Source organism: Selaginella moellendorffii, unplaced genomic scaffold (genome assembly GCF_000143415.4).
Source record: "Selaginella moellendorffii unplaced genomic scaffold, v1.0 SELMOscaffold_167, whole genome shotgun sequence".
NCBI classification, from domain to species: domain Eukaryota; kingdom Viridiplantae; phylum Streptophyta; class Lycopodiopsida; order Selaginellales; family Selaginellaceae; genus Selaginella; species Selaginella moellendorffii.
Genome location: NW_003314427.1, coordinates 80,787 through 150,616, shown reverse-complemented (window position 1 = coordinate 150,616; position 69,830 = coordinate 80,787). Strand labels below are relative to the sequence as shown.

The 69,830-nt window shown below is 41.6% G+C and overlaps 6 protein-coding genes across 11 annotated transcripts; 2 read left to right on the top strand and 4 right to left on the bottom strand.

The window, feature by feature from the left end:
* Positions 1–26,478: 26,478 nt before the first annotated feature.
* Positions 26,479–27,977, bottom strand: LOC112343585. Of its 4 annotated transcripts, none has more exons than XM_024667308.1 (4): positions 27,953–27,977; positions 27,852–27,907; positions 26,685–27,781; positions 26,479–26,638 (listed from the first exon to the last, which is right to left on the bottom strand). In XM_024667308.1, the coding sequence occupies exons 3-4, from the start codon at positions 27,771–27,773 to the stop codon at positions 26,489–26,491; spliced, it is 1,239 nt and encodes a 412-aa protein (XP_024523076.1). In that variant the 5' UTR covers positions 27,774–27,781; positions 27,852–27,907; positions 27,953–27,977; the 3' UTR covers positions 26,479–26,488. The 4 variants fall into 4 exon arrangements, with proteins under 4 accessions (XP_024523076.1, XP_024523075.1, XP_024523077.1 ...); XM_024667307.1 differs by having other exon boundaries at positions 27,847–27,907; positions 27,953–27,970; XM_024667309.1 differs by lacking the exons at positions 27,852–27,907; positions 27,953–27,977 and having other exon boundaries at positions 26,685–26,797; positions 26,873–27,828.
* A 263-nt stretch (positions 27,978–28,240) lies between these two features.
* LOC9663524 (RNA polymerase II C-terminal domain phosphatase-like 4) lies at positions 28,241–29,413 on the bottom strand. The gene has a single exon (XM_002993624.2). The coding sequence runs from the start codon at positions 29,411–29,413 to the stop codon at positions 28,241–28,243; it is 1,173 nt and encodes a 390-aa protein (XP_002993670.2).
* A 4,270-nt stretch (positions 29,414–33,683) lies between these two features.
* LOC112343583 (dynein assembly factor 5, axonemal-like) lies at positions 33,684–36,667 on the bottom strand. Its single transcript, XM_024667300.1, has 15 exons — positions 36,450–36,667; positions 36,271–36,395; positions 36,008–36,165; positions 35,813–35,958; positions 35,660–35,759; positions 35,480–35,604; positions 35,339–35,419; positions 35,173–35,279; positions 34,896–35,119; positions 34,602–34,837; positions 34,426–34,558; positions 34,178–34,371; positions 34,046–34,105; positions 33,912–33,996; positions 33,684–33,857 (listed from the first exon to the last, which is right to left on the bottom strand). Exons 1-15 carry the CDS (start codon positions 36,665–36,667, stop codon positions 33,849–33,851), a joined length of 2,001 nt encoding a protein of 666 aa, XP_024523068.1. The 3' UTR covers positions 33,684–33,848.
* Positions 36,668–37,060: 393 nt separating this feature from the next.
* Positions 37,061–41,436, bottom strand: LOC112343581 (alpha,alpha-trehalose-phosphate synthase [UDP-forming] 1-like). Of its 2 annotated transcripts, XM_024667287.1 has the most exons (17): positions 40,713–41,431; positions 40,525–40,622; positions 39,926–40,314; positions 39,748–39,862; positions 39,594–39,695; positions 39,390–39,540; positions 39,245–39,333; positions 39,143–39,191; positions 38,961–39,061; positions 38,725–38,912; positions 38,553–38,670; positions 38,320–38,499; positions 38,148–38,270; positions 38,002–38,089; positions 37,787–37,917; positions 37,609–37,707; positions 37,061–37,552 (listed from the first exon to the last, which is right to left on the bottom strand). In XM_024667287.1, exons 1-17 carry the CDS (start codon positions 41,176–41,178, stop codon positions 37,118–37,120), a joined length of 2,922 nt encoding a protein of 973 aa, XP_024523055.1. In that variant the 5' UTR covers positions 41,179–41,431; the 3' UTR covers positions 37,061–37,117. The 2 variants fall into 2 exon arrangements, with proteins under 2 accessions (XP_024523055.1, XP_024523054.1); XM_024667286.1 differs by having other exon boundaries at positions 38,553–38,912; positions 40,713–41,436.
* A 160-nt stretch (positions 41,437–41,596) lies between these two features.
* Positions 41,597–44,155, top strand: LOC112343582 (centrosomal protein of 78 kDa-like). Of its 2 annotated transcripts, XM_024667289.1 has the most exons (9): positions 41,597–42,072; positions 42,158–42,260; positions 42,316–42,373; positions 42,434–42,534; positions 42,611–42,681; positions 42,753–42,851; positions 42,921–43,101; positions 43,173–43,865; positions 43,930–44,155. In XM_024667289.1, the coding sequence occupies exons 1-9, from the start codon at positions 42,043–42,045 to the stop codon at positions 44,001–44,003; spliced, it is 1,410 nt and encodes a 469-aa protein (XP_024523057.1). In that variant the 5' UTR covers positions 41,597–42,042; the 3' UTR covers positions 44,004–44,155. The 2 variants fall into 2 exon arrangements, with proteins under 2 accessions (XP_024523057.1, XP_024523056.1); XM_024667288.1 differs by having other exon boundaries at positions 42,753–43,101.
* Positions 44,156–44,227: 72 nt separating this feature from the next.
* LOC9663511 (neutral ceramidase 2) lies at positions 44,228–46,954 on the top strand. Its single transcript, XM_002993636.2, has 8 exons — positions 44,228–44,694; positions 44,741–44,949; positions 45,023–45,479; positions 45,532–45,781; positions 45,830–45,955; positions 46,006–46,069; positions 46,135–46,304; positions 46,357–46,954. Exons 1-8 carry the CDS (start codon positions 44,357–44,359, stop codon positions 46,882–46,884), a joined length of 2,142 nt encoding a protein of 713 aa, XP_002993682.2. The 5' UTR covers positions 44,228–44,356; the 3' UTR covers positions 46,885–46,954.
* Positions 46,955–69,830: the final 22,876 nt, after the last annotated feature.

The window sequence follows — 69,830 nt, the reverse complement described above, 5'->3', positions numbered from 1 at the left end:
TCAGGCCTGTGAGAGCTTTTTGCTCCAAGGTCCGTACCAACATCTTCCCCAGCAAAGGAAAAACGACGCTTTGAGCGGACAGTCTTCATATCACCAATAGAAGCTCAGGGAGTGTACTCCATAGATGTGCCACGGACCACTTCCTCAACTACAGTTGCCACTGTTCGGGCGGGTGGAGTTAATTTTCTCTTCATCCTATCATGTAACATTTCAACAGAAGGCCCTGTTCCCATGTATCTTCCTTCCTCGAATGCCAGTGCTTTTGAAGATTGCTTTATAGCACGTATCAAATCTGATAGACAGGCTTCGTATAGACTCATCTTCCCTTTCCCTGCCTCAGAGGAACGCCAACTCCAATGCTTACTTTTGGAGAGATTCACAGTTGGGTTGTATGCAAGGTCCTCAAGTGGTTGATCCTAATGGAAAAGGCAATATTAAAAGGTAATAAAAGGAGAAGAAAAAATATAAACCAACCTGAAAAGAGTGATGTCCCCATTGGAACATCCTAACTTCCCACCATCCTAACCATGACTCAAGTTGTGGTAGGCAACTTACGTCTGTATGGCCATCTTCACGCCACCACATTCGGATCTCGTTTGCTTTTGCCTCATACTCTTCTTCATAAGGTGCAACCTACCATTGTTTGCACAACTCCTTAAATATTGATTGAAACTCTGGCTTAATAAGGTGGGAGTGCTGGTTTAGGCTTTGAGCCCAATGGAACTCACAAGTCCTCTCACGACCTTCCAATGGTTGACCCTTCCCAAAAATTGCTCGGATACCATTCCAGTTTGCACAAGCCCCATCTGCCATGAAACCACGAAAGTTTGCAGGTTTACCAGTCTGCTTTAGGACAATATCAGAGAGGGACTTCCAAAATATTTCCTGTGCTGTCTGGTCTTGTACTTTAAACTCTGCTGTCGCAATTGTTAAGTTACAACGTAGCCTATGAAAACATAAATATTATAACAATTTCAATATAATGAGAATAAAAATTACCTTGGATCATACACATGAGCTCCCATGGTTGTCCAACCGGATACACGCTCCATATGGTCAAAATGTACCCATGCATTTGCAAGGTCACTAGACCCAAACATGTCCATTCAGGAGACAAGATCTACGCCAGAGGCAGGGCCCATGGTAGACATTTTGAAGACGAAGGGGCGCTCTTGCTCATTCACAACTTGGTCTGGAAACAAACTTCCGTGGATGAACTCGTATGGACAGGTCCGTTTCAATTCAAGGATGGAGTCAATTTTTGATTGCAACTTCCCCTCTCGAGATTCACACATCCAAGATTTTATCCTAAACAATATAATGTAAAAAAAAATTATTATTATAACATATGAAAAATAACGGATGTACCTCCTTAGGCTAGTAGCAGGTTGTACTCCTCGTAGTAAGTCCCGCAAGCTAGCCTCGTTTAGTTGAGTCTTTTGGCAACCTGGATTGAGTAAGGTATTTGTGATAAAATCCTTGAGGACGGTCTTCTGAACATGCTTCGGAGTTGCAGATGAGTTTCTCATAGTCTCTTCCTATACAGCATCTTTGAAACGGTTGAGAGAACTCTTTTGTATCCGTTCCTGCATTGGATGCATATGTGTGCCAACATGCACTGCAGCTCTTCCAGCCACTCCATCCCGTGGAAGAAAGTAGTACATCTTGGCCTCGCAGATAGCACGACATAGAGGAGCATTTTTGCAGAATCGACATTTGAATCCAACAGCAATGGTGTCACAGGCTAGAGGATTGACTGCAGACCCTTCGAAAAATATAGAGTTTCTAGAGCGGTCTCGATTGCATACTTCATTCACACAATCTAAATGCCCACCACAATGAACTATAGACACTATGCATTCAAAATGTTGGAAGTGTGTGGTCTTGATCTTGCACCAATTGTGGACATCCTGCTTGGTTTCCATCCCCTTCCGTTTGAAACCTGTGCTGCTGACAAGAGGTGGTAGCTCGAAGAAAATGTTGCCATTGTAGGAGGATGGAAGCTCACTCACAAGCCTATACAAAAACAAGTGCACGTCGATTGAGAGGCGTGAAAACTGGAAAGCATTGCTAACGGCTTTGAATATTGCTGAAGTTGGAGCTGGAGCTGGTGAATTTGGCACCGACACTAGCATGACATCTCCACTTGAACTAGAAGAGGACAAGAGGATAACGGCTGACTCTTGCTTCACATTCACTTTTGCTGGAGTGCATTTTGGCATTTTGACTGGAGATCCGAACACTCAAATCTCCTTCGACTTGGAATTTTGTAAATCCCATTGTTGTCCACCCTCGCCCACACCAGAAAGAAGAAACTCCGAGTATGCAACTATACCGGTGTCATTGCGGATCACAGCCTCTAAAGAAATAGAGCCAAGACAACGATCAAAACGCCGACATAAAAAACTTTCAGAAACAATACTCTGAGAGAATGAAAGAGGTGGGTGATCTCGAAAATGAAGAAGAAACCTCTCCATCCTTCTCAATAGGTTTTGGAGTTCTCTCTCTTTATGCTACTTGTAAAAATCTATAGTGAAACATAATTGAAATTTAAATAGAGTAATAAGAAGACAACGTACAAAATGAATTTAAATTCTATAGCAAATTTAACATGTGTAAGTGTGACAGTATTAATATTACTGTCATCTATTATGATGTTTGATGCATGTATACACATAGATCCAAGGAAAGATTTTCAGCACGTGAAGTTTGATAGTTAATAATGATACCAGTAATGACATTCTGCTATAACGTGTCAAACCAAGAGATCCAATCTAACTATCAGCACGTGTGATATGTCAAGTTGTCAAATTTTAAGTGGTAGATGATAATAAATCTTGTCAAATCTTATTCTTCAATAATAGATTTGATTCGTAGTACAACTCAAGTTTTATTCATAATTGTGAACACTGCTCAATGACATTTAAAGCACGTGCCTATTGTTTAGGATCTAATACAACACAAAATAAATTTTTGGATGAGGATTCATCCATTCATAGATGGATATAGTACAACATATTTTAACGTGCCTTATTTATACTCTTTGAAGTTCTTGTAACGATTCCAAAATATGTACAAAATATTGATGAGAATGCATCATTTCTAGATAATTTGTAAAATATAATATCATATCTCTAATAACAGAAATGTTGATAGGTGCTAGTTATACCATCATTAAAATATACAAAATAAAGAAGCATAATTTACATATAATAATAATGATAAGATAAAATAAGATCAAAGATATTGTGATGGTTTAGATTTAGGTTATTTGGAATGAACGGCCAGGATTAGAGATTGGTTAGGGTTAGGGCAGCCGTCAGGATTAGGGTTAGGGTAGCTGCCAAGATTAGGTTACTGTTCGCATCATAAGTGGAGCGCGCGAGAGATCGAGAGATTGAGCGCGAAGGAGATCGAGCGATTGAGCGCGCAAGAGATCGAGAGATTGAGCGCGCAAGAGATTGAGAGATTGAGCGCGCGAGCGGGAGAGTTTAAGCGTGCGAGCAGGAGAGATTGAGCGCACGAGTGGGAGAGATTGAGCGTGCGAGCCGGAGAGATTGAGTGCGCGAGTAGGAGAGATTGAGTGCGCGAGCGGGAGAGATTGAGTGGGCGAGTGGGAGAGATTGAGTGCACGAGTGGGAGAGATTGAGTGTGCGAGCGGGAGAGATTGAGTGCACAAGAAATCTAGAAATCGGGGGAGGAAAGATGCCACCAAGGGTGAGTTTTGATTTGATTGCTTCCACTTCCATTTTTTGATTCCATTGCTTCCATTCCATTGCTTCCCTTTTTTTTTCCTGATTGCTTCTTTGCTGGCCGAGGTCAAGCTCGGGCCAGCCACCTCGGGCAGTTTTGCTCGCCGAGGGGCCGAGGTTATTTGAATAACCTCGTGGCCCCTGGGCAACCAAAGTGCCCGAGGTGGAGTCTAGGCCCACTTGATTTTTTTTTTCTCTTTGACTGTTTGAATTTCTCATTATCTTTATTTAGTTTGACTAACAAAACTTTTTCTCGTTGCAGAAAAGGAAAATTGTAACACATAAAAAGGTTGTTGGAGCCAAAAAGACATGAGAAGTTCAATTTGGCACTAACGACGACATCACAATCGACATGTCCATTGGCACAACAGAGACACATTTAGTTAGAGATTCACCACCTCCACCACCATCACCTCCACCATCACCACCTCCACCACCACCATCGCCACCTCCACCACCTCCATCACCACCTCCACCACCTCCATCGCCACCGCCACCACCACCATTGCCACCACCACTACCACTATTGCCTCTGCCCCCGCCGCCACCGCCACCACCACCATTGCCACCACCACTGCCACTATTGCTTCTGCCCCCGCCACCACCGCCACCACCACCAACGCAAATCCCTGAAGTTGGGCAATCTAGTGGTGTTCACGATAGGGAACCTGACGAACAGCCTGGAGCTGAAAGAGTTGCAGACCTTCCTGACAATGTGGTGGACAAACGCTTCCAAGAGACTGTTATGCGGACAAGGGAAAAAGCAGTTCACCAAACACTTGAGGCGCTCAAGTGGCTAGGCCCTTGTGACTTGATCAGAGAAATCCCCCTTTGCCGTTTGCAGCAGACGAACCTTGTCCGCACAGCATCCAAGTATGTCAACCCGGATATATACAGCTTGTTCAAACAGAATGGCCTTGCAACAAATATCGGTATGTTTCTAGTCTCTTTTTGCAAGCCAGGAATAACGGAGATCATTACTGTCACACCCGAGATTGTGAATAGCTGGGATCCTATTTGGAGGAGGAAGTCCCTAGAATTTGATGACATGCTTATCAGACATTCTGAGACTCGACAGCTTGCGGGGACAATGTTCCAAATTATTGACGGTAACCACCGATATGGAGCTTGGATGAATAATAATAGACCAATAAAAGTCAAACTAAGGAACAGCTCCGATACCAAATTGTAAGCGACTAACTTTTCCATTTTACTTTAGTCACTTAACCACACCTCTGACCACTTGGAGAAGTCTCATTGACAACCTCCATAAGTCCAACTCAGGACTTGGGGCTTGCTAGCCCCGAGAATGGCATCCATGCCACTCAACCTTAGCACTTGGTCCAAGTGCTCCACGTGTCCGATCCCATGATCGACACCCCAAGGTATCACCGACGTACCGGCCCGTTACGCTAAGGCCATGCCCATTTACCTTGGTCACACTGGTGGTCCAACACCACTTGCATCACCGTCTTGGCCCTCCAAGACTAGGCAAACCATCCGTGAGTGGTCATCTCAGATCCACTCCTTAGCATCCTTAGGATGCCCACCGACAAGGGGAATAGCCTTCCCCAATATCCCTCTGTCAGTCCCCACTAAGTCCCTTTCTGCCCCTAGCCGTGTTTGCCAACACTGCCACTGGATCGAGACCCACAGGCCCGACCACTAAGTCCCACGGTCCTCTGAGACTTCCTCACCACACGACTGTGTCCTTGGTCACTACCCCAAAGGACTGCTCCTCTTCCTTTCCACAGTCTGGGCCTTTGGGACAACATTTCGAAACACCGTGGCCTTACGCGAGCCACCTAGGTACTCTCCTCGCCTTCTGCCCTTGGGTGCTCTAGCCATGGGCTTAGAGCGGGTTCCGTTGAGCCACACCAGGTATCCAAGTAGGTAGTGCCACCCACACTTGGACTGGGAGCATCGGCCAGTCGATCTCCCGGGGGAACTAGAGCCGGCTCTTGAACACTTCACCAAGCTACCCCGCTTGTCGGTCTGTGTTCACTCTAGTCTTGGACTTCCCAGTGGGCAGCTCATCACCCAACACTGGGTCTGGCCTTCCTGGGCCAAACTGGCCTTTCCTGGCCAAACTGGCTCCACTGCAGTCCTCCCCCTACTATACTTTTGGAGCTCACCAAACCCCCCAGGGTCTGGGAGACGAACGCTTTGGGCTTTCACCCTCTCAGGCTCCGGACTCGGACTCGGACTCGGACTTGGACTCGGACTCGGACTCGGACTTGGACTCGGATTCGGACTCGGACTCGGGCTCGGGCTCGGTCTCGGCCTCGGCCTCGGTCTCGGTCTCGGTCCCGATCTCAGTCTCGGTCTCGGTCTCGGTCCCGGTCTCGGTCCCGGTCTCGGTCTCGACTTCGGACTCCATCTCGGACTCCATCTCGGACTCCATCTCGGACTCTATCTCGGACTCCATCTCGGGTCCATCTCGGGTCCATCTCGGACTCCATCTCGGACTCCATCTCGGGTCCATCTCGGGTCCATCTCGGGTCCACCTCGGACTCCATCTCGGACTCCATCTCGGACTCCATCTCGGGTCCATCTCGGACTCCACTTCGGACTCCAACTCGGGTCCATCTCGGGTCCACCTCGGACTCCATCTCGGACTCCATCTCGGACTCCATCTCGGGTCCATCTCGGACTCCACTTCGGACTCCAACTCGGGTCCATCTCGGGTCCACCTCGGACTCCACTTCGGACTCCATCTCGGACTCCATCTCGGGTCCATCTTGGACTCCATTTTGGACTCCAACTAGAGTCCATCTCGGACACTCCCACGTGTCATGTGTTGGTCCTTTTGGGTCCCTTTTTGGAGCCTCACCTTTTGCTCGCTTTGTGCTCGTTCCTCGAGCACTTCGTTGGGAGTTCCACTCCCGCTCTTGACTTTTCAAGTCGGAGCTTTTGGTCCAAACGTGTTACGCTCGTTTGGCTCTCGCTTCGGCCACTACCATTGTGGTGCCCTTCCGGCTCCACTTTGGGGCCTAGGGATTTTGTGTCTCACACATATAAGCAACAGATAGAGACTCTGGAGTTCCTCAATGTCTGCTTGATGAACAGAGAGAAAGGACTACTAGAACTATTTGAGAACATGATGAGAAGGGCTGTCTACATCACGCAAACTATAAGTGAAGGTGAGAAGTTCTTGGCACCACACATTGGTGACGATCTAGATGGCACATTCATGTCTTTCGACACCTACATCAACATGTCATTGGAAGGGATCGAAAAGGGGTGGCTGCCAAAGAAGTCTACAAGCACAACAACTTATGATTGCCAACATGGTCAACCTTATTTCATGCGACGTGCAACTTATAGGTATAATATGATTTCTAAGACTGTTTTTTAATATATATTGTTTACAGGTATCTTCGATATAGAGGCATGCCATTTGAGGCACCAGTTTGCACTCGACTTGTTGCAAAGGGTGTAAGAGATGGAGGAATGTATCCAACAATGTTTGCGAGAGTTCCGAAGGCACGGAAGATAGAATGCCCTTGGGAGCTGGAGCTCCTAGGGAAGGAGACCTCTACACTAGATCACGAGGAAATTATCAATGCTAGCAACGATGGCAATGCAAGTGACGATGGAGACGAGGATGAGGAAGCTCCAGATCAAGTTCGTGTTCCACCACCAGACAGTCAGGAACAGGCTCCAATTCAACCATCAAAAAACCAAGATCTGGATCAGGTTCTACCAGTAAATAATGATGATCAAGTGGTTCACAGAATATCACGTCGACCTCGAGGTAAGCAAAAGTGAATTTTACAAACTAAAGGTGGTAATACATGTTTTTTGCAGCAATGACTGTTGGTAGTAATTTCATTCCAGCTCGACGAGATGCTCATGAAGAGGAGTTGGAGGAACTCTCATCGACAACACGCCATATGACGGTATCATACTATTTATTACTTTTTTCATTCACTTAGCTCTTTTATAGGTCTGTCCTGTGTCCCCAATAACACAACGAGGCATTGTGGGTATCTTTATTGGCTCTTACAGTAGATTATTGACATCTTTCACGGAAGACGACATCAACATGGATATACGCCGCCAGTTCAACCGTTGGTGCTGAAAGATACAAAGGCCCGTGCTCCCAGTTGTGGACTTCATTCTCTTCGACTTTCCAGATGGTCTTTCAGATATCGATGGGAAAGTTGAGGATTAGAACTTTCTCACACCTGACCACTTGCGCGATGCATTCCTATTGTCCGAAGTAGTTATGCTCGAAGCTGGCCATGTTGTCTTCATCCTACCGAACGACCCCAATTGGATGTATGAGCTTATGACGTGCGCAGCAGAAGTTCATTTCAAGTCATTCTCTTCCGGGTGCATTATGGATCCTATTGGCGTTGATACGAGGGGCGTCCAAGGGAAGCCTGAAAAGGTGAGTATGTATTTTATATTTTTATCTAATTTCTAAACATTTTTATTTTCCAGGTTATGATGTGGACCTATCATGCCTTCTGCAGAAACACACATGATGGGTTTCGTGATAGCGAACGTGCAGCACGTGTTTTGCCTGGGTACGACAGTTCCACTAACATCATACCCAACCTTGTGGATGAGCAGATCCGCAACACGTTTCCAGGGTACCGATTCCGAACTCCATCAGCAATGCAAGTCTTGCTTGAGCTCTATTGCCCACCAGATGGTATTGTGATTGATTGCACAGCAGGTAGCGGTTCTATGGTGGAGGCAGCACGTGACTCTGGTAGGTTGGTGTTTGCTATTGAAGAACATCATTTCTTCAAACGCCGGCTCAGAGGATTTCGTGAGTTGCCTTCAACCTCAAGGAGGTAAATTATGTTTATTATAATTTCAATATATATTTCATATATTTCATATATATTTATAGATCACAGTCACCTGGAGTTTCTAGAATTGGAAGCTTTGGAAGTCTCCCTGACTATGCAGAAGCCATGGCTCAACATATGCAAGGTGAATCTTCCCCACAATACCACTATAGGAAGAAGTATAAAAGAAATCATTATGTTGATGATGAGGCAGAAGAAAGTTAATTGCATCCTTACATAAAATGGAAAGCTTGTTATATGTTAGATGTCAGTGAAAGTGTCAGATGTCAGTGTCAGTGTTAGATACCATAATTATAGATTATCATTCTCACTTGTCACTATCACTTTGTAGCGTTTGTGTGTTGCCATCTCCTCCTTCAACATTTTGTAAACAATTGTATGTGATATGATAGCACCTTCTAGAACAAGGTATGTTACCTACAACTAATATCATTTTATTATATTTTTTCTTTTAATAGTGACAATACTATAGTATAGTAAAGTAATTCTAGATCTTACATTCCACTATAGGGTGGCCTAAAAACCCCATATTTTGCACTAGCCAATGTAGTGTTTCCCAAGGGGATGTTGTTCCTCACCATGAAGCGATAGTGTGTATGTGTCTGTAACTCATTCTTGAATCTATTGTACATCCATATGTGCACATTTTCTAGACCTGCCGTTGGGCAATTCTTACAGTGCTCAAGAAAAGTTTGTAAACCCATAGAGCCATTTGTCTTGTCCAAAAAAAAGTAGCATATTGGGCACCGAATGTAATAGCGTTCTGTGCTTTCAAGTAGTCCTGCCATGTCAGGAGCAAGATTTTGCAAGAACATGTGGCATTGCTCTTGAAGCGCTAAAGGCAATCCCTCTCTAGTAGCAAGATCCGGAATTTCACATATAGGGAGCTCTAATTCAGCTTCACTAGAGCCCTCAGCAGAAAAAGGATTATTATGTAGAGGTGAAGGTGGAATGTTAGTAGAACTTGGGAATGGAGGTGGAGATTGATATGAAATGCTGGGGGGCCAAGTACGATTAGCAATGGGTCTCCTTTGAGCCATTTCACTAAGGAGCTCAAGGAGAACAAAAAGCCTACAATGACTGTAACTTTTCTAGATAGTTTATATACTAAGTTTTAGTCTTGGGAATGAGGTTTATTTATTATGACACTGACAATACTCAAATTCTTGGGAATGAGGTTTATTTATTATGACACTGACAATACTCAGATTCTTGGGAATGAGGTTTATTTATTATGACACTGACAATACTCAGATTCTTTAAATGTCAGTCTTGGAAATGGGGCTTCATAATCATAGAGCTTCTAGAATTTTAGATTATCGTGTATACACATGCTCTATCATTATGATGAATCCTACTTTGCTACACATATATTCTTTTCTACACATGCCAAATGTCTACGGAAATAAATTGCAAGGAAATATAGACCACATTATAGTGGTAAAGCACGTTGGCATGCTACCATTCTCTCATGTGAGATTGCCTTTTAGTCTTGGAAATGTAGATAAAGTTGATTCTTTGATGTGATATTACTTTTGAGTCTTTCAAAAGATTTTGATTTCTTTTATCATTATTTACAAATAATTCCCAAAAACTTTTAATGAGGATTCACTGCAAAATATACCTTGGTCTTATCATATGAGAGGATTGCGATATAAGCAAGCAATAGAGTTTTTAATATGAATTAATATATAAATTACAAATGTCATGGAAAGTTTTATGGAGTAGATTTCTTGGTGCTTTCCGCTGTGCTGTTCATTTCTTCATTTTTCTTGCTCTGGACTGTTGTTTCAGAAGTAACAGGAGCATTTTTATCAATCGTGATAGTGGTTTCCACATTCCCAGATGGGTAATAAGGACCAGGAGTGTAATATGGAGATTGTGGTAGTGAAACAAAATTAACATTCTCACATTCCTTTGCACTACAACTCTTACTTATAGATCTTGTATTTTCCTTGCTTCCCATCTTCTCAAGAACCCTAAAAAATCTTCTGAATGAAGGAATAATATCTACAGCTGTAAAAGTATTCAAAATATTAAGTAGTCAAATCAAATATGACAGCTGTAATAGTTGTCATAATAAAATAATATAGTTTTATAAAAGATAGGTTCTCATGAACTTTGTCTTTTTTAAACAATTCAATCTTATAGAAACTTTTAACTTAGATATTTACGTATTTTAATATTTTAAAGTTTGCTAGAACCTTCATTTGTTCAATTTATATCTCCTTTGTAATATTTCTTATTGACTATGTTGACTTGAGTTGACTTGTGTTGAATTGAGCTCAACTCATGAGCTCAACTCAACTTTGGACCATCCCTGTTTCTCCATGCCTACCATGATTCTCCTATTCTAGGTGGGCATATGGGACATTGTCGTGTAGCCGAGAAGCTGTGCATGTCTTTCTATTGGCCGGAGATGCAATGTGATATTATCCGATATGTGCGTAGCTGCATTTGGTCCTAAACTAGTAATACTCCCCCTTGTGTTGCGGAAGGACAATTGGAGTCAATTGCATTTTTCTGTCCATTTGAGTTGGTAGCATTTGATCTTATAGGACCTTTTCCAAGGTTGACTGCTGGCAATGAGTATGTTATTATTGCTTTTGACTATTTGACTCATTAGGTGGAAATTAGTGCTCTTGCCAGCGCCTCTGTAGCTACTGTTGGATACTTCCCCCTCAATCAAGTGGTGTTTTAGCATTGTCCAGAGCGGATTCTTTTGGATAATGGTCTCACACTTATGGCTGAGGTATTTCATGTTTTGATATCTCAGTTGGGGATATGCCACACTTTCACAAGTGCTTATCATCCACAATAAAACGGTCTGGTAGAATGGCTCGTTGGAACATTCACAAGGATGATTGTGAAGTATGTGAACTTTCAGCATTTGGATTAGAATAGTTATTTACTATCTTTTTGGTATGCATATATCACAGGGGTGTAGAGTTTTATTGGTGCTTCACCATATAAACTTTTATATAGTCATGATCTAATATTACCAACGGAGCTAGGTTTACTTTTGCGATTGCCACAAGCTACCGATGCTAGGTCATGTGATCAGTATTTGACGAGTATTCTTCCACTTGTCCAAGCAGAGTCTACCAAACACTAAGGCCACGTACAAGTGGGACAACAACGGTGCTATAACTCCCATCATCATCCACTTGCGGAGTATAAAATGGATGATTTGGTGTTAGTCTGTTTTCCCCATCTTACGGTACGTGGTTTATCTAAGGGGCTCCTTATGCAGTGGAAAAGATTGTATCGAGTGTTGCGGCAAGTTGGACCACAAGTTTATGAAGTTCAGCTTAACATCTAGCAAGCCAATCCTTCAAAGATTGTGCATGTCTAGCAGTTGAAACACTTCATACAAAAGGATTAAGAGCAGTTAATACCACCTACAGATTCGCCAATGCCTCCTCTTGACGTTCCTCCAGATCTTGGCCTGTCTACAAGAGAACATAACCAATAACTCTAAGCATGGCTAAAGAATTTATGGGCTAGTTATAAATGACCAGCACTCTATAAGATGCACTCCTATAAATATACAACTTCCAAAATGGATAAGGCTTTACTTAATTTGTTGATGATTTAGTGGTGTTGGGCTTATTTAGTAGGTGGTATTGTGAAGGATCATATTATTAAATTTATATGGTTTTTTCATATTAGCATATTAATTTGATCTCTTTCAGTATTTTTTAGTTGCATTTAGTCCATAGTATTTTGAGTTTAAAATATGGCAATTCACTTCTTGATGATGTGTTATTTATAGCTGAGTATTGTGTAAACAACAAAAAAAATGACTAAGAAAATGGGTTATAAGGTTTAAATATAAAGAGAAAAAACTTATGAATAAGAATGTATTCTCTTTTCTAAGGGTCTTAAGGCACTTAAGGTTAAATGTCCTTAATTTTTAATAGTATTGACCTCCTAAAAAATCCAAATTCAAAAGCTTATATATTTATCTTTGATCTTAATGAGTTTGGTTGTTAGAGGTGATTTGTTCTTTTAGATTTGTTCTAGTGTTGATGACATTAAGTAATGCTTTATTGATATTGTTAGTGTTGAGATTGGAATGAAATAAAATGTTTTTCCATATGTATATTGAGGAAGTTAGATTTTCTATATATAGTTAGATGGTTAAGGATTAGTTAAGTCTCATTAGAGATTGACATTTTATTTTAGCTAGTATTAATGAATCTAGTGGTGATAGTTTAGCCATACCTTTATATTATTAACATTTGTTCTTTATACTAGTTAATAATTGTGTTAATGTTCAAACAAGTTAAGTGGCAAGTTGAGTTAATTTTGTTCTAGATGAGATTATTTACTAAGGGTTGAATTTTGGTTTTTCTTTGAAAAGTTATTTAGTCATGGACTATGTTAGCTTTGCAAGAGGTTTTAGCATTAAAATTAATTAGTGTGAAACTTGTGATCTTGGTTTGTAGGATTTTACTATATGCTTCTTTAAGTTTTTGGTTTTTTAAATTTCTATGCTCATTGTTATGAGTTATTAGGGAAGGAATTTTAGCTCATTAGTTTTGATGTTGAAATTAACTTCTACATCTAACAATCAATAGTGATAATTAACTATTATCTAAAATAGTTGATTATCTTTGTTAAAGGTTTTATTTGATTATTATTGATGTTGAATGATTTGCAATTATTTCTGATAGTGGATTGTTTGCGTAAGCTACTGAATTTAAATTAAGACTTAGAAAAGGGGGTGCACTTTTATTTATGGGCCCTTTCCTTTATATTTGAATTTTTATGAATTATCTTTCAAATTATTTTCTTTACTATTTTATAATTCATCATACTTCTCGTCGAGCCAAGTTGGTTCCTCTAGCTAACCAACAAAGATGGACCTAAGACTTTTCTTATAAAATGTAAGCTTTTAAATTTAAATTTCTTTTTTAAGAGGTTATTTAGCCTAGTACTACTCAAACCTAAAGACATTTAACCCCAATTATCCTAACACTTTTAACTAATTGAAAAAGAGAGTTCACTCTTATTTATAAGCCCTTTTCCATTTATAATTGAACCTTTGTAAATTGTCTCTTGAATAATTTTCTTTGGTTATTTTATTTTATTGATGCATTAAATAGCATATAGTGAGTGTTTATTGGCCCTCAACATTCATTACAATATATTAATTGTTATTACTATTGGTTATGATAAATTTGGATATTATTTCCTTGAAGTGATATATTTATGAGCATTTTGCTTATTTAGTCAATGATATTTTGTGTTGTTTGAGCTGTCTTTTATAAATTATTTGGCATGTTATCTACAGAGTTTTCTTGATAATACACTTGCTATTGAATGGTATTGGATGGTTAATCCTATGTCTTCAACCTCTAATAATCTTGGTGGTTTATGTACTTTTGGTTTATTAGATGATAACTTAATTGGAATACTTTAGTGTTCTAATATAAGACTTACTCATTGATAATTTTATCTCTAAAATATCTTTGTTTATGACTTTGATATTGTCCATTTATTACTCTTTAAATTTAGGCTAGTATAAGCAAATTGGTATTGGCACTTTATGTGCATAATGAAATTCTAATCATAAGATAGCTACTATTGACTAATCACATAATATATCTCTTTTGTTATTCTTTATTTCATTAAAAAGATATGACTCTAACTACTTGTTTTCAATAGTTTATTTAAACTTTACTGATAAATTTGGTTGGAGCATATTATCTTTTGTAAGCTGGGTGACACCTAGAGTAGCAAAGGGGCCTATAGGGATCACCTAGAGCATTAAGGAGGCTTATAGGGATCTCTAAATGTATAGTAAGGATAATGAATAGACCCAACTAACTTGAGATATTGTTTAGCTCTTTACTAGTTATATTTATCCTTGTGTAAACTCCTAAATTTAGATTTTTCAGGAGGTCATTTAACCTAGTACTACTTAAACCAAAATGCTTAACCTCAAATATTCCAAAAATTTTAACTGATTGAAAAAAAGAGTGCACTTTTGTTTATAGGCCATTTCCCTTTATATTTAAACCCTTATAAATCATCTTTCAAATCGTTCTCTTTAGTTGCTTATAATCCATCATGTTTTTTTTGTAATTCACACCTTTGTGAATGGAAGTTGAAACTAGCCAGAGGCAAATTAGACCACTACCAAATGTCAATTTTAACAAGTGGTATAATTCTTTCATCCAACTAACAAAGTCATTCCTTTTGGTTGCTTACACATTATTTTGTGTCCAATTTAGGTCTAAGCCTAAGTTCTATGCCATGTTAATTGAAAGTATCCATATCCTTGTGTTAGACCACCAGTATCTTGAAATAGCACTAAACTCCATTTAACTTTATTTTACATGCTTATTTTGGCATTAAAATGTTGTATACTCTAAAACTATTTCAATATTACTCTTTACTCCTACTTTGTCACTCATTGGCTACACTTAAGAGTTACTTCATACTCTTCCTTAGTTGTACACTTGGGAGTTTGACTTTGTTCCTTCATTTAGTGGCCTAAAACTTATGCTCCACTCAGTTACCCTTAGCATATATATCCAAAGGTAGGTTCCCATAATTTAAATCACCATAAAAATAAAGGGTGAAAGCCATATGCACTTAGACTAAAATAAGTGAAATGAACTAAAACAAGTGGAGGGTTGACTAATTACCTTTTAGCCAGGCTTAAGTTTAAGCAATAACATGTTATGCCTAAAGGACAAAAGCAAGATAGTTACCACTATTTTCATTTATAATGATGGTGTAGTATAAGTTGACCTTGTACCAAACTCTTGAATCAAATCAACACTTCTCTTTAGATCTAGGATTTTTATATTTAAGTTTATCTATCTACCTTGGAGGAGTCTTAGTGTTCTAACAAGGAGTTGTGATAGTTTGATTTGATTCCCTAAGTGTTTAAGACTAGATTTGCAAAAGAGTTGCAATTCCTTTGCTAAGATCCAAGTGGTAATATTTGTAGAGTGTTGAAACTTTATGTCTTTAGATAGTTGAAAAGTTGTGGATCTCCTCGTTTAAGAGCTAAAGCAATGGCTGAGGCATATTATGATAATGACATGTTGGCACAACAACTTTTTGGTATTTTTCTTGACTTTATGCTTGAGATCTGCATCATCAGTTTTTTTGTCAGCCCTAAATTCTCTTTTAGGGACGGTTCTAGCCTTCATTTAGATCCACATTCAGTGCTGACTTAGGTTCAGCTACAGCATGGAAGATAGCTAGGAGGATACTAGTCAAGAATGAAGGTGGATGGCACCATGAGCTTCTATGGGGACAAATCCAGCTTGCCTAAACCATTCTTTATAATGAGGTAAGGAGCAAAAGCACAAAGTAAAAAAGACAATACTAAAACAAGCAGGGTAGAGCAAGCCATGCCAATTCTCCATCATTGCAATCTTGTGTGGACACCCTCAAAAGACTCAATGTGGCCTAAGTGCCCTATGCTGCTACTAAAGCTCAAACCAAAAGTAGAGCAAGGAGTTATTGGAGGCAACAACAAGAAGGTGGAGGCCAAGACTCAGGCTTAGGCCCAAAGTATAAGAACCAAGAAGAGGTAGGAGGGCATGGCTATGGCATAGCAATACATTAGTCTCCGAACAACTTAAGACAGTAGGGCAGCAACAAAAGGAAGTATTCCAAGTAGGACAAAAAACATGATCGAGATGGTGCACAAGACCCTTGGATGCTTCAAGATCATAACTCCAAATAATTTCCATGAGGAGAAATTTCTTAAGATATTATCTCAGGGCATGAAGGAATCAAAAGATCTCTTCAAGCAATTGTTTGCCCATATGGGAAATGAGTGGGAGGCCTTCAGGCAAAGGTAAAGTTCTTTACCACCTCATAAGCACTATCACTCATATAGTGGTGTTCTCATACCACTTGTTACTGCTATCTCATGAACTGGGTGAGCATGGCGCACCAACCTAACAAAGACAAATTGGGGGTGCTAGATGGAGAGGACAAAGTCTTATGGGTTGTGGTAGCTAGTGTGGACATTTCCCTCTGCCTTGGCACACTCCATAGTCTCATCCACCTTGCTAGAGACAGAGATGAGGAAGCCCATTGTTGAGTGCTAGAGTTTAGCCCATCACTAATGCATGATAGAGCCATGCTCAATTGAGAAGTGGTGGATACAGATTCCACTTTTTGCCTATTTAAGAATATACTTTAAGCATTTGTAATCAAGAATATACTGAAACAGTGGCATATTCTTCTAGGGCATATAGATTGGCTCCATGGCAGATGAGCTTCTCCAGGATGTGATGGCTGAAATCAAGGAAGTGGCACACAAATTGGAGAGGGAGCAAGATCCTGATGAGAAGAAGTTCCTGCAGAAGAAAGAGGAGTAGCTGCAAGAGGAAAAGCTTTTCCTGCTCACATGAATTGGTAAATTCTTTTGTTTGTCAGCCTAGTTTGCTTATTGGTTGATCTTGCTTCTGTTCCAGTTCCCCTTAAGAGTCTTCAAGCAACTCAACGTATAACTACAAGTATGCTATTTGACAAATCTTTGCTTCAGTTGTTAATGTTGTATGAAGATCTAGTGGAAGATATTTTGTCTGGATTCTGGACCAGAGTGACGAAGAACTTGGCTCAGATGCCTACTCGAGACTATTTCAAGCAAAAATATACTCTCACCAAGGCTCCTATTTGCTGTCTTCCCCATCTTGATCATAGGCAGCCCAGTCTTCTATGGGAAAGGCTAGACCAACCATTCAGTGCATCACAAGAGTCCAAGGTCCATGGCAATGTCTGGCAGGGTGCATCAGACCTTGTGATTCTTTGTGATGTGTCTTGGAGCTGGGAAGATGTGGACTCTATACAAGATTGTAGTGGAGCAACCTAGTGTATATCTCACTGGGGTGCCAGACAAAGGGACTCTTGCTAAAGGCTTTTGGGACTACTTCTGTCGATGTCATTTGGTTACATTTAGTCCCTAGTGTTGGATTTCATTGAGTCATGGATGTGGTGAATCACTATTGATGAGATTCTTCATCCATGACAAGTCTGGAGTAGATAACTTAACATTCCTCTTCAACCAAGTGATGCACAAGTATCTCAAGTACCCTGAACAAGACTTGTGGTGCTATCTAACAAGGAGAATCTTGGACTTGGCAACCACAGTTGTAGAGCTAGAAGCATTGAATGTGAGTGTGGGTACCTTGATCCAGTGCTACACTTGGAGGGGTCCTCATATTGGATGAGTGCCAAGAGGTGTCGAGGTGCTTGAGCAACCAATTTACATCATAGGAGCTTCTCAGCTATGTTTCTCCTCGGCCCAAGTGATCAATGTTGGATAAGTTTGCCATTGCATTACAAATTGCTAGTTTTAATATGATAGTATATTTATCTTGGATGGGAAGGTCACTTAATCACATGGCCACTCACTTGTCCGAGTATGCTTTTTCCTATTTCCATACTTGGTTTGGTTGGTTGATTTTTTTTTGCAGACTTGGAAGTATCATGTGAGCACCTATTGGGTTACTAATTTGGGAGGATTTGCAGATGCATAGGCATTGTAATAGTTTGCTGCTCATGTACTAGACAATTGTATCATTTTGGACTTTTAGAGGCTGCAGCTCTTGTATAGAGGGAGGCATTGGGCATTTACTACTACTTTGGAGTACTGTATCATTCAGAATCCACCAATGTCAGAGGTCACACAAATGCTAATGGACTTTGGTGTGGAGTTGGTGACAAAGAGGGGTGTAGAGGCTTGGGAGAGAAATGCTATGGTGGATAGGTGTGACATTCTATTCAACATAAACAGGATAGTATTAGATGATGTTTATAGGTTTTTTGGAGGTGTCGTGAGCACCAGAGTAGAGGAGGCCAAAACATTGGTTCAGGCAGTCATTATGAATATGTTTTTTGGCACAGGGAAAATGGTAGCACTCAACCCGACTTTATCACTAAACTGGCCAGGGTTTTTTATGAAGGGGAGAATGGTAAACAGGTCCAATGGATTCATGATAGGGCAAAGGGTATTATTGAGCATACCAGCAGTGATCAACAAATGAACCTTGGTCATTTGACACCAAGAGGATTTTAGCCTAGATATTTTAATATGAAAAGGATTTTTTTGTTAACCCATATTAATTAATCTACTTAGGTTAATGTGGTAGAATACCAAATCTATTTCTAGGTAAAAAGAAGTGTCCCTTACCTACTGATCTTGCTTTTGAGAGGCAATCAACTCTAAATTTTTGGAAAGCTGCCATGCAAATAGAAATTGAAGGAACTGAATGATGATGTAAAATCAGGGCATTTGAAGGAGCATTGGAAGCAGTATGGTGTAGATGTTTAGTTATAGCTTTTGAAATCAATTGTTACTTCCCACAATGCACCTCCTCAACAAATATAGACTCTTTGTGATCTTCAAAGCTAACACGATTGTATAAGGCACTCTTTCAAAAATTACTACTACCTTGTTTGCCAAAAATATTCTTAGTCCATAGATTTGCCTTGCAAATCTTGTAAAACATTGTGCCTTTAGTTGCATTGAACTTTTGCTTATTATATTGCGAAAGGATTTGCTCCATTCAATCGTTTTTCAAAACTAATTGAACTTCATCGACTTAACAGGATAAACATTCCAAGATATTACAACAGTGACAAAGGTTGTTCATGACTGATAACTTTTATTAACGAGGTATATTTAAGAGACCATGTTAATTTGATAATATAGTTCATGTTTCACTTTAGGTTATGGTTAAAAATATCTTACAAAAAGTTAGGGAAAATCCTTATTTTGGATTGATGGTGGACGAATCCACTGATATAAAGTATTCCATAATTTGGATTTATCAGTTTACTTACGATGATTTTCAGCACTATGAAGCATTTGATCTTTTACTTGACTTACATCGAATGTGATTGCATGAAGACAAGCTACTTGGGGATTGTCAATATCAGTGATAGTGGTGCAGCAAATATCTTTAACTACATTAGCAATATGCTTAAGCAGTGGAATTTAGATATGTAGCGGTTCATGGGTTTTGGTTCAAATGGATGTAATGTCATGGCTAGTAGCAAGATAGAGGTAGCAACCAGGCTGAAGAAGATCAATCCTTTCATAAGCAATGTTCACTATATGGCATATCAAGCTAATTTATGTGTGGAAGATGCTTACGGGGATGGAGAATGTGCTATATAATGCACAAAGATTGATAAACTAATGAATAAAGTAGTAGCTTTAGCAAAAGCTCAAAAAGGTTGGCTCAGCTGATGGAAATTCAGATGGAACATGATCATACCAACCTTAAGCTGCAGCATATACAAAATACAAGGTGGCTAAGTCATGGAGGGGCTGTCTCTAAGCTTTGCAAATGTTTGGAACCAATAGCTAAACTTTTCAAACAAAGTGGCAAGCTGCAACTTTACAACAAGTTCAGAACTCTCAAAAACATGTACGTCTTGCATTTTTTGGCTGATATTTTACAAGTGATGAGTAGTCTTAATTAGAAATTCCAAGAGAAACTAATCAACATCACCATGGTTGGACCTTTGTGCCGAGAGACTATTGTGAAGCTGAATCAGTATTACATCAGTGATGAGATTGATTTGAATGGTAATCCCATAGATAGTAGATCATATCCATACATCCCTGATGGTGGTAGTAAGGATGGCTTCCTCCATGCTTTGAGAGCTTCAGTTAAAGTAGATGCTTACAAAACTATGTAGTTGATCCGGTCATAAGAAGAAAATGATCTTCAAGAAGCTGTGCAATTCTAAATCTACTTTACTTCTGCTCTCATTTCATCTATTAGATAACAACTGCAAGACACAGAGATACTCTCCAAGATGCAGATTCTAGCTCTAGTTAATTTGCCAATGCTTGTCAAGGAAAACAAACGGTTTGGGATTACAGAGGCAAGGGAGCTTGTAGAATTTTATGGAGTGCATTTAGAGGTGGATGGAGTTCTTGTTAAAGGCATTGTGAATCCTTTAGCCTTCATGGAAAAGTATTCAACTTGGAAGTTGCTTGCCTCGAGGGAATGGAAAGGATGAAGTAATAGTTGAAACTTTTAGGTTCTTTAACAATCTTTCCAGGACTTATAAGAGACTTATAAGAGTTGAATAATGAACTCTCAGGAGTGTCCAGTTCATGTAGAAGATACCCTTGGCAATGACCAAATGGAAAGTTCCAAAAGATGCATTGGCAGGAGTAGTATGGTATATGTAATTATGTTTAGCTAGTTTTCTTCCCTTAACTAATAGACTTCCCAAACATGAAAAGGAGATTAACTTGATGGCTGGATGGTGTTTGAAATCACAATCATGTTTGTGGGAATCAACTATGGTATATTATGCAATTTAGAACCCTTATTTCTATTTCTCTTGAGATATTTGATTGTCAAGTGAAGCCATGAAATGGGAAAGAAAGGTGATCATCAAGGATCTACACCATATTAAAGACTACTTAGTTTAGGACTTAACACAGCCGGTTTGTGTCTTATTTGGGAGTGTTAAAGAGCTCAAAGCCTACTTACATCCCCTCTACCCATGCTGTGGTGAGAAAGCAAAGTTTAATTACTTTAACAATCATACAGGTGTTGTGGCGACAAACATCACAAATTCACATATGGTGGCACCTAAGGCCCAAGAAAGATCATGATGTTTACATGGAACACCTCAAAAAGAGAACCAAGAAGCAGCAGCAGCAGCACAAGCCAAGTAGGCTTGGTGGTGGCAAAAAAGACATAGTGTTAGTGAGTCAAAGCCCTAGTAGCGACCAGTCATTGCTGGTCAGCAGTGAGCTCTAGAGCTTTGATCTAGTCTCTCATGGAAGATATGGAAGATGGGCATGTGTCCCAGCACATAGGTGGGGAGGAAGTCCACATGGATTCTAGTAAAGAGGATGAGGATCTCAAGGAATTTATCAAAGATTTCAAAGTTGATGAGGGGGATCATAGTGATCTCTTGTTGGGTTTCCATGGAGTGGAAGAAAGCGGTGATCCACAACATGCCCAGGATCCTATACCCAACCTGGACAATTTGGCCATGGAGCTGGAGGAGCAAATTGAACTAGTGGATGAAGAAGAATGTGATTTTGCTTTGGAATTGGAGGAGGAAATAGAGCAAAAAACTGCAGCAGTGAGGGAGCAAGCGATGCTAGTTTGGAGGGATGAGGTGAGGAAGATCAAATGTAGATAGAGACAACCTGTATTTCACCTCAAATCATGGGGGTGCACAAAATCTTCATTAGCAAAAATGTCATTCCAATCTAAAAGGCTGCTTAAATACAGAGTTGCAAAACTTGCTAAACTCTACATTTCTATGGAGATGGAAACATTGGGGGAAGAAAATGCAAACCTGACAAGAAACAGGCAAACCATTCAACGATATGAGAAGAATCATTTTACAATTTGGAACGAAGGTAGGCCAAGGTACGAGTCTGAGTTCCAAGTGCACAAACTAAATCTCGAAACTCGAACTTCTAAAATTACCGCATTTCAAGAATCCTTGAGCAAGCACGGCAGCTCGTGCCATGCCAAGTCCATGTTGCCGGACATGAAGAGGAGTGAGGAGGAGCAGCTGATCGAGGAGGCCGGGAGATGGGAGGGGTCGTTGATGCTGGATCTCAAGTCGGAGAGCTACTTCTCATGCCCATCCAAGCGCTCGCTCGCTCACTCCTGCGTCAGCTCCTGGGGCGAAATGGTTACGTATCTCAGCTTGATCGCAGCCACCTCACCGCCATCACTGAGACGTTCCCCAAGAAGGAATAGTTCAAGAAGAACGGCCAACGTCACGGTCACCCAGAGTGGTCACTGTGAGTAACTAAGAACACATCTTGGTATATTGTATAAATCTCTTGGTTCTACCTTCGAGGATACCACGATTTGATCAAGCGCCACTACTGTCGGAGCGTGATGAGAGCCGGAATGGAACGCTACTTCGCTGTTTTTCTATGCCATAGAAGGAAGATGAATCGCAAGCAGCATTGTCGGCAAGAAAAGGAAGAAGCTTCCATCGCCGGAGCAAGAGCACGGCGCGATCGCCGGATATTCGTTGGGCGGGAAGAATTTGAAGCTTAGGGCTCTTGGCCATGGCGGAGGACAGCGCCATCGCTAGAGATGTCAATTTATCCCAGCGTGTCCCTTCGCAAAGCGGCGCTCTTGCGCCTGGAGCAGGGAGTCTGGGCGCGAGGTGAGGAGGAAATTCAGGAGCTAGGTAGTGATGCCGTCATCAAGGCTCTGTTACTGATCCATTGGAGAAATGCCGCCGTCTAGCTGTGTTGATCCTTCTCAGGTAAGCATTTTAGCAGCGCTAGCAGTATCGATGAGCTTGACTGTTTGTTTTCTTTCTTTTCAGCCTTCTCGAAACTATTCCAGGATGTATGATGAGTTTGCTGCCTTACATTCTTAAGATCTCTTCCCAATGTAGTAGAGTTTGGAACGAAGGTAGAGCAAGGTACTGTTGAGAAACAAACTTCGAAAGGTAACAGAGAGAACGTCGATCTCGATTAGAAAACTCGGGTGATATTCTTTAGTTGTGACTTCAAGGATCGACAAGAAGAAGCTTTACTACATCAGAGGAATTCCGGCTTCTCGTCGTTTGCCTCTCGTTCTCCTTACTCAACCATGCTCCTCGACTAACTAATGCATCCCTTCGCGTCCGAGGTTGCGTCTATCATCATGGTCACGGCAACTGATTCATACCCGGAAGTTCTCATGGTACAAGCACACGCTCTTTCTCTATTTCTTGCTAACATGCCTTTGGCAGGAAACCATGACTTTGCTAGAACGTTTCACAGATACCATGGATCAAAAGATCAAGCCAATTAGTGCGTGTTGCTGTGCTCCGCGCTGTTCGCCGGTGACAAACAATTTGCAACTGATTTCAATGCACCTTACTTACACTTGATGTAGGCGTGGTGTTCACAGCTTACCAAGATCCCATTCTGGTTCCAATAAAAGCATTCTATCATCCCTATACGAAGGCAAGCTTACACCATATTCAAGCTAACGGTAACTTTGTTCAACAAAAAGGTTTGTGGAAAGCTCTAGTATTTTCTCGATTGGTTACTCATCATTGAGTTTGTCCTGTTTGCAGGACTCTCATTTTAACAAGGATACTGAAGCAGTGTTTGAACGATTCCAGAATGGTGTGAGCCTTGTGAAAGACTCTTCAGAGCATGGCTATCAAAGATGTGATGCTGCTGACGTTGATGGCCTTTGCGAAGAGTTTTATTCGAAGGTCCTCTACGTATGCAACAAGTCCAAGGACAATTTCCTCACCAGAATGTACGGGGGCCGCATAGAGATTACGGCGATGCCACCTTTCAACCGGAAGGAGGTCCACGAAAGTATATCGCAGATTGCCACCACCATCGAACGGCTTGCAGCAGTGCACCAGAGCGGGAAGAGCTTCTTAGGGGACTTCACGCTGTTGATATCTCAGATTTGTTCGAAGGACTGGTCTTCTATTGACACGAAAAGGATCGGTTTCAGGGTCAGCATGCTCAGGAAGCATTTGAAGACGGCCATAGCTTTGGGATGGACGACAAGACAGAGCTGGTGGACTTTGATTCGGAAAATCAGATTGACGACGGGCCTTTGGTTTCGAGAAGTCTTCGGCTTGCTGGTCACGAGGTTTTTAAAGGAGCTGGTATCGGAGTTTGAGAATGTAGTGCCTCGCGGAGAGAAGGCCCATAGCGATGAAGAATGGCACTGGATGCTGGAGGTGTTCCTGGGAGCCTTAGCAGAAAGGCGCAAGGCCCGACTGCTTGATTGGATTAAAGTCAACACTGAAGGCTTCTCTTCCGATGGTGGTGTCCAGAATCTACTCCTTGAGACCACCGCTGCAGTTGCAGAAGCAAAAGACCGGATGGCTCTGTGTAGCTGCAAGTGCGAACAGTGCTGCATACTGGAGAAGGCACATCCAAGAGTTCACAGCTGCAAAGGAAACCATCGCTGCAAGGAACAGCGCTCCTTTTGCAAGGAGGGGGATTCGACTGTGGAGGTCTGTTCTGATAAAGCCGGTCACGAAGGTTTACATGACTGCCAGGTGAAGGGACACACTTGTAGAGAGCGTTGTCAATTCAAGGATAAGTCGTCCAACTGCAACCAGAGTTGCTCACTGAAAGCGGCACACCAGGGTGAGCACAGGTGTAACTCAAAGCAGCATATGTGCAAGTAGCAGTGCTCGCTTCGCACTTGCATCAACACCTGCGTCTATCCTGTGGAACTACTCACGCTTGCCACGAGAAGATGTGCGTCAGCCAGTGTATTATGAAGGGGTGCAACAGGAAGTGTGCTGAAGAGGGCCACTTCCATTCGGAGAAACCCTGCGGGAATGAACACCAGCGTCCGAGCAAGTGTGGGTGCAAGGGAAATTGCGAAGTTCTCACTCAAGTGTTAAAGAGACTCGGACTTACCTGGGCAAGCGTTCGACGTTCAAGTATGATCATGTGTCAGAGCAAAATGGAGTGCTGGAGAACTGCTGCTTTCCAGTGCCGCATGAAGGCCAGCATTCGCACAGTATCAACCAGGAAGCCGTTCACTTTTGTGTGTCGACATGTGAAGGATGCGGCTACTTCTGTCACCTGCCTATTGGTCATCCAGGACTTCACGACACCGTTCACGACAACATGACGCAGCGAACTTTTGTACCCGAGAGCGAAGAAGTTGAAGTCGGGGGCAGGAAGTACGAGTGGGGAGACACCGGGGCAGCTGAAATGTGCATGATGCATTGTAAGGCTCGAGGTCGTGGACACATTCACTTGGCCGTGTGCGAGGAGCAGCAGCGTGACGGTGTTTGCGGCAAAGCGAAGTTCTCCAAAGGAGCTCGTCACGCAACTCAGAAGTATTGTCCAGACTGGAGCACTCCGAAGGACGAGCTCACGCATGCAGCGTACTGGAAGAAGATGAAGTTCAAAGACCCTTGCTCTCAGGATGACCAGAACCAGTTTGCACTCTGCGGCCACTACTGCCAGGCGACAGAACACAATGCAGGTAACTTTCAGTCGATTGTTTCGTGAACTTGTTCTAAGCGAGACTTGAGCTTCTGCAGGTGGTACAGGTCTCCAAGCCGGAATGTCATACTGCACCGAAAAATTGTGGCATCCTCCGGTCCCAAAGCACGTCCGCAACGCTGGAACGGGCTACGTGACTGACTATGGACACCACTTTGCCTGCAACCATTCACGTGACGTGGCCAGCCATGTAATCTTTGTGGTGGACAAGTCGAGCAGCCGCCCTCCAGGACGTGATGTCGGTGGTTCTTTTCGACACAAGCGGGGTCATCGCTCTGGAGCGAGTGACCATGTCCGAACCTCAAGTTGACAAGCTTTTGAGATTTCGAGCAGCAGGTGGTACGACTTACTCGTCGGGACTGGCTCGTGTGGAAGAGATACTCGCCTCCAACGTTGGGATCAATGGAATGGAGAGGATGATGTCTCTCTTGGGAAGGTAGCACCGCTTCTACTAGAGATCGATTGTTCTTCCTTTTTTTTTCCTGGTTTGGTTCTTTGAAAGTCAATGAAAAGTCAATGACCGAAAAGGCGACGAGCTTATCGAAAGAAGTGCCATTCCGACAAGGCCCAGAGATGGCGGCGTGGAATTCGTGCGGCTGACGGAGGCCCGGGCGGCGTACGACCAGGCCAGATCGCTGCGGAGGCAGAGGAGGAATCAGGCTAGCGCAAGATGGTGGATGAATTGCGGCAGCGCGAAGAAGGTGGACGGAGACTATGCCGCCAAGAGTCCAACGCGAGAGTGAAGTGATTCGTGCTGCCAAGGCTGCTGCTGCTCGGAGTAGTCTACCCGGGATTAATCCTTGGAACAAAGGAGAGCAATCATTCCGACCGGAAAACATAGATATGGATGACGAAACGGTTCTAGAGAACAAGCACAAAAGAGAAAACAAATGTAAGATTTGTAAAGATTTTTCATTTCATAGCGTTGCTTACACATCAAACTTGTTTCCTCTCCTGTTGATCAAGTACTTTTCAATGTTCTTATCGGGCTTCTTGAACAACTTGATCAGGTTGGCAAGCCTCGTCTCCTTGATGGGCTCTTCTTCCTCCTCGGAACGCTTGAGACATCTTCTCAGTCTCTGGAAGAAAAAAAGTCATCTCAAACGAGCGAGCTCTCTGAAGTACCTTCGCATCCAGAGTTGCGGATTTGAGAAGGGGAAGCTTCTCAGAGATGGCAGCGTCTAGAGTCTTGATCGCATCTACAGCCGCGGCCTTCTTCTTCTCCATGTAATCAATCTCTGCAAGAACAAAGATCGAGGCACAAACCTTGCAAAGCTCGAGAGAGATGAGCGATGGATGATTCCACACCATACCTGCGGCCAAAGCCTTGCACCGATTTTGGACCTGCGTTAGCGAGTCCTCCATCTTCTGGACGGTGACCGAGGGAGCTTCTCCAATGTTGATCACTCCTGGAGAAGGCTGGAATGGCGACACTGCCGCCGCGGGAGACATAACTCCAGACCGGGGCGGAGTCGTGGTTCCCTCCGGACTCCTCCTCCCGGGGCTCGGAGTCCTGTCCTTCTTGGCCTCGTCCGTGAGAACTCTCACCCGGTCTCGCAGCTGCGAGATAAGCTTCTCGTTGGCGTCCGAGAGCTTGATCCCGACGTCCTCGAAGTTCTTCCCGCAAACGTGGAGGATCCAGTCCACCTCATGGTCGTTTAGCGGCCGCGGCAGCTCCGCCGAGGCGTTTGCGAGCTGATCGCTGCGTGGGCTTGTCACGGCACTGCTCCCGGCCGAGGTACTCGCGACATTGTCACCATCTTTCGGATCGCCATCTCGGGGGCTCGTCTTGGCGCTGCCATCGCAGGAAGAGCCGGCCTTTGGATGGCGGTGGAGCTTCACGTAGAGCCGCCTTGGAGAGGTGGCGGTGATGGCTCGGGCGGATGATCCCTGCTGCTGCTGGACACCTTTGTTCTTGGCCTCCACTAAGCTGGAGTTGAGGACGCAGACGCGGTGGTAGAGCTTGGAGACGAGGTCCGAGTCGTGCGCGAGCTGTGCCTCGGCGACTTCCAGTCGCTCCTTGATGATGTCGTGGTTGTCGACGACGTTTGTGGTGGTGCTGGTCGAGGGTGGCGGCGAGTTACTCTTGGATCCGGCTTGCGACTTTGCGGCCTTGTAGTCCTTCTCGAGGCAGCAAACTTTGTCCTTGAGGCCAACCACGGTGGCGGCCGCTTCCTTGAGTCGCGCTTCCACTTCCAACGCCCTCTCTGCCATGCTACATGCTACACAAACTTCACAAATCAGAAAAACCATGGCCTGGAGCGAGAAAAAAACTTGGAAATCTTACTCTACCGTTTCTCAATTGCTGCTAGATCGTCCCTCAGTTGCCGCTTCCTCTCCAAAGATACCTGTGAGAGTGTTTGTTCTTCTTTTCCAAGAAGAGAGATATTTACCTCGCGCCGCGCACCGTGAAACGCCGAGAGAGTTCCCTCCATCTTCTCCACATTTTCCTTGACCCATCGCAGATCCTCCGCGGCCTTGGCCTTGGCGTGGATGATTCCTTGCGTCTTGTGGTGGAGCTCCGCCTGGTACTCCGCTAGCCTATTCATCTTGAAACCCTAATTTCCTCCCCTTCCACATCTCGATCCACAGCCGTCCGCGAAATTCAAATTCAACGGCTACGATCCGCGGTAATGTCAGAGGTTCGAATCCCATCCTCATTAGGGCTCTTCACTCTGGTTTTAGGGTTTTTCGAGATCTAGTTTGCGCACTTGGAACTCGGACTCTCTGGGCCTGCCCAATCTAAAAGCCGCTGCTCGCATCCAGGAGGGATTGACAAGATGCTTCCCATTTTCCACTGCCCAACGCGCCCTAGCGCTCTCCGGATCCATTGCCACAACGTGTGTCACGGAATCGTCAATTTCGAGCACACACTCGGCGCCCAGACCCTCGCACAAGATCCACAGCGAATCCTCGCAATCGATGGGCACCACGCTGCTAAACGCGAGCTTGCAGCCCTCGAGGATATGGCTGCGCAGCTCGCTCACGGTGTCTCGCACGTCTTCCAGGAAGGAAAACTCGCCATACTGGAAGAAATCGCGGTGGATCGTCTCGAGCCCTTGCAAGAGGCTCGCCAGGCTCCCGCCGCTGTGGCTCTCGTCAATCCCTCTCCTCGCCAGGCTGGAGCTCTCGTCAAAGCCAAAGCTCTTGCAGCTCGACGAGAAGAAGTGGTAGCGATCGATCTGGATCAAGTTCTTGTGCTGCTCCTCGGGCCAGGCTTCCGGCAAATCATCCACGATCAAGACGCTCGATTCCTGCCCAAGAACAGTGTCCAAGTCTTTCCTGTCGCGATGATCCGTGAGATCGTTGTCATTCCTGGAGACCAGCCCCTTGAAAAGCACTCCAGTGGGATCCAAGAGCTTGAGCATTGCCTCGGCATAGATCCTCGTTCCCATGGTGTAGACGTAGAGATCGAAGAGCTTGCTCGCTTGGGCCAGGAACTCCAGCGCAAACGGCCGGATCTTCGTCCATAGCTGCAAATCGTCGAGCTTGTGGAGGAGCTTCGATCGCCCTTTGGGTGGATCTCTCGCGTACATGCTCTCCAGGAAGGGCTTCTCCTCGGCGCAAACTTCGTCAAAGCTGGCCGAGTTCACGAGCGTGTGATCTAAGTCGAGCACCAGCATGAGCTTGCGATGCTCCAGCGCCCTCTGGGCTTGTTCTTCCCGGAGCCTCTCGAAACTGCCCTGAGAGATCTGGAATTCCGCAAAGTCCTTGTGGTAGAGCAAGCCCTGCGTAGCATCACCTTCGCCATCGCCACCATCACTCTCAGGTTTTGGCTGGCCACACTGGAAGCAAAGATTCTTTATGAAACCTGGGTGTGGAGGACACTCGCTCCTTTCTCGCTTCCTTGCCATGACCTATATACATAATGACCTAAACTTTGCTTTAACAGATGAAAAGAATTTCCTAGTTAACTTCTGAGAATTGATCTTTTCTTTGGTAAGTTTTACACTTTGTCTTCCATCACACAAAAGGCTGCTTTGATTTGAAACTGCAATCCTTAGCTAGATCACGGTGAGGAGGTGGTGTTTTGCCCGAATGAAGTATAAGATACAACCTATTCTCACTAGGATGTTATATTATTTCATGGTAGTACTAATGATACTATAACAAGTAAGCAAAGCAGTACCTTAAGCTCGAGTTGGTTGTGATGAACTCCTTACCTTAAGATTGATAGAGTTGGAGGCAGTGGATATGATCTGCAAGAAAGGCCACTGAATCAAAAATAAAATGCTTACAAAGAAGAGCCTTAGAACTCACTACATCCTATAATCTCAAAGAGAATCAAACACTTGAGCCTGTTCTGAAGCTTAGTTGGGTAGTTTAAGGGACTCATAGTCACTAAAAGTCCCTCTGTGTGAAGTGCTATCACAATGAGGTAGCACCATCACTATGACTGTGAAGCATAGAGACTCATGAGCATGAGCCATGATATGCACAATAAGAGACACAACCAAGGAAAGGCACCGTGATAAGAGCTATATACTAGAAAGTAGTGCAGCTTCTAAAGCTTCTACATAGCACTAAACTAGTGATTCTATATTTTTGGGTTGCTTAAGCAAACCTGTAAAGTGGATATATTTAGAATATGTTTGAATATTTTAGGATATTCTACCATTTAACGGCTGTTATTCATTTAGATTAATCTTGTATTTATAATTTATAAACTTTCCTAAACACTTCCTAGTATATTCTAGTTTATTCTACCATCTAATTAATTTTGTGTTTATAAATTATAAATATGTTTATATAATTATAAACTTCCATTTGATCAATTATATTAATAAATATAAATAACATTACTATTAATAAAACCAAAAGTTGCTGCATGCAATGTGTAGCACATTATTGAAACATGTATTTCTATATTCATTTTACTACTTATTTAAAGTTATGGAAAAATATATTCTATCTGAGCTATAAAAAATTATGTAAAATATTATATGAAAGAATTTATTGGTGCTAGAGTAAAAAAAGCCATATATATCTCCACACATTATATAAAGAAAACACTCTAACACATAGAAAACTATACAAAATCTAAAAAACCATATGAGTGGGTTTGTTATATGATTGTGGGCTAGATATGCAAAAATAAACCTTGCTAGAATCACCACTTTTACAAATGAATAACAAACCAAAAAATCATAGTTAAATAAAATCATAAATTCAAAGATACAATTATTCTTTTAAACTATATAAATATACTATGTTAGAAATGCTTGCAAGAATATGTAAAATATTATTTAATAGATTTATTTATTTTTAATAATAATTTCCTAATAAAGACATATATACTTTAATAAATATAAAGTATAACTAGAAATATTTTATTTTAATTAAGTTAAATTTAAATAGAAAGGAATATCCTATAATATCATCATACTTATTCAATTAAAAGTGATACTGGCATCAGGGTAAATATTCCACCTGTGCATTTCTGTATTGCATTTTTAGAATATCCAGTGAAAATATAGAAGATGCTTTTAATTTGATAACCAAATCCATGACACATACAATAAACGACCAAGATTCATCTATATCTATATCTTCTCAATCTAATGCAGGGATCAATGCATTGAAAAGCTCGGATTGTGAATTGTCAGTGTTATGAGCTGCTCAAATTGTAGTAGTACCAATACTTGTGTTGTGTCTTGGTAACAAAGTTCTGAAAGCTATTGAAAGATTTGGTAAAAACAGCAATAAAACTCCATGCTTTCATTTGATATACAACCAAACTCTCAAAATTTGCATCTTGACTATTTCATAAGTCTCTTTTCTTTCAAGTTTGGAACTCACTCTATTTGCATGAACAAGAACACGTACTCTTTGATTTGCCTTCATGTTCGACAATAGAATTACCTTACTGCAATAAGTAAGGTTTTACTTATTGCACAAAAAGTTTTTAGTTTATCTCTTTTGTGAGTTTTTGTATGGTTTTTGTTACTTGCTTTTTCTGCTTGTTGTGTTTCATCATGAAGCTTTTGCAATCTTTAAGAAAATTTGCATTTATGCTATGGGAGCGAGCTATGGCTATTGTCCCGAGAAGAGTTAGCACCTCAAGAAGCTCAAGGTGGCCATGAATCCATAGCACAGCAATGAAGAATCAATATGTGGAGGATGACAATTATTTCTCCAATGAGGGGATGAGGATTTCATGAGGATGAGGTGCCCATGAGGGATAAGATGGAAGATATGCTTCTCATTGGAGCAGCATAAAAATGAAGAGGTTTTTCCATATTTAATGCTTTTACCTCCTTTACTATTTTTTTCTCTTCCAGATTACTCACAATTTTGCTGCAATTATACACTTCGAAGATTAATACTTTATGCTTGCAGCTTTGGACCACTCTAGATCTTGCCACCTTGCCAGCATTGAAAAAGTTCTAGAAATCTCCTCTCCGCCACCTTTGCATGGATCTTCTTGTGGGTCAATCGCTCATCCTTGACGATCTCATCGTTCCCAGCCAGCATCTGGTACTTGTCCCTCCTCGTGCAATTCGTGCACTTGTATGGTCTCGTCTGGCAAGAGGACGAGCATAGAGGTGGCCAACTTTGTCCAGGAGAAGCTGGCGAGGGCTTCAAATCAAAGGTAAGCAATGCTATTACTAATGCCACTCAACATACATAAGGATTAACTTCACATTTAATCTCCTACAGGAACAAACTCTCACTTTGAAGAGATTCAATGTAAGCTCAATGACTTTGCCCATGTTGTTCTGAGTGATGAAGACTTGCAGCACAACACACTGACTATGCTGGATGAGATTGATAGAAACACGTGAACTAATTGAGCGAAATGTAATCTAGCTTGCAGCATCTCATGGAGTTTAGCATGTTCAGAGCTAGCCTTGATATCCAAGGAAGATGGCAATTTTCTTTTATAATTTCATACTATAAGATATGCACTTTGAAAAAATTATCTCCCTTCATTCCCAATTTTTTTGAATTTACAAAATAAAGTGGAGATGAAAAACATAACCAACCTATAGATCTTTCTTTACTTAAAATATATATATATTTTCTCTTAGGTAATTTCCTTAAAAGTAGTATTAGAATATTTTTCAATCAATTATACTTAAGAAGCCTTTTAGATTAAATCATGTGCATATTTTTAGTAGACAAAAACTTCCAGGTGAAAATCAACATCTCTATTTACACTTGATTTTCCTCACCTCATCCCTCCAAACCAGCATAGCTTGCTCCCTCATTGCATCTGTTTCTTGTTTGATTTCCTCTTCCAATTCCAAAGCAAAGCTAGTTCAATTTGCTCCTCTAGCACCATGGTGAAACTGTCCAGGTCAGGTACAAGATTCTAGGCCTGTTGTGGATCGTTGCTTTCTTCCACTCCATAGAGACTCAACAAGAGATCACTATCATCCCCCTCATCAACCTTAAAATCTTTGACAAATTCCTTGAAATACTCATCCTCCTCATTGAAATCCATGTGTACTTCCTCCCCACCTATGCCACATGTGTGCTTCGACACATGCCCATCTTTCATATCTTCCATGAGAGACTCCATCAAGCTCTGGAGCTCACTGTACTGGAAACAACTGGTCACTTTTAGGGCTTTGACTCACCAACACTATGCCTTTCTCACCACCACCAAGCTTGCTTGGCCTTTGCTGCTACTGCTTCTTGGTTTTCTTTTTGGGGCATTCCATGTTGACATTGCAATCCTTTTTGGGCCTCATGGTGCCACCATATCTGAACTTGTGATGTTTGCCACCATAACACTTCTAACGAGATTGGCTGACATGATGATTGTTGAAATAATCAAACTTTACTTTCTTACCACAGCATGGGTAAAAGAGATACAATTATTTCAAGTAAGCTTTGAGTTTTTTAACACTCCCAAACAAGACACAAACCAGTTGTAATAAGTCTCAGATTGGGTAAGTTTTAAGATGGTGTAAATCTTTGATGATCACCTCCTTTTCCTGTTTTAAATTGAGTAATTTTTAAAATGGTATAAATCTTTGATAATCACTCCCTTTCCTGTTTTAGACAATCAAATATCTCAAGAGAAATAGAAATAAAAGTTCTAAATTGCATAATATACTATAGTTGATTCCCACAAACACACAACCGTTAATCACAATTCCAAACACCATCCAGCCATTAAGCTAATCTCCTTTTCACATTTACTAGTTAAAGGAAGAAAACTAGCTAAATGAGAATTTCACTGGACATTCCTGCCAATGCATCCTTTGGAACATTCCATTTGATCGTTGCCAAGAGTATCTTCTACACGAACTGGACGCTCCCAAGAGTTCGTTATTTAACTCATAAGTCCTGGAAAGAAATTTGTGTTACATAAAATATTGTTAAAGAAGTTTAGACCATTACTTCGGTTTGTGAAAGCTTGGTCTTTGCGTCTACCAGTAGCTTCAGATTGATGTCGTGTTCCAAATGTCCCAAAGTTGATAGTATCCTGCGAAAGAGGTTTGTGAGAACTACTAGACGGACACTCCTTTGCTTACGTCTCACGAACGCTTTCAGCTATGCAGCCCGTTCCACCCGATAGAATTGGAAGTAACAACCTGAAGAGAAGAGAGAAAGAGTGAATGAAAAGAGAGAGAGAGAGGCAAACGAAGTTCTTTCAGCAAGCTCACCCGTTCAAGATTTCATTCCCGCACGCTGCCCCGGCTATCAGCAACCTGCGAAAGATAAATGGTTGGAGGGAACGCATGATCCAGAACTCTGGGTCTGGTAACATGCTTAGAATAGAATCCGCATGATCCGCCAGTAGTTTATCCGAGGATTCACGTCTGCTTGCTCTTGCTAGATCCCTGAGAACGGATTCCGCCTGTGAAAACCACCGGTTACTCGAAAAGTTGAGGGAATAGCCACTTTCAGTCACCATTTCAGAAGGCTTTCTACTGAATTCGGCAGCCGAAATTGCATGTAGAATTATCCACAGCAAGGCTAATTCATCTTCACAAGAGGCAGCCACCATAGCTTTGCATGACAGAACGATCCCCGAATTCACGTCACTAGACATCAGCTCAGTTCCATGGCAGAAAACAAAATGCTTACCTGTCGATGCTTGTGAGAAGATCTTGCTCTGTCAATGACGAACAGATGTCAGGAGGGTGCTTGGCAAGGAGAGAAGATGGGGTCCCGGCCAGAAAACTAGATAAAATCTTTAGCGTCCGCCCTGCGTTCTGTATTGTTGACTGTCCAGAAAGCTCACCACTTAGATGTGGCAGTATAATAGGCAGATAAGCGGATGGATCAACAAAGAATCCAACCACTTTTGCGCACTCCAAGATCTGAAATAGTGGAACAGAAATGGAAGTAAATGAAACAATTTAACTCACGATGACATACCGCCTTTTGCACCACCAAGTCACCACAAGCCTTAATGAAAAGATTGCAGAGTGGTTCAAGATGCATAGTGGCGTTTTCTTCGACAAAAATCAGTACAGTGTACAGGAACCTCGATGATAGTTCTTTCGTTCCACTGGTCCAGGCGTGGAGATCAGCATCTATTGCATAGAGAAGAACGCTAAAACAGTTTCTCACAAGTATCCTGGCTCCCAAACAAGGACGGTCTGAAGAAAATACATGGTAACTCTAAAGAGCAATACTGAAGAACACGACTTACGCTTGAAAACAGGCGGCAAAGCTTCGCTTCCAATCAAAATGTTTTCAGTGGATTCTTGAAAGTACTGCTTCATGTCCCTGACCTCATTCTCGTTTTCACTCTCGTACCTGAAACGCATAATTACCTGTCACTCCGAGAAACAGAATAAATCCGGGGTCTTACTTACTGTCGACCAATTTCTTCCATTAGTTGAAAAGCGAGTGCTTGAACCTCCTTGTCTGAGTCATTGAAGCCACTAATGACGTACCTGTTCAAAGAAGAATACGTTCAGGATGAAAGAATGTTGTCGTGAATATAAGACTCTTACGGTACAAGACGGACCTCGTGCTGCTTTCTTTCGTCAAGTTTCATCAACCAGCTCGCAATAACCCAAAGAAGTTCTTTCCGGACAGCTACCGATTTATCCGTTGCCAGTAACGCTAGATATTGTGTCTATGGAACAAAACAATACTTACACCCCGTTAGCTTGAATATGGTGTCAGCTTGCCTTCGTATAGGGATGATAGAATGCTTTTATTGGAACCAGATTGGGATCTTGGTAAGCCGTGAGGTCGTAAATGCTCTCGTGAGCACCGCAAAGAACAAGCCTACATCAAGTATATGTAAGGTGCATTGAAATCAGTTGCAAATTGTTGGTTACCGGTGAACAGCGCGGAGCGCAGCGACACGCACTTTGTAGCGATTGTGTACAAGCAAGCGTAAGATCACGGACACCAGCTGCTTGGCAATTGGCTTGATCTTTTGATCCATGGTATCTGTGAAACGTTCTAGCAAAGTCATGGTTTCCTGCCAAAGGCATGTTAGCAAGAAATAAAGAAAGAGCGTGTGCTTGTACCATGAGAACTTCCGGGTATGAATCAGTTGCGGTGACCATGATGATAGACGCAACCTCGGACGCGAAGGGATGGATGAGTCGAGGAGCATGGTTGAGTAAGGAGGTTAAGAGCCGAACGAGGAGAAGCCGGACTTCCTCTGATGGCTCTAGTAAAGCTTCTTCTTGTCCATCCTAGAAGTCACAACCAAAGAATATCACCCAAGTTTTCTAATTGAGAAAGACGTTCTCTCTTTTACCTTTCGAAGTTTGTTTCTCAATGGTACCTTGGCCTACCTTCGTTCCAAACTCTACTTCGTCGGGAAGAGATCTCAATGGCAAGCGCTCCGACACGACCGGAAGAATGTAAGGCAGCAAACTCACCACACATCCTGGAATAATTTCGAGAAGGCTGAAAAGAAAGAAAACGAACAGTCGATACTGCTAGCGTTGCTAAAGTGCTTACCTGAGAAGGATCGACACAGCTAGACAGCGGCATTTCTCCGATGGATCAGCAAACCTCCGCAAGATAGCCTTGATGACGGCATCACTACCTAGCTCCTGAATTTCCTCCTCGCCTCGCGCCCGGACTCCGTGCTCCAGGCGCAAGAGCGCTGCCTTGCGAACGGACACGCTGGGATCGAGCAGACAATTGACATCCCTAGCGATGGCGCTGTCCGCCATGACAAAGAGCCCTAAAGTTTAAAGCCAAGAGCCCTAAGTTTCAAATTGTTCCCACCCAACGAATATCCGGCGATTTAAAAACTAGGGTTTAGATCCTTCGACGTGTCGAAAGCCCGCGGACTCCACCTGTGCATTGTGGTGGCCGTGTTCTTGCTCCGGCTATGGAGGATGCAATGCTACCAGGCGAAGAAGAAGAAGAAGTACCTCAAGAGCTAGACATCTGTGGATTCGAGGCGAGGACATTCTTCCTATTCTTGCTGACAATGGTGCTAGCGATCATCATCTTCCTTCTATGGCATAGAAACAGCGAAGTGGCGTTCCAATGGGTGGATTCCAGAGCTCGACTCTCATCACGCTCCAAGGTCAGTAGTAGCGCTTGATCAAATCGTGGTATCCTCGAAGGTAGAACCAAGAGATTTATACAATAATTGAATATACCAAGGTGTGTTCTTAGTTACTCACAGTGACCACCCTGGGTGACCGTGGCGTTGGGCTGTGCCAGCCGCTCTTCTTGAACGATTCCTTCTTGGGGAACGTCTCGGTGGCGGCGGCGAGCGAGCTGAGAAAGGTGACCACTTCGTCCGAGGAGTTGAGGCAGTAGCGAGCGAGCGAGCGCTTGGACGCCCCCACCGCGCAGGAGAAGTAGTTCTCGCCCTTGAGATCCAGCACCGACGACCCCTCCCATCTCCCGGCCTCCTCGATCAGCTGCTCCTCCTCACTCCTCTTCCTGTCCGGCGACATGGTGGCCGGGTGGGACTTGGCATGGCGTGAGCTGCCGTGCTTGCTCGAGGATTTGCTCACTCGCTTGTCCTGAAGCTTGCCGCTGAAGATTGCCGCATCCAGGAACGGGAGCTCTGGCTCGAAAAAGGTGTAGATGTCTTCGTCCTGTGCATTCCAACAAGGAACTATTTTTCTCGAGCTTGAAGAAACGAAGAGCTTACTTTGCTTAAAAAGTGTCCGATGCACATGACATGGTCGATTGGCGAAAGCATGTGCTTGCTGTGGACGATCTCACCGAGGATGCGATCGATCGCGGACCCCTATGGAACACACAGAGAGCTTTGTCAGCTCGATGTTTGCGAGGAAATAAAAAAAACAACAAAGAAAAGCTACAAGGACCTTCGAAACGCCAACAGGACGGACTTCCACTGACTTTCCACCTTGAACAACGTCTACGGCTGCGTTGGAGATTGGTCCTGTCCACAAGTGCTGAAGCATGTCTCTGGCCTGTACTCTGCCAAACTCCACATCTGGAAAGGAAAAGAAGAGAAGAAAGAGAAAAAGTTTTTTGTGAGGCTACCAATCGAGATTGAGAATGCTTGAAAACACTGTACCTGCGTACTTATAGTTCCACACCAATGATGTCTCACGCGTCTCTACAAACGAGCGTGGTGTTCTTTCGCAAAAATATTCAAACACTAGCTGCAACACGGAAAAGAAGAAGCTTTTAAGCTGCTAGTTTTCTTTTCTCGAAGCAAACCTGCACGCTTTCAACCCAATCCATGTTGAGATGCTCAGGCATGGTTGTCATCCACTCTCCTTGTGTGTGGCGAAGAAACATCCCATTCTCTGCTGCCAGCCACATGTCAAACTCGCCAAAGGCCTGCAAAATATCGCGAGTGATCCTATACTCCAATAGAACAGCGAAGTACCTCATCCAATACGGCACGCTCGCTTCCGCTCAGAATTACTATAGTGGTCTTTGGATCAGTGCATAAGACGTTGAACACCTCTTTGAGATTAGGATGCAGGCGTATCTTCATCTCTCTAATTTGATCAGGGGCTCTTCCACGTGGAGCTTCAATTTGCGCAGTTAACGTAGAGTTGAATCCCTGGATCGCAGGCAGCCGTCAGTTTATGATGGTGAAATATAGCACTACGTTACCAGAATCATGAGACGATTCTTCGATGCTGAATAGTTAGCGATGGCCTTTTCCGTTGGCAGTTGGGGAGGAATGTGCAGAGTACGCAACTCAGCCTCCAAAATAGAGTCGTTCATTTCACTGGTTGAATAGGTGCGTGAGTTTAAAAAAAGAAAAGAAAAGAGTAGAACTTGCCTCGTAAACGTTTCTGCCCACACCTGAGCACTATGAGTCGTAACGTGCATGAAGTTATGACGATGGCGTTCTTCCCTTTCCTCCTCTGGCATGTTCAGTGCTTCCGCAATTGCGTTGGCAGATTCAATGATGTTCCAAGGGTTTATCAGGATGGAGCCAGCACCAAGAGATTGAGCAGCGCCTGCAAACTATAGTTCACCAGCATTCTTAATTAGCACTACTAAGAGAGAACGTACCTCGCTAAGAACAAGAGCGCCTTTCTTGACATTTTGACAAGCCACAAACTCGTAGCTCACAAGGTTCATGCCATCCCGCAGCGAAGTGACAAGCAACACATCTGTTCACACAATAATTGAGCGGATAAAGAAAAACAAAACAGAAAGAAAAACGAGAAAGAACAAATCAAAGAAAAACGCACCGGTGATGGCGTAAAGGGCACACAACTCTGGAAACTTCATTGATCGATCCTGCATTAGACATTTATGGATATCTTCCAAGGCGATGGAATTTAAAACCTTACAAGGTGGTGAATCGGGACCGTCGTAAGAGATCCATAACGACCGTTGATGCGACCAACTATCTCATGAACCTGACTTGCTAGCTTCTGGTCTGCCAAGGAAGAAAGACTTTAGAATGCAAAATACAGAAAAGCAAAAGAGCCATACATTCCAACACGTCCGTCCTCGTCGGAACAGCAATTTGGACCAAAATAACCTTGTCACGCCACTCTGGATTCTCCTCTAAAAACTTTTCGAAGGCAAGCAATTTTTGCGGAATTCCTTTAATCATGTCAAGCCTGTCTACGCCGAGCATAACCTGGTATGCAAAAACACGTAAAAGACTAGTTTCGCTGATACAAAGAGTCAAACCTTGCGCCCAGCAAAGCGAGCGCTCAACTCCTGAATATGTTGCTTTACAGCTTCCGTCTCCACGGCGTGAGTGAACCTCTCGGAGTCGATTCCAACAGGGAACTACAAACTTGAAAAATCAGAGCGTCTGAATATAAGGGTAGACGGGCAGTACCGCTGCAACTCGGGTTATCTTTCCTTGATCTTCCACTCCCTCGGGAGTACCTTCCAGGCCCAGTATCCTTGTGCAGGCGCTGACGAAATGCCTTGCATAGTCGTAGGTGTGAAATCTACATAACAGGAGCAATGCTCGATGAAAACGTGAAGTCGCATGAATAAACGAGAAAGCTTACCCGACTAAGTCTGCTGCAAGAACTCCCTGGAGCAACTCTGCGCGCAGTGGCAAAGTTCTATAAATCTCGGAGGAAGGAAAAGGCGTATGAAGGAACCATCCCACTTTCATGTGGCTGTTATACTCCTTGAGATAGCTCGGAAGAACCATGAGATGATAATCATGGCACCAAACGAAATCTCCTTCCTGGTAGTTTTTGATGACTGCATCCGCAAACAGCCGGTTAGCACGCTTGTACGCGTTAAATTGCGACTGCAAGCTCCGGGTAGCGGCAAGCCTGTCCTCCTGACGAAGCCCAATGTAGTGAAACAGTGGCCACAAAACGTTGTTGCAGTAGCCATTATAATACTGATCGACCGTGGTCTCATCGAGCAAAACCCCGACAAATCCCTGCAAAGAATTTAACAGAAAGGGAAAAAAAATTCAGGCAGTGTACAAGAGTCCCTTCCGGAAGAAGAAGAAGCACAACAACAACAAAGAATGCATAGCTGGCTCATAGAATCTAGCAAAAAAAACGATGAACTCCTCTAATTCACTCATGGAAATTGGAAGACGATACGACTCCTACCAAGAAAGAAATTCGATCCAGCAAAGGCTTACCTTCTCTTCGAGAGCTTGCGCCAGCGACTGACGCCCCACATCGTCTTGGACGTAGACGCCAGGCCAGCCAATCCAGATGACCTGGAACTGCTTCACTCCTGTTCAAAGAGAGCAAATTTAGGGTACTCGCTCCCATTTAAATGCCCTAGGTAGCTAGAAGGAGAGAAGAATGGAAGAACACAACGTACCAAGCAATGCGCTGACAAGCCCTCCAGCACTGACTTCCAAGCTCCATTGTGTGTCCCCCTTCCTCGTCGCCGACACGGGCAATCGATTCGCGACTACAAGCAGGCGCTGCTTCTCGCCCCCTCCCTGATCGGCCGGAAGATCCTCCTGCTGCTGCTGCGATGGCGGCGGATTATCGTCGCGCGGCTGTTGCTCGAGCGAAATATTATCGGCCGGCGGCTGTTCTTGCGGCTGATCCGCGGCGTCGTCCTCGTCGATGGCGTCCTCGGATGCCGATGCGCGCTCGCTCCGCCGCAGCTGCCTCTCGCGGACGAGGCGCTCCACCCGGGAGGAGGCGAGCGAGGGCGGGAGATTGAGATTGGGCGGGACGAATGGCGCCGCCGCTGCTACTGCCGCCTCCTTGCGCCGCGGCTGGGGCTTGCCGGCTGGATCATCGTCCTGGGAATTGAGAGGTGGATACTGCGGCATTGGGATCGATCGATCGAAATATTACGGGATCGAATCGAACCCGCGATCAATCGATCGCTATTCGAGGCCGATTTGGCCGATCATCAATCGCTCAATCGCACAGTGCCAGCGCCGCGAGAGAGAGGAGGAAAAAAGAGAGAGGACGCAAGAGCGACGAAGCGATGGCGATGAGAGGAAGCACAAGAAGAAAGAAATCCTAGTAACCAAACCAAACCTCGGGAGCGAGCGAGAGCTTTATAGTTTACAGCGAACGGGAAAAAAAGGAAAAGGAGGCGAGGGGGAAAAAAAAATTGGGGAGAGCGGCTAAAAATTTTGCTCCAAGAGCTTCTTCCCAATTTGGGAGCGCATCTCCCAAGGCATATGCCATTATACCGGGCGAGGGTAAAATCTGGAGAGCGATAAAACACCCACGCTCACGGCTGCATTATTACGAGCGCGCGATCGAGAGAGAAAGTTGGAGAAAAAGAGGAGAAATTCCTGTGGACGCAGAAGATTTTTGCCCTCTTTTTTGGCACCACAGGCATTGTAGATAAGAAGCGTTTGGATTGGATGGGATGGGAAAGCTTGAAGCAAAGACGCAAGCATTTGGTAGCGAGATTTTGTCAAAGGATTTCTAAGCCACGAAATTGCCAAGGGGCGATTTCGTGGCCTCAGAGAGAAGGAAAAAGGGAAATTAGGGCTCAATTATGTGGGGGGCATGGAATGGAATCATTCGTGCGGAAAAAATGGATGGTGGTGCCGTCCTCCAACGGTTTTCCGGGACATCATTCTTTGTGCGCCAAAAAGGAGGTTAAAATAACGCGCTTGCCCTAACCCTAACTTGCCCACGTGTCCTCTGTTTAGCCCTAACGTCGACGAGGAAAAATGCGCTCTCCGGCCGTTCAAAGCGTCAAGGTGAGCGATGGGATTCGCGCTTCCTAGCTAGGGATGGGTCGATCGCCGGGAGCTAGGGGGGTAATCCGTGTTTCTTGCCTGGCAGAGGGATTTGCAGGAGTTGAAGGCCTCGGATTTCGCGTCCCTTGCGCTGGCGCTCAAGGACGGCAGGATTTCGAGCTTGGAGCTTTCGATTGGCCGCAACGCTGGTAAGCGCCAGTGATTTTTTTTTTGTCTATGATGGAAGATTTTGGTGTTCCTCAGAGCCTCGATTCACCTTTCTCAGTCCCAGACATGCTGACGCCATGTTCAACTTCTCCAGGTCAGTGATTTCTTTCTTTTAGTGTTTTTTTTTTTTACTTCTTACATTGTTCTTTTCCAGAGCTTTGGCGTGGTCAGTCTCTTCAGGGGGGTGGCTGCAGCATTTGGAGCTTGGATTTTCTTTGTGTAAACGAGACTTACAGCTTCTCGTTCATGCGCTATGTAAGCTAGGCCTAAACTTTTTTCGTGTTTTTCTTGAACTTGGAAAAGGCTTAAAGATGGTCTATGGTTCTTTCAGGCTTGTCCAAGACACTAAAGCGTCTGTCTTTTGCAAACAGTGGGCTTGGAGATTCTAACCTTCATCTCCTGGTAAGATGAAAAGAAAGCATTTTGCCTCTGACTAAACACTGATGTTGTTTTCGAGTGATCAAATTACGCAGGCTAGAGGATTTCGTGATTGTGCATCCCTGCAGGTGCTCTGTCTTGCAGGATGCAATCTTACTGATGCTGTAGCTCCAGTTTTGACATCTATCCTCAAGGTCTGTGATTTATTTATTCCATTCTATGGTTTTCTTCCTTTTTCTCTATCGTGTTTGGCCATGCGACAGGCAAATCTGTCTCGGAAAATTCAAGAAGATTGGCAAAACAGCCTGCGCGTCTACAGACAAATGCCAGGCCGCAGTGTGAACAGATGCGGGCTGCGGGTTCTCGATCTGTCGTGGAACATCTTAACAGTAGCGTCCGTGAGGGAAATGTGTACGATATTCCGCCTTGGGCCATCCATCGAAGGTAATAAGATATATTCTCCATCATGAGTCCCCAGAATCTGATCTTGTTTGTTGTGGATTTTTGTCTGCCAGCACTGGATGTCAGGGGAAATAACCTGGATCTCGAGAGCCAGAAACTGCTCAACGATGTCATGAGCGAGTGGGGGATTCTAAAGTTCGTTGACCTCAGGGAAAGTGGAAAGTCCTCTCTTTTGGGAGTTCTCGAGAAGGGGCAGTATGCAACAGAATCACGATTTCCCGTCTCCACGAAGTCTCCAACTAGGCACTACAGTCGAAAGTGGAAGAGGAAGAGTTGGCCCTCGAGAAAGGAGCTCACAGGGCAGGGGGTGTGCACACCAAAAGCAAAGAGAGTATCCGATGCGGAGAGGTACTCATTAGGGACAAGGACAAATTCGCTCTTATCGAACACAAAGCTGGCCTCTCAGTCACTACTTTCTTCGCTTGAAACAGCGCCCTTCTCGCCAGTCACACCGGTCACGCCGAGCTCCCTCAACTTGGAGCCGTCAAGTTGGAATCACGATGATCAAGACGGCAACAGGTGTATCTCTTGTAGCACTAGCACTGATGACTTGAGATGGTCAACCGCCGAAAGGCCAGTGGGTTATAGCAGTGACGCAACTAGCACTGATGACTTACAGCACTTCTCATGCGCCCCCGCCCGCAAGTTGGTGGAGTTTAAAGACGACCCGACCTCCACGAAAAGCAACAACGCAGAGTGGAACGGTTTTCTTACTGATATTGGGAAAGCACTTCTCCAGCTCAATGGTGAGTATTTTTTTTTTCTTTATTCTCGCAAACGTTCCTTTTTAAATATTCTCCGTGCTTCCAGATCGTCTAGACAGATTAATCGGGCCGTGTGGAGAATCTGACAATTTGAGGAGACAACTGTCAGCGCTTGTTTGAGTAGTCCTTTGCTCTGGAGGGAGAAAAAAAACACTTACCTGGTTGGTAAATTTTCATCGTCATTCATAAGTTGGTGGATGCAGCATCTTGTTTGAAACCTTTTGTTCTTTCTTTTCCGAAATGCCAGAAGAATCAGGCAAGTCGATTTAGCATCTTATTGTTCTGATCCTTGTCGTTTTCGTTAGGATCTTTCCGGACATCGTATATGACAAGCTGAACGCTTCATCTCCTCTCGTGCATAGTTCTTGGCCTAATCGATCCAAGAAAGAGACTCGTCCAGCTCAGACGGCAAGCCAAATGCTCGTTCTTTGGTCGCTGTCGACGACGGTTTGTGCGAGGCTCAAGCCAAAATTATGGAGTCGAAACGAGCTGTTGATCAGCATGTATTTTCGGGGGCGTTTTTCAAGATGCTTGTTTTCCTTGTAGCATCCTTGATGGTCTACCGTTGCAAAGCGGACTATCTTCTTGGAGCGGGGAGCTACGACATAACAGGTCCTGCAGCCGATGTCAACATGATGGGATACGCAAATCCAAAACAGAATGCTGCGGGAATTCATCTCAGGCTAAGATCGAGAGCCTTCATCGTTGCAGAAGCAGGAAACGACGGGAACAGGATCGCCTACGTGAGCCTCGACGCGTGCATGGCCTCGCAAGCTGTGACTACTGCTGTGCTTTCCAAGCTCAAGACAAGGTAATGAGCTAGCTATTGTGAAATGCTCTCTCATTGCTGACTCCAGGTACGGGGATTTGTACACTGAGAAGAATGTGGCATTGAGTGGTATACATACGCATTCAGGACCCGGTGGCTACTTGCAGTACCTCCTGTATAGTATAACATCCCTCGGATTCGTGAAACAGTCATTTGATGCTATTGTTGACGGGGCCGTGGCAAGTATCACTCAAGCTCATCACAACTTGAAGCCCGGTTCGATCTTCGTGAACGAAGGTTATCTTTCAAGTCTGCGTTGAATAGCCTCCTCACACTTTATGTTTTTTTATTTTTTCCCCCTCTTTTTCAGGAGAAATTTTGGATGCTAACATCAACAGAAGCCCCAGTGCTTATTTAAACAACCCTGCCGAAGAAAGAAAGAGATACAAGTACGACGTCGACAAAAGCATGCTTCTTTTGAAGCTTGTAGACGCGCAGCATGGTCCTGTTGGCACTGTGAACTGGTTTCCTGTCCACTGTACTTCAATGAACAACACGAATACTTTGGTAAGCGGTGACAACAAAGGTGCTGCTTCTCGCTTTATGGAAGACTGGTTTGACCATCGATCAGTGAAGCGGGAGCCTTCAGCCAACACAAGTCGTGTGAGGAGCAAGACTTCTTTTGTGGCCGCTTTTGCCCAGACAAATGAAGGCGACGTATCTCCAAATACTCTAGGTGCCTTCTGTGGCGACACAAATCTACGCTGCGATTTCAACCATAGCACTTGTAACGGTAGCAACGAGTTGTGCATTGCTCGAGGACCAGGGTGAGTTTTTACGTTTGATGACACTTCTGCGCCTATAGCTTTTGTATTCCAGTTACCCAGACCACTTTGCCAGCACAGAGATTATAGCAACGCGACAGATGGAAAGCGCAATCGAGCTGTTTGCGAATGCAAAAGATTTGCTGAAGGGACCAGTGAATTACAGACAAAGCTACGTAGATTTTACCAACATTAGCATAGCAGCACAGTCGGCGACGACTTGTCCTGCTGCCATGGGATTTAGTTTTGCTGCTGGGACGACAGACGGGCCAGGAGCTTTTGACTTCAAGCAAGGAGACACTGACGTAAGTTGCTGTATTCGTTCTCGATTTGGAGCTGACCTGAAATTACAGGGAAATCCATTCTGGAAAGCTGTTCGTGACTTGCTGAGGAAACCAACCGAAAAGCAAGTAGCCTGTCAAAGCCCGAAACCAGTTCTTCTCGACACTGGAGAGATGCTTTTTCCGTATGACTGGGCTGTAAGAAGTTCCAGAATTTATTTTCTTTTGCATCTAAGTGATTCTTGCAGCCAGCGATCCTTCCAATCCAGATCCTCCAAGTTGGCCAACTCTTCATTTTATCAGTCCCTTCTGGTAACACACTTTCCGCTATCAATTGGACAACGCTATAATTGACGACTTTAATTTGCTATGCCCAGAGTTTACCACCATGGCTGGACGACGCTTGAAAGATGCAGTGAAGGCTACCTTGGTCGAGAAGAGCAACGGAAAGTATGACAAAGAAGTTCGGATTGTTATATCGGGCCTCACGAATGCCTATTCATCCTACGTGACAACTTTTGAGGAGTATCAGATCCAACGCTACGAGGTAACTAACGGATCTTCCTTGTTTCGAGAGGCTTAAGCAAATGTTTTTATAGGGTGCTTCGACGTTGTATGGGCCTCACACACTGAGTGCTTATATTCAAGAGTTTAAGAAGCTAGCCGAGGCACTAGTTCTCGACACTCAAGTTGCCAAAGGACCATCACCACCGGACTTGATCAGTAAGCAAATCTCCTTACTCCCAGAAGTGATCCCAGACACCACTCCAGCCGGCATCAAATTTGGAGACGTCAGCAGAGATGTCGCCAGGAACGCTTCGTTTAGAGCTGGGGACAGCGTGGAGGCCACCTTCTGGTCCGGCTCCCCGAGGAACAACCTTATGACGGAGGCAAGCTACACCATGGTGGAGTTCCAAAGTGCTCCAGGCGTTTGGACTCCAGCTTACGACGACGATGACTGGAGCGTCCAGTTCGTGTGGAAGAGACCGTCGGCAACAATCAAATGGAAAGTTCCAAAGGATGCATTGGCAGGGACGTATAGGCTTCGACTCTTTGGCGCCTCCAAAGCTCTCATGGGAAAGATTGACAACTTCACGGGAATCTCCAGTGAATTTGTCATCGTATAGTATATACGTGAACTTGTAACAGTTTATTAAAGGTCAGTGTTATGCAATTTAAAACCTTTATTTTTATTTCTCTTGAGATTTTTGATTGTCAAGTAACTCCAAGTGATCATCAACAATTTACACCATCTCAAAAGATTACCCAGTCTGGGACTTTTCAACTTCACAGCCACATGTCTCATTTGGGAGTGTTGAGGATAAATTGAAACAACAGCATTGCTATTAACAAGGAAAGTTTGACAAATTCAACAATCATCAAATTATCTAGCCTTGTTACAACATAAATTCACACACAGTTGCACTACAAATGCCAAGAAAAATTGTAATGTCAGCATGAAATGCCCCAAAAAGAGAACCAAGCAACAGCAGCAATAGCAAGGGCTTAATGGCTAAAGTTCCCTGGTGACTGCAGTCACTGTTGACCGGCAGCGACTAGTCGTTGCTAGGGCTTTGACACCAACGCTTTGTCTTTCTCGAGCTTCTCATGGAAGATATTGAACATGAACCCTGCTCCAGCACACATGTGGCACAGGTAGGGAGGAAGTCCACATCGATTCCAGTGAGGAAGATGAGGATCTCAAGGAATTCCTGAAAAGATTTCAAAATGGACAACAGTGAGGATGCTTTTGGGTCTTGAAGGGGAGGAGTGATCCACAACGGGCCCAAGATGAGTTGGATAGTTTGCCATGGAGCTAGAGCAGCAAATTGAACCAGGAAGAAAATGAGTTTGCTTTGGAACTCGAGGAGGAAATCGAACAAGAAACCGCAGGATCAAGAAAGCAAGCAATGATGGCTTCCAGGATGAGGTGAGGAAGATCAGGTGTAAGACTACCTGGATCTCCACCATCCAGGAGTTCCAACCAAAGTTTATCCTCAAAAAGCAACGTGTACTCAATCCCAATCAGTTCACAATTGCTGTGACAACAGAGATGATGTTTGTAGTGCTGACAGCTTTGGAGAATGTAGCGAAGTATTTGGAGATAGGCACTCCATCAGACCTCCCACACTTGGAACAACAAGCTTTGCAGTGGCAGGTCCGAGACTATTGCCTTCAACAGCACACTATACCATCGTATTGCTCAGGGCCTTCTTCTCCGATGTGTCATAGTGACTGAGATTCTTGCTCTACTAAGCTTTTCACATAAGAGCACAACTCCTTCTACATGGCAACTTCTGGCCAACAATCCACAAGGACACCAAGGAGTATGCACAACAGGGTTTATAATGCCAACAACACAACCCTAGGAGCAGCATCCCATGTCTTCGTCAAGTCCATTCTTCAAGTGGGGCCTAGATTTTTTCAGCCCAACATCTCCTCTCAGCTTCATTGGACATTGCTATCTCCTCATTGCAAAACTTCACGAAATGGATTGAGGCTGTTCCCCTCAGATGTGTAGATTAGTACTCAACAGCAAAGTTCATCTATGAGCACATTGTGTGTCACTTCAGCATCCCCACAGTGACAAAGGTGGAGGATTTCTAGGCCAGGTCGTTCAACACCTTCTCCAGCTCTTGAAGATTCAACATGTCCATAGTAGCAGCTATTTTCCTCAATCCAAAGGACAGGCTGAATCCAACAACAAGATCATGAAGGTAGTGCCAGCAAAGTTGGTGGACAGACATCCTCAGAGATGGCACAAACATCTCTGCACAGTACTCTAGGCATTTAAGACAATGTGCAAGACATTAGTTGCAGCAACACCATTCTCTTTGGTGTATGGGACAGAAGCTATACTCCCCATTGAGCTTCATGTTCCCTTGCTTCTGTTCTCTCTTCATCATGAGGCACCGTTTGGGATAATGGAGGACATACTACAGGCCTGAGCATGGGAGATTCTATCTCTGGAAGAACAACTTCAGATATCTGCAGGACATGCCCAATGCACCAAACTCAAACTCAAGACACAACAAGACCAATCTCATGTCGTGCCAGCCCATTCTAACATGGCAACTTAGTGAAGCTCTAGAACCACACTCCAACTTTCAGGTTCTCACCACTATAGACTGGGCCATTCTTTTATGACACGGCACATTGGCGGGGGTGCCTATGTTCTCTCAGATGAAAATGGTGTCATGCTCCAATATGCATAAGATCACTGCTTCCTCAAACGCTTCACATGGTGACTCTTTTCTTTTTTTTCTTTTCTTTTTTCTTTCCTTTTCATATTTTACTTTTCTTTGTAATTTCCAGGATCCTAATCACTGTGAAGAAGTCTCTTTCTTGGATCCCAATTCTCGAGGTGGCATTACTCTCTTTCGTCCGGGATCTCAAGGTTTACCAAGCTATGCATCACTCCTTTTTCTCCTTAATCTATATCACATTCTCCAACATCCCACTCTCACCACTTTGATTCACTCATACCCATCTTTCACAGTCACAGTCACTTCCCACACTATTGTCTATCTTTTGCTACATTTGCCCAATTCACATTTTCATCCATATCTTGCCATGCACACTATAGTTTTGGGACTTTTAACCATCACTATATTGGGACAGATCATACAAAGCTGCCAGTAGAGTTTCAACAAGTTTGAACATACAAAAGTCAAGTTACAAAGTGGATCAACAAAAATAGATAACCACCATAAATCTCAACTTTAGAAGCTGATTTCTCCCAGCTGGTTGGACCTAATGCACACACAAGAACCCAGGCATGGTGGATGGATGGTGTACCCACCACCAAAAAGGAGCAATAAAATTTTACCATCAATTGCAACAATTGTGATCACATGCACAAAGCACTCCAACACCACAGCTACTAGTCCTGACATCCACAGTTCCTTCTACCACCTTTTCCCATCATCCACACCTTTTTCTTATCCAAATCCCAAACACACATCTCTCTCATCTTTCCATTGCAAGCTTGGGCGACTTGAAGAACTTCCTGAACGCTTGAGAACCCATAAGGTTGTGATCCAAGTGAGTGCTTCTTCTAGCTTTGATTTCCATTCTCTTCTCTATATTTATTTTTTCCACTAATCACTGTCTTCACAATTTTCATTAATTTTCTTTGGTTTTCTCTCCTTTTTCTTTATAGACTTGGGTTCAGTTTGCACTCACAGTTTTCCCCATGTGGTTTTCCCTATAACTCTAAACTCTATCCTTTTTCCATTTCCTTTGTTTCTTTTCTTTATTTTGGTTTCTCTAGTTTTTATAGTTCTCTAATATGGGTATCACATCAGACCATTTGACTGAGAGCTTCTCTTCATGCAGCAAGCATGTTCGATCCACCGTGGTCACCTATTGGAATGCAAGCCATATCCATGAGCCATTAGCCACCTGAGAGAGAGCGAGAGAACTAAAGAATATTCCAATTTCTGGAATATTCTTGGGTATTGTATAAAAGCCAGGGAGAAGAGATGGAGTTTTGGAGATACATCTAAAGCATGAGATCAGTAAAGTGTTGAGCATCTAGGCATAGTTAGGGATCTCCCACTACTCAATATACAAAGGAAATTACAATATCATGCACTGTCAAAGGTATAAGTCAATCAACTATGACTTGAATCTTTGTAGGATTAACTCTCACACTATACACTAAAGTCAAATGTTTAAAATATCCAATCTCTTCCAAGAAAAACTCATACTTGGATAACTTTGCATATGCATCTCATGTTCCTCCACTATAGAGTTAAACATTAAGATATTATCAAAATAACTAATTATAAACTTCCCCAAGTAAAGCTGTAAAACTTAACTTCTAAAAAGTCAAATAGCATCACTAAAAACTCATATTGACCTGTTGTCATGTGGAATTTGGTCTTCAAACATCTTCTGACTTTACACAAATCTGATAATACCTTTATCTTAAATCAATTTTTGTAAAATACTAAGCACCATAAAGATGATTGAGAAAATAATTGATATAATGGGAACATATTTTTCACTATCCTACCATTTAATCCCTTGTAGTTCATATAAAGATGCCATGTACCATTTTTCTTTTTAACTATCACCACTAGGGTAGACAAAAAAAGCTAACTTATCTGAAGGTACTCAAGAAGTTGTCCTTAAATTTAGCAGGATTAGTATGAGTTGGCTGTCAATGATAAGGAGTAACTCCAAGAACCAAGTCAATCTTATATTAAATCCCATGTTCTGAGGGCAAATCATCAAGTAACTCATCTAGTATTACAAAACTCCTCCTAAATGTAGTTCATATGAGCTTTATGTTCATGAACATCCTCCAAATCAAACATGATTATATTAGAAAAAAAATGGGTATACCATGAAAAAATTAGCTATCTCATGCTTCACCAATAATCAATAGAGTATCATTATTGTCTGTCCTAACAATTTCTTTCACAATGCCACCAACTTCAATATATAGAACATTGCACTCTCAATCAATCTTTAGCTTCTTGTCATAAAACCATTCCTTTCTAAGAAGAACATCTATATGACTAAAATCCATAACCTAGGATGAAAGATGGTAATCTCTAAATCAATAAAAGAACATTTAGAGTTTATTCACCATAAACATGAATGCTTTGTCCAAAGGCCATAACTACTTTGTAGATTACCAAATTCTTTTTCATAAATAAACTAAAGTTCTATATCACCTTGGAGCTAAAAAAGTTGTTAATAGCACTTGGATGAAAAAGAATGCTAATCTCATTACCCTAAATGTCTTTTTTACCTTTCACAAGTTGATTGTATACAAAACCATTAAACTTCAGAGAGTTGATATGAACTTAAAATTTTGGTTCTTAAACTTTAACCACCAGATGTGGAAGAGCCACCATAGGAAACTCTTGAGTTGTATTTATAATGAATTCCATATTCACATTAGCACCTTCATAAAAAGACAATCTTTGCCATGATGTCCAAAACTTTATGGCAATAAAAACAATTACACTCCATCTTATTTTCTTCTATTGGTCCAAATAAAGCTTTTAGCTTTTTTGTTATCTCCATTTTTCAAGCTCTAACACAATAATAGTTGTTTTTTCCCTGAATATGAAGCATCAGCTAGCTAATCATCACTTTGACTTCCCTGTTGACTATTTTGTTGACTATAATTGACCAAGTTGACTAGTGATTTTGGCAAAAAGGTCTATTATCAATGCTACTAGAATATCCTTCTTGACTTTCTTTAGTAGCTCATTATAAATGCTGTAAGACTAAAGTAAAGATCACAAAAGTTGTGGGATATGCATCCCTTTACTTGATTTTTAGCAACTAGTAAACCTTTTCAAACTTCTTGACAAATAAACTGTGGAATTTTTTTTTAAAATCACGTCAAAAAGTCAACTTAGAATTACCTTTAATATAGTTCTTCCACCACAAAGAAATATAGCTTGTAAGCTTTTAAAAAAAATCAATAGACCAATAACTTTCCTATGATTCAAACCAATAATAAACCTTATAGTTGTCACAAATATTTAGTGATGATTTTCATTCCACAATACTATAATATTTGGCATGCTTCACATATCAATGGTAATATCACAGATACAAAACTGATTCACACCTTCAAGATTTATGTGAAATAAATCTTGTAAATCCTCTATTAGAGGTAGAGATGATGTGGCATGTAGTTCTACCTACATGGCAGTCCATCCATATACAATTGAATACACAGAGAAAGTTCTTCCTCCTCGTGCGCATCTCTTCACTGCTAACATGGTATTGGAGCAATTGGCTCCCTAATCCAAGGCATGGCACTTGCTAGCTAGGAGGCCAATGACAAGGAGGAGGTGAGCCTCTTGATTGCAGTCCCTTTTTGCAATGCTTGAAGCTTTTGGTAGATGTGCTAGATGCTTGAGGCATTGCATCAAGGCACTAGGCTGTGCAAAGGCACTAACTAGGAAGCAATAGCAAGCAGAGCATAAAGCCAGTAGGAGATTGAGAGATTTCAGCAACCCACATCAAAAATTGGATCAAGCAAGATTTAAGAACATTATATAACAATTCTTTGCATGAATTTCTAGCAATTGGGAAGGATGCTTATGGAGATTCAAGTGCCTGGTAGTAGTAGAAATGGGAGTTTGGCAGTTCACAGCCAAGACTACATGCTAGTAGCAAGATTGAAGTCATAGCAAAGAACAAAGAGTGTGCAAGCAAGTGAGCCATTTCTAAACCAAACACTACACTTTTAATACCTTATTTGTTATAATCATTTTATAGTGGAAATATCATTCTAAAATAAAATATATTACCTATAATTGAATAGTTCTACATGTTTATTCTTAGGTCATGCTTGGTGTTGTCATCCAGCCCTTCCACTACCTGGATTTTCCACGCTTCCATTATTCTTATAGCAGACTAGATACTCCATCACTCGCTTAATATATGCAATCCTTTGATCATTGTGTCAAATGCTCTCCAAATCAGGATCTCTCACTTGATAAGCTTATCACCAAGCTAGAAAATATGATCACTCTTAAAGTTCATCTCATCACCATATAAGTTTGAACATTTAGCCTCATACTTCTAAGTAAGGCTTTTTATACTTATACTCACATTCTTGCCCCTACTTGCAAAATAGTGACAAAAAAGAAAAGAAAAAGAAAAACAAGAATGTAGAAAAGAGAAGAAAAATGAGAAGAGAATAGAAGAGAACTTAGTCTCAAACCCCAAAGACATGGATAAGGATAAACACATGTCACTCTCTCTACTCTACTCTGCATAAACAGTTATAGGTAGAAGAAAAAATGGTTAATTCAATGCAAATGCATACAACAATGAGTGGGGGTTGTTTTCTAGCATATTTAAGTGTTATTTATATACTTAATGATTTTGTAACCATTTCTAATTGCTTCTCACTTGTCTATGATGAGCGTTGCCTAGGTTGGGTCTTTTTTCTTTGGATGCCTAAGCTTAGACATAACTCTATTTTGCTTAAGTTTTTTTCTTTTAATTTGCTTGGGATAATACACAAGATAAAAAATTTACTTCTTCATCACTCCCCCATAACAAAGCTATTGCCTATCCTCAGGCAGTTGAATTTTCCAAATCCTGCTCTAAGTTGCTAAGCTTGGTCTTCATAGTGATAAACTCAATACTTCAATATAGATCATTGAGTTCTTGACGCATGAATTAATTTTCCTGGTTGAGCATTGTGATGCATTGGTCCTAGCGGTTGATGTGCTCTGCATCTGTCGTGAATGTGACTTCGGGTATTGAAAGATACTTATCAGTTAGTCTTTACGAGCACTCTTTCCTTACTGCCACGACAGCAGAAGGTCAGTATTGCTAGTTCCCTTTATTAGCCCCTCTTGTCCAAGTGTTAGTAAATTAGACTTAGCATCTGTACTTGGCCGGATGAGTATAAGGAAAGAATTCCTAAGTGTCTATTTAGCCAAATATACTTAGCCCGACTTGTTAGTTTTCTTTTGCTTTGTCTTGCACTAGCTTGGCAAGAACTCTCGCATATTGAGACTAGTCCCTCAATATCACCAGATGATAGCTTACCGTGTTTGCCAAACACCCTCGCTATCGTGCCCTTTGTGTTAGTCTCATTTCGGTCCCAAATGCTATTTATGGAAAGTGTCTAGATTAGCTCATTTGGCATATATACGGAATGTAAAGATCCGCCTGAACACAATGGTATTCGTCCTGTGTTCAAATTCGCAATTTAACACCATTCCATATTTAATAAGTTTCGGACTTGTCCCAGAGACTAACTCCTGGTACTAAGGGAGGCTTGGGGTGAAAGCCCAAAGCGTGTGTCCCTCAAGGCTGGTGGGGGGGGGGGGGGGCCCTTTGGGGGGGTCCAAATGTATAGCAGGGATAGTGGTTGGAATGCATGTCCGACCACCTTAGACATTAGTTTGGCTTCCGTTGGGCTGTGTTGCTCCTTGTTCTGTGTCCGGCTTGGGTCTAAGCCCAAGCTCCACACTACTCTAGTCGGTGGGGTACCCTCCTCCTCGTGTTAGGCCAACAGTATGCCAAAATTGTGCCAGACTTTGTTTGACACCATTTTGCATGCAAGTGCTGGATACAGGGAGCTGGTGCTCGTGGGATTGTACCGCACCCTCGTTTCGTAGTGCAACAGGCTTGGAGTTCGGCTCCAAATTCAGGTGCACTACAATATCAGTGGATGTGGAAGTCAGGATTGCACTTTTGAGTTCTTGGATTATGTGGTGTTGATAATTCTACTCACCCATGAGTCCATCCACTTTCTTGATGATTGTTTTGAGATAACTTAAGACCCATATATAATATTTTGTTGTTTCTTCTTTTTCTACCAGCTGCATCAACTCATAGACTGACTGCTTACATGTTCTATTGGTGTGTTGAGCAAGCTTCTCCATAAAGCTTCGGACTGTTGGCTTGCTCAGCTGACTTGCGGTCTTGTGAGCGAAGGCGCAGCTAGCCTTGACCTTGTAGTGCTACTATAGCATTTGCTACTGCTATGGCTGCCTCATCTCGCTAAATTGGTCAGCCGAGGGTGTGTCACTATCAAATGCGTAAGTGGACTAGAGAAGAATTCCTCCACTTCACCTAAATCCTCTTTTGTAATTGCGCCCTTTTTGTCCCATTAAGTTTCTTGGCTATGATCTTCTTGGCTTAAACTTGCCTCATTGGCTATATCTACAGTCAATGGTTTTACAACATTTGTAGGTGCATCATGTGTTGGACTTTGTGGCTTAAGTTGTGGAATTTCTTCCACAACTTTGGCATCCATCATTTGCCTAATGTTGTCCATTTGTATACTCATCACTTTCTTGATGCTCGAAGAGATTTGTATTAATATCAGAGTTATCTTTGTAGACATAAATGAGTCACAACTTTGTTCCTAATCCAGGTGTTGCATTTTATCACTATAGTTGTTGCATCCAACTTTTCCATGATATACTCGGCCATTGGATTTCTGCAGAGCAAACCCTAGAGGTCTCGCAGCTTGGATTTTCAAATCTAGGTGGAATTCTGTTTTGAGGGGAGAATTTTCCTCACTTGAATCCATGTCATCGAGATTTTGCTCCACATCCACATCTCTCACTATCTCCCTCAAAGGAGATATTGGAGGTGGTGCCTCAATGGCAAGGTAAGGCATGAGATTCTCCTAAGTTGTGTAATGCTTGTAGATGCGCCACAAAAAGATGAAAACTTTTATGCCTTCCTTTGCATACTTGTAAAGCAATATTTTCATTTTTGCCACAAATCCATTGTAGGCAAAATGAGCTATGTTTATTTGTGGTCTAGTCTTGATAGCTTTCAATAGGCGAACTATCTTAATACTAACATTTTGTGCAACTGTCTTCTTGTCGATGATGTGTGAGACATAAATCCCAAAGCCCCAAAGTGGAGCCAAAAGGGTGCCACGTGGTAGTGGCCGAAGTGAAAGCCAAATGAGAATAACATGTTTGGACTAAAAGCTTCGACTTGAAAAGTCGAGAGCGGGAGTGGAACTCCCAACGAAGCGTTCAAGGAATAAGCACAAAGCGAGCAATAAGAGAGTCTCTAGAAAAGGGACACAAGAGGACTAACACACAACACGTGGTGGAGTCTAAGATGGACCGAGATGGATTCTAAGATGGACCCGAGATGGAGTCTGAGATGGAGTTTGAGATGGACCTGAGATGGATCTAATGGAGTCCGAGATGGACCCGAGATGGAGTCCAAGATGGGCCTGAGATGGAGTCTGAGATGGACTGAGATGGAGTCCGAGATGGACTTGAGATGGAGTCCAAGAAGGACCCAAGATGGAGTCTGAGATTGAGACCGAGACCGAGACCGAGAACAAGACTGGGATCGAGACTAAGACCGAGACCGAGGCCGAGGTCGAGACCAAGTTTGAGCCTGAGCTCGAGTTCGAGTCTGAGTTTGAGTTTGAGTTCGAATCCAAGGGTGAAAGCCCAAAGCGTTCATCTCCCAAACCCTAGGGGGTTTGGTGATAGTAGAGGGAGGACTCTAGTGGAGTCAGTTTGGCCAGGAAAGGCTAGTTTGGCCCAGGAAGGTTGTACCCAGGTGTTGGGTGATGGGATGTCCACTAAGAAGTCCAAGATTAAAGTGAACATGGACCAACAAGCGGGGTATTTTGGTGAAAAGTGTTCAAGAGCCAACTCTAGTTCCCTTGGGAAATCGAATGGTCAATGCTCCCAATCCAAGCGTGGGTGGCACTATCTACTTGGATGCCTGGCATGACTCAACGGAACCTCACTCTAAGCCCATGGCTAGAGCACCCAAAAGTGGAAGGTGGGGAGAGTACCCATAAGGCTCGCGTAGGGCCACGGTGTTCCGAAATATTGTCCCAAAGTCCCCGATTGTGGAAAGGAAGAGGGGCAATCCTCTAGTGTAGTGACAAAAGCTATGGTCATATGGTGTGGAAGTCCTAAAAGACAGTGGGACTTAATGGTCAGGCCTGTGAGCTTTGACCCAATAGCAGTGTCGGCGAATATAGCCATGGATAAAAAGGGACTTGGTAAGGATTGGAAAAGGGATATTGAGGAATGTTATTCCCCATGTCTGTGGGCATCCTAAGGATGATAAGGAGTGGATCTGGGATGACCACTCATGGACGGATGGCCCAGTTTATAAAAGATGAGACTGTGAGGCAAGTGGTGTTAGACCACCAATGTGGCAAAGGTAAATGGACATGGTCTTAGCGTAATGGGCCAATATGTCAGTGGTACCTTTGGGTGTCGATCATGAGATCGGACATGTGGAGAACTTGGACCAAGTGCAAAGGTTGAGTGGCATGGATGCCACTCTCGGGGCTAGCAAGCCCTAAGTCTTGAATTGGACTTATGGAAGTTGTGAATGAGACTCTTTCAAGTGGTCGGAGGTGTGGTTAAGTGATTAAAGTAGAATGGAAAAATTAGTCGCTTACATGATAGCATACATAACCTTAAGCCTAGCATGATTATCAGGTTTCAAGTAGGTGAAGTTGCCTCCTTGTTCAAATGTGTAGTTATGAGGACATATTGATTGGGCATGCGATCCTTCGTGCTTATCATGATTATTTCGACCTCATTTTCTAGGTGAAAAATCTGAGCAAACTGTGTGAGTCTAAAGGGATGGACTCATCTATAGAAAAGAAAAACATACTTCGTTATATACCACTTCTACATAAGCTTGATCCCTTACTTGATTGATATTTTTCCTTTGAGTAGCTCCACATAGGTGTAAGCAACCAAAGGGAACGACTTGAGAGACGATCCATGGGGTTCAAATATAGAGGGAAAGGGCCCATGAATAAGAGTGCACCCTTTTCCAATCGGTTAAGGGTCTTGGGATACTTAGGGTTAAGTGTCCTTGGGTTTGAATAGTACTGGGTTGGGTGACCTCCCGGGAAGTCCAAACTCAGGAGCTTACAATAGGCAAGTAACCTAAAAACATTAAACTAAAACTTATCATAGGGAGAAAGCACAAGCTCCCTAGATAGCTTTACTTAGCTATAATCAAGATCCTTGTCATTAAATGAGATTTTCTCCACACGTTTGTCTTGTCTATGCATTTTTGCCGTCCGTGGAAATTTGTAGGCAAAACACTCAATGTTAAGCAACTGGGAGACATAGTGTGGTGCTAATGGAGGTGCCCAAAAGAGACCTTGCATCAATAGTGTTTCAAGAGTGCAGTTGACGACTTGTGGTAGTGGTGTGAGGACAAGATCACTTCGCCTAATTGAGGGTATGCTCGATCTAGTAAGCGGCGGTGATGGCATTTATTCTTACGTAGCCCTAAGCAATATTTGAGCTGCCATACATTGCTTCAGAGCTAAGCTTGGAGTGTTAGTGCATCTTGATGGTGGAGTAAGTGAAAGGGAAAGAGTGAGAGAGAAAAAGAAACTTTTTAGCTGCTTCCAAATTACCTAGGTCACCCTACCTTATTGTGTGAACCCTAAGTTTTGTCCTCTTACATTTGTTTGCTTTTGTATGCAAATGTATTGTGGAAAATTATTTTCCTTGTTGGTCTAGTAATCTCTGCTTATTAATCCTTATGGTTTGTTGGTAGAGTTCATAGAATTGGGCAAGAAAAATGTAGATATTACTTTTAGAGTATTTGCCCCTTCTTTTCTTTTCCTCTAAGTCTTGCATTGCTTGGAGAAACTTTTTATAGGCCATACCAGCAAAATTTTGAAAAAAAGCCTACTCTAGAGAAAGAAATATCTATCTAATATATCCCTTGATTTCTTTCCATGGAACTTTTATACCTTAAGATATAGATAATATTTATGTTTATATCTTCATGATACTTTCTTGAACGGTTTAAATTTAATATTGCAGTATCATCCATGTTTAAAATATGCACTTTAACCATTTTTGGAATTGATATCTTAAATAAAATAAATGGCCCATTCTATTTTCTTTTGAATTTATTTCTAAGAGCATCTATTTTACCTTGATACTAAAGGACTTTATCTTTTGGTTTAAGCTCATAAGATATTTTCAATTATCTATCATGCCTAGCCTTTCTAGTTTTTTGAATTGCATATAGGGTTTAGATTGCTCTAAGCTTCAGCTCATCTAAGTTTTCTATTTCGGCAAGTCTTTTCTTAAGAGCTTCTTTTTCATCTAAGCCATTTTTAATTATAATACGCAAAGAGCGAATTATAAATTTTATAAGAATTAAAGCTTTCTACATAGATAAGACAAAATGGTATCTTATCTATAGATACTTTATATGCAGTCTTATAAGCCCGCAAAGTATCTAAGATTTTCTCATCCCAGTCTTTTTTATTATCCTTTACAATCTTTTTCAAGATATTTTTAAGCACTTTGTTAGTACATTTAGTTTGATCATTACCTTGCAGGTAATATGGTGTGGATTTTTTGTACTTAAGAATAAATTTTTATATAAGAATTTTTATTGTTTCATTGATGAAATAGGTGCTTCTATCTATGACAATCTCTTTAGGAAAATTAATTTTACAATCATATTTTCATAGAAGAATTTGGCAGTATTAGCAGTTGAGGCTTGTTTCATAAGTATAGCTTCTACCCATTTAGTCATATATTAGTGATGACTAAAATGTATTTGTCCCTCTTACTACTTATCACCATAGAACCTACAAAATCTAATCCCTATTTAGGAAATGTTTCATATGAATAAGTAGGATTTGGTTTATGTATTTGCTTTTTAGACAGTAGTTTATGCCTTTGGCAAATATCACAATTTTTGCAAAAAAACATTGTATCTTTCCAAACCATAAACCACCATAACCCTGGTTATAAGACTTTTTTAATAGTGATTTCATTTGCAAAAATAGCCTCTTGATGGGTATAAATGAACTTCTTTTAAGATTTCATTTCTTTTTTCTTAAATATTAATACATCTCCTTAGTGTTCCATTGATACTTAATTTATATAGGTGCTCCTTCACGACAAAATAAGGTTATGTCCTCAAGGCAAACAACTTCTTTCTTTCTAGCAAGTCATGGCGGGGTGGAATGATGTATATAGAAAGATAGATTTATATATCTTCTAAGTGGTTAGTACAAAGATTGCAAATAAGTGAGTATCTAGGAGTTCATCTACCTTAATATTAGGTGACTCTTTTGTAATGATGCAGCTTAGGCAATCGGCTTGTTCATAGAATTTTCCAAGCCTATGTACTATTTTAAGATTATATTCTTGTAATAGTAAAAACCATCTAGTTAGTCAAGTAGATATGCATGGCTTATTAATAACATATAAAAGAATAGCAAAGATAATTACTTTTTTTGCCAAAAGATAATGCCTAAATTTTTATAAAGCATAAATTACGCCTAAAGCCTTTGTTTTAATTATTGTGTAGTTATGCTCAGCAAGATTTAAATGTCTACTGTCATAATAGATAAGATGATATTTTTGATCACTTTATATTTTGGACAATATTACACCTGTGGCAACATAAAACATATCCATCTGTAAGTAAAACCTTTTTGTCCAATCTAGTTTAACAAGTATAGGTGTCTCTTTGAAGCATTGTTTAAGCCTTAAAAATGCTTCTTTATAAATTTCATTCCATATAAATGGAGTATCTTTCTTTAAAAGATCAGGAAATGGCTTGAAAATCTTTGCATAAACTTTTATAAATCATCTATGATAATCAACTTTGCCTTAAAAGCAATAGAGACTTTTTAAGTCATATGGTGAAGACATTATTTAAATCACTTGAGTTTTGTCTTTGTCTACAAGAATGCGTTCCTTGTATACAATATAACTTAGAAGTATGCCAAAATTTACAAAGAAAGTACACTTCTTTAGATTAAAAGAAATGTTATATTCTCTATATTATTGAAAACAAACTATATGATCTATTTTAGAGTTAAAAACACTAAAATTATCTATAAAAACTCTCATGAAATTAGTGAAATATTTTTTGAAAGTGTTTGTCACAACTCTCTGAAATGTAAAAAGAACATTACATACATCAAAAAGCATTTTGCAATAGGTATAAATTCCCTATATGCTTATAAAGCCATTTTGTGTTCATCTTTAGACATTACTTCCACCTAGTTATAACTAGAAAATCTATCTAAAAATAAATATATCTTATGGCTTGCTATTGAATCTAAAAATTTATTTGTGAAAGGAATAGGGAATATATCCTTTTTTTGTTGTATCATTTAGCTTTTTGTAATTCACACAAACTCGTAACTTGCCATTTTTCTTATACATAATTATAAGTAGTGAAAGCCATTGAACATTCTAGATTGGATAAATATCTTACCCATAGAAGTTTATCGATTTCCTCCTTAACTTTACTATGGTAATTGGGATTTATTTTATAGGGCACCTGCCTTTTAGGTATATTTTTTGAGAGTATCTCAATACGATACATATAGAGTTCTTGTGGGATACCTTTTAAATCTATGTAAAACTAAGCAATAATTTCCTTATAATCTTTTAGTAAATTTATGTTTTAATTGTGAAACTCACTTTGCAATCCTTAAGTAATTGTAACAATATACAGATTATTCTTATTTACTAAATTGATTTGCTCAGATGGTTTATCACAAGAAACATGTGGAATATAATTTTTCTGTTAATCAATTTTATAGGCAAGATCCTCCTTTAGGGAGAAATCTCTTATAGCTGTATCAACGTTTGGTTTAGGGGCTTCTTGCCTAGGTACTTCTTTAAGTATTGAATAGAAATCAACTTCTGAAACTGGCTCAATTTCAAGGAAAGCTTCTAAAATTTATTGTTCTTAGAAATCATTTAAGCCTTCTTCCTAATCACAAAATTGAGTTTTGAGGGGTTGATATTTCCTTTTCAACTGTATGGTGGAAGTAATGGGCATAGATCTTTTCTAGTTACTTTGCTCTATACACAAAAAACCATTTTTCCAGTTTTAGTTTGTGCAAAAAATTTTTAGCCAATGTTTGCATAGTAAAGTTTTATAGGTAGAATCTTGTCATATCATTTTAAGCATGATATAATTGAGTTTATACTTTTAAGCCAGCCATATTGATTAACAAATTTCTAATAATTCTAATAGGTCTGACACTTCGGTCATCAGCCATTCATACATTAAATAGGGCTAGTTGAATTGGGCCTAGGCTTAATTCTTTGTAAATACTCTTTTCTAGAATATTTACATTTGAGTCATCATTAATAAAAGTTTTAGATAATAGATTTTTGCCAATTTTTATATCAATTAAAGAAACTTCATCATCACAATCCCCTAGCTCAATTACAATGGTTATAAATAGAATTAAAGTTTTTTCTTTCTTAGGCGACTGGGTTGGGAGACCACCCGGGAAGTCCAAACCAAGGGGTTTACAACTTGTGCATATGTGCCTCCTCCTTCCACATGTGCAAGCTCTCTGAGTAATACGGTTCTAAGTTAAGGTGCTATAATGAAAAGTTAGCCTAGAGTAAATGTAACTCCAACATTTAAAATGCCTTTCACTGCCTTTTTCTCATCCTTGTCATCTAGCTTTAGTATAGGATTTTCCTTTTGAGCTAGTGATTAATTTATACTAGCTTGTAAAGGTGTGAGACTATCTGTGTTAAAATCACTATTCCTCAAATTAACTTATGGTTGCAAATCTTGGAGTTGTTAAGTAATTTTTGCGTTGATTTTTTTTTTTGTGCCATTGAGAGTTAGGGATGATTTCTACTTCATCATCACTCTCTTAATTTTGGCTTTCAGATTCAACCTTTCTTCATTGGGCTTTAGTCATGACGTAAACACTAGGTAGCTCTTTTATATTTAATTATTCTATCTCACCATGCCTAGGTTGTGTATCCTTAAAAGGCTTATCATGCTTGCTAGATGATTCAGCATGATTATATTGCCTAAGATAGCGAGTAGAAGTCTTAGCTTGATCATACTCTTTTAGCCTTTCATATTCTTTAAGCCTTTCATATTCTTTAAGCCTATTGTAACCTTTTGGTTGATCATATTCTCTATGCCAATTATAGTCTCTAAACCTATTTTCCTCATAACTAGGTGGATAATCTCAAAAATTACCCCTAGGCAAATAATCCAGATGGTCATTTTGTCTTTTAGTACGTGGGTATTCATATTTGGCACTTCAATTATCATTATAATCATTCCTTCTATAATAACTTTTATCATCAAATGAGTAGCTTTACCTATATGTTGTTTTATCAATTCAGGTTGCTTGTTGGCCTCCTAATTGTTTAAACAAAGTTCTACATTCCTAACTTGAATGCCCCTCTTTTTCATAAATTTGGCACTTGATTAGCTAGAGTTAGCATTCTTTCTTGTTATGGCCTCATTTGGTACACCAAATCCCTTATTTGAGATTGATTTACAATTTGAGGTTTTTTAGACGATTAGTTTCCTTATTTATAAAAGTTATCTTTTCATTTAGCTTCACCATATCTAACATTTCATATTGTTTTATGAGATTATGGTAGGCAATTATAGCTTTTTTCAAGTCATCAAAATCTATATAAGCTCTCTTTATCACATGTTTATGATAAATTTTCTTGAGGCTTTATATGTATAGATATAGGTGCATTTTGTCTAACATTAAGTCTTTACAATAATGTTTGTTAAATCAAGTTGTATATTCCTTGATTGTCTCAAATTTTTTTTGATGAAACTTTTGCAACTCACTATAGTTTTCTCTTAGGTTTATTTCCATGGAGAAATTTTTAAGAAAAAACTTTATATACTCATCAAATATGCCAAGTTTTTAGACATCATTGCAATAATATTAATTTTTGGCTTTGTTTTTTAGTGTATAGGGGAAAAGATTCATTTCCTACCCATTTGCGTGATTAAATTTGATTGAATCTGTGTATTGTTTAATATGCAGTTGTGAGTTCTCTTTTTTAATTCTAGAAAAAGATGGATATGTAATGATGGTGTTTATTGCCGTTTTTGCAATTGATATTGTGCTTATTGCAATTTGACAACAAATGCTCTGATTTGCAACTAGTATAAGCAAAATAGGTGTTTGGTTCATAAAGGAACTTGGATCACTATTAAAAGGTAAAGGCTACAAATAGCTCTTCTTCCTTTTATGGAAAATCACTTCAGTTGTTTTGTATTCCATTACTCTCAACTGAAGCAGAGGCATTTTCTATATGCTGATGCTTCCAAAGAAGAGTAACATATGGATTTATGTATTCTAGATGACTGTCAAAGTTGTATTAAGATTTTTTATCTCTTCTTCATTGAGATGTACTCAATATGCTTTCAGCTCGCTCTCTTTTAAGCTTTTCTCTAGCTTAGTTGAACAATAATTTAGTCTATTCTAAAGGGAAGTTAAGATTGTAAATATCACGAGTAAGTGCTTTGTAATCTCATTCTAGATTTTATAAATACTTATTTTCAAACTACCTTTCAGTCGTTAAATTGTGAGGGAAATATTATATATCTATCACTTTGTTTGGTATAGATAGTAACAATTTTATGTATAGGGAGCATGCCTTCTAAAGCTTTATAAGTAAGATCATTTGTTGGTTTATGCTTATATATTTCAAGGTCTATTAACGTTGCTACTATAACAAGCCTAGTTATTATGCCTCATTTGTAAAGTGAGTGGTACAAAGTTTTAGTATGCAATATATTCCCCTTGTAAATTTGGTTATCAGTCACTCTTAAGAGCAAACACCTAGCTTCCCAATCAATTGCGTAATAGGAATGGCTTTCCTCTAGAGGCCAAATATCTAGGATATTTCTTATATGAAAGTCCTAAAAATTTCTCGAGCAACAAACATTATTTTTCATAGCATATTTATCTTACTCAAGTGTGGTCCACCTTAAGAGATTTTTACTCCACAAAATTTTATTGCATATCAATCCAGACTTGGAATTGATTCAACGTCTATTAGCCAAATTATCAACAAGTGTATTTCTACTTATGGGTATCCAAGCTTTTTTATGAACTGTTAAAGTTTCCACAATAGTTTTTTTGCCTAAGATTGCATAAAATATTAGCAATTATCTAGTAGGCAGAATTTTATAAATCCTTTGTAGATTATAATATTTAGGATTTGCATCTAGCTTGAACAGATAGACTATCTCTTTGTCTAGGAAAAATTTTAGTACTATTTTCTTTTTGTATAAGTAACTCCACATATATAAATCTTGCTTACATTGTGTACTTACAAAGTAATCTAGGTGTATTATCACATCTTCCTTGACAATAGTAAAGGTATTAAAAGTTAGACTTCTGTATACCTTAAGCAGAATATTGTCAAGTATTTTGCTCAGTAATTCATCAAGTTGTTTAAGCAGTTTTGTTAAATCTATCATTTGCTGACCTAATTAGGCACACAAGATAATTTAGTTTTTGCTTTCTTATATTTTTGCTTAGTCACATAGAGTGAGGATCAACCAACTTTCGTCTAGGTCTATAAGCAAAATGTATCTTTTGATAGGTGTAGTGGATTGCTAGTAAACATTTTTATTTTATCTACCCCAATTCCCCCATTCAACTTTTATCAAGACTATAGAGGGTCATCAATATTTAATCTCTCCACTTAGGTGCATAAAAGGACTTTCCCTTTCTGCCCATACTTAGTATGGTTAAGATTAATTTAATACAAGGTCTTTGATATGTGACAATCAATTCTGGAATAGCTTATCTGCTTCATAGTGGGTCTTACCTTTTAAATTATATCTAACCTTGCTCTTATAACTATGAAATTAGAAAGAGTGGCCTATTACTCTTGACAAATTTTAGGTAAACCTCTTTTAAATGGATCAATACTAAGGACTAATTTGAACAGGGTATGGAAACCAATCCATAAAATTATCTTGTGGAATTAATATAAAGGTTAAATTATTTAGCACATGATAGCTTATTCTAGATTAATTTACTTATGGAATGACATTAGGTAGTGTTTCAAATAGGTGATAGGTAATTTGTGGAAAACTTTACTTCAGATCTAGATAAAATTTATTTTTTAAGGTAAATTTTTCACTAGCCTCTTCGCTAATGGGTAGTTATGGTCAATACAAGACTTTACTTAAGCTTGTATAATAAATGCTTTAGTTTTGCAATATATTTTAGAATTTTTAGGAGTGTCTAAGGCTATTTCACCTTTTAAGACAAAACCCTTTTCTAATATCTTTAATTTTATTCAAAGTTTTTAAAGATCAAAGTGATAATAGCAATGTCTCCAAGGTTAATGCCTACACCTAGTAGCAAGCTCTACAACTCTCTGTTCTGCATTTATGACATGAAGCCTCTCAACTACTTCATTTAACAAAAGCTCGATTAACACACAGGATGATCTTGTGAGACACAAAATCCCTAGGCCCCAAAGTGGAGCCGAAAAGGGTGCCATGTGGTAGTGGCCAAAGCGAAAGCCCAAACGAGTGTAACACGTTTGGACTAAAAGCTCTGACTTGGAAGGTCGAGAGTAGGAGTGGAACTCCCAACAAAGTGCTCAAAGAGCGAGCACGAAGCGAGCAATAAGCAAGGCTCCAAAAAGGGACCCAAAAAGGACCAACACATGACACGTGGAAGTGTCCGAGATGGAGTCCGAGGTAGACCTTAGTTGGAGTCCGATATGGAGTCCGAAGTAGAGTCCGAGATGGAGTCCGATATGGAGTCCGAGATGGACCTGAAGTGGAGTCCGAGATGGAGTCCGATATGGAGTCCGAGATGGACCCGAAATGGAGTCCGAGGTGGACCGAGACGGAGTCCGAGATGGACCCGAGATGGAGTCCGAGATGGAGTCCGAGATGGACCCGAGATGGAGTCCGAGATGGAGTCCGAGATGGAGTCCGAGGTGGACCGAGACGGAGTCCGAGATGGACCCGAGATGGAGTCCGAGATGGACCGAGACGGAGTCCGAGATGGAGTCTGAGATGGACCGAGACGGAGTCCGAGATGGAGTCCGAGAAGGACCCAAGATGGAGTCCGAGGTCGAGACCGAGACCGGGACCGAGACCGAGACCGAGACCGGGACCGGGACCGAGACTGAGACCGAGACCGAGGCCAAGGCTGAGACCGAGCCCGAGCCCGAGTCCGAGTCCGAGTCCGAGTTCGAGTCTGAGAGGGTGAAAGCCCAAAGCGTTCGTCTCCCAGACCCTGGGGGGTTTGGTGAGCTCCAAAAGTATAGTAGGGGGAGGACTGCAGTGGAGCCAGTTTGGCCAGGAAAGGCCAGTTTGGCCCAGGAAGGCCAGACCCAGTGTTGGGTGATGAACTGACCACTGGGAAGTCCAAGACTAGAGTGAATATGGACTGACAAGTGGGGTAGCTTGGTGAACTGTTCAAGAGCCAGCTCTAGTTCCCCCGGGAGATCGACTGGCCGATGCTCTCAGTCCAAGTGTGGGTGGCACTACCTACTTGGATACCAGGCATGGCTCAACGGAACCTCGCTCTAAGCCCATGGCTAGAGCACCTAAAGGCGAAAGGCGGGGGGAGTACCCAGGTGGCTCGCGTAAGGCCACGGTGTTCCGAAATGTTGTCCCAAAGGCCTAGACTGTGGAAAGGAAGAGGAGCAATCCTCTGGGGTAGTGACCAAGGACATAGTCGTGTGGTGAGGAAGTCCCAGAGGACCATGGGACTTAGTGGTCGGGCCTGTGGGCCTCGATCCAGTGACAGTGTTGGCAAGCACGGCCAGGGGCAGAAAGGGACTTGGTAGGAACTGACAAAAGGGACTTTGGGGAAGGCGATTCCCCAGGTCTGTGGGCATCCTAAGGATGCTAAGGAGTGGATCTAGGATGACCACTTGTGGACAGATGGCCCAGTCGTGGAGAGACGGGATTGTGATGCAAGTGGTATTGGACCACTAGTGCAGCAAAGGTGAATGGGCATGGCCTTAGCGTAACGGGCCGAGATGTCAGTGGTACCTTTGGGTGTCGGTCTTGAGACCGGACACGTGGAGCACTTGGACCAGGTGCAAGTGTTGAGTGGCATGGATGCCATTCTTGGGGCTAACAAGTCCCAAGTCCTGAATTGGACTGATGGAGGTTGTGAATGAGACTCCTCCAAGTGGTCGGAGGTGTGGTTAAGTGACTAAAGTAGAATGGAAAATTTAGTCGCTTACAGATCTGTGTATTCTAAACTTAGGTGGAAATTGAACTATAACTCTTACTGAAGTAATTGTATAATTTTGCTTATGTGAAAAATATTCACTAAATGGAATTTCTCTTTTATGAGAAGGTACATACACCTGTGGATTACATCTCACAACAGGTGGTTCATGTCTTATAAAGGGTGTTTCATACTTAAAGTGGTAAGTATTTCCCTTAACAATTGATTGTCACTCAATTTGTTTGAAAGGTAAATTTTCATGCATATTCATTTGTATATTTACTCTTTGTTTATGCCTCATTTAAGGGGATATAAGGCACATTGCACGTGATTGCCCTTGATTTCTCCATATAGGGCTAGATGTGATGTGAGTGCTCTCAAAATTTATAGAAGAGTGACACCTTTCACACTTAGCAGTGTTTGTAAGTTCTTTATATATAAAAGATGAGCTTTGATTAATTCACTTAAGTGTACTAGGTGTAGAACAATTTAAACAATTAGAGCGGTTTGTGTTAACCATTTTCAAATTTTCAACTTATGAGTCTTATTCGAGTTTCATAAGCTCTTTAAGAGACTTAAACTCGGGATAAATCTACTCTTAAACCATGTCTAAATAGTACTCCAAACTAAAGATCTTGAATCAAAGCTTTGAGACAGCACAATGTTTTAATTGTGAATCTACCTTTGTTAAAACCTCCTAAGATTTGAGTGAATAATTCCTCAATTTGTTCTTCACTAAGGCTGACTCTAACTTTTTTTAAGCTGGAGTTGTAACGCATGTGATCATAAGATGAGATTTGGATAATTATCACCATGGATCTTTGGAACCTTAGGGATAAATGGGGATAAAATAGTCACTAAAGGCTCTTTCATCAAGTAATTTTCCTTTTTTTAGTTAGCTTAAGGGGAGAGAAATAGAGTGTATTATAGGAGTCGAAGATAAGAGTTACAAATGCCTAATTTTCCTACTTATATATGCCTAAAAAATTATGGCACACTACTAAAAAATATATCCTCTAAAAACCCAAATGAGAACTTGCTGAGAAGGAAAGAATTATAGAATAGTTAATTGTGTTTTCCACCATTCTTTCTTCTTTTGGATTTTTCTCAAGAAATTGCTAGCAAAACAATTTAAACTTGAGTTTCTTAACAATGTATGTTAATTTTAAACTTATCCTATGCTCTATGGCTTATATGATAGTTGTAGAATTATCTTTTTTGCATTGTTTAGGCACTAAACCATTATAATTTCAAAAAGAGTTTTTTCATTCAGTGTTGGTTAAGCTTAAGGCTTTTGCAATCACTGAAAAAATCTACTTGTGATTCCTAGTGCTAAGTATATTTGAAAAAGAGTAATAAGTTATCCCATTATAATTATCAAAAGCGAGTAAAGTTTTTTCTACCTATACTTGCGTTCTTGCCCTTGGCTGCAAAATAGTGATAAACAAACAAAGACAAGAATGTAAAAAAATTATAAAAAATAAAATAAAATTGAGAAGAGAATAGAAGAGTACTCAGTCTCAAACCCAAAAGTGTGAAAAAAGATAAATATATGTTACTCTTTCAACTCTATTTTGCATAAATAGTCATAAGTGGGAAAAA

Bases quoted from the DNA above. Each gene is read 5' to 3' on its own strand.
- LOC112343585 (XM_024667306.1), bottom strand. From the start codon at position 27,812: ATGGTTTTTCTGATTTGTGAAGTTTGTGTAGCATGTAGCATGGCAGAG. The intron at 26,639-26,684 runs GTACTTCAGAGA...TTTTTCTTCCAG, and splicing joins CCGCAACTCTGGATGCGAAG to AGACTGAGAAGATGTCTCAA.
- LOC9663524 (XM_002993624.2), bottom strand. From the start codon at position 29,413: ATGGCAAGGAAGCGAGAAAGGAGCGAGTGTCCTCCACACCCAGGTTTC.
- LOC112343583 (XM_024667300.1), bottom strand. From the start codon at position 36,667: ATGGCGGACAGCGCCATCGCTAGGGATGTCAATTGTCTGCTCGATCCC. The intron at 36,166-36,270 runs GTACCATTGAGA...ATGGACAAGAAG, and splicing joins TGGAACGAAGGTAGGCCAAG to AAGCTTTACTAGAGCCATCA. The intron at 35,760-35,812 runs GTAACCAACAAT...TACTTGATGTAG, and splicing joins GCGCTCCGCGCTGTTCACCG to GCTTGTTCTTTGCGGTGCTC.
- LOC112343581 (XM_024667286.1), bottom strand. From the start codon at position 41,178: ATGCCGCAGTATCCACCTCTCAATTCCCAGGACGATGATCCAGCCGGC. The intron at 40,623-40,712 runs GTACGTTGTGTT...CTCTTTGAACAG, and splicing joins GCTTGTCAGCGCATTGCTTG to GAGTGAAGCAGTTCCAGGTC. The intron at 39,696-39,747 runs GTACTGCCCGTC...TCAAGTTTGTAG, and splicing joins AGATAACCCGAGTTGCAGCG to TTCCCTGTTGGAATCGACTC.
- LOC112343582 (XM_024667288.1), top strand. From the start codon at position 42,043: ATGCGCTCTCCGGCCGTTCAAAGCGTCAAG. The intron at 42,682-42,752 runs GTAAGATGAAAA...CAAATTACGCAG, and splicing joins ATTCTAACCTTCATCTCCTG to GCTAGAGGATTTCGTGATTG. The intron at 43,866-43,929 runs GTGAGTATTTTT...CCGTGCTTCCAG, and splicing joins AGCACTTCTCCAGCTCAATG to ATCGTCTAGACAGATTAATC.
- LOC9663511 (XM_002993636.2), top strand. From the start codon at position 44,357: ATGGAGTCGAAACGAGCTGTTGATCAGCATGTATTTTCGGGGGCGTTT. The intron at 45,480-45,531 runs GTGAGTTTTTAC...TTTGTATTCCAG, and splicing joins TGCATTGCTCGAGGACCAGG to TTACCCAGACCACTTTGCCA. The intron at 46,305-46,356 runs GTAACTAACGGA...ATGTTTTTATAG, and splicing joins ATCAGATCCAACGCTACGAG to GGTGCTTCGACGTTGTATGG.